The sequence below is a fragment of the Tenrec ecaudatus genome, chromosome 3 (assembly GCF_050624435.1).
Source record: "Tenrec ecaudatus isolate mTenEca1 chromosome 3, mTenEca1.hap1, whole genome shotgun sequence".
NCBI lineage: Eukaryota > Metazoa > Chordata > Mammalia > Afrosoricida > Tenrecidae > Tenrec > Tenrec ecaudatus.
The window spans coordinates 189,519,747-189,591,835 of NC_134532.1; the positions used below are offsets into that span (position 1 = coordinate 189,519,747).

At 35.8% G+C, this 72,089-nt stretch overlaps 2 pseudogenes; one reads left to right on the forward strand and one right to left on the reverse strand.

The window, feature by feature from the left end:
• The first annotated feature begins 19,471 nt into the window (after positions 1–19,471).
• On the forward strand, positions 19,472–20,143 carry LOC142442486 (protein VAC14 homolog pseudogene; annotated as a pseudogene).
• Positions 20,144–29,489: 9,346 nt separating this feature from the next.
• Positions 29,490–29,636, reverse strand: LOC142444249 (small nucleolar RNA U109; annotated as a pseudogene).
• Positions 29,637–72,089: the final 42,453 nt, after the last annotated feature.

Consider the following 72,089-nt stretch of genomic DNA (forward strand, 5'->3'; position numbering starts at 1 on the left):
TCATCATATAACTTATTAAGTGCTTCTGACATAGTTTTGAGAACTTACTATTTCAACTTGTAAAGAAGTTTGTTTCAATAGTGCAATTAATTAGTTATCTAAAAGACTGCTTGCAAGACACAGGTCAAGAAACTCAACTATCTGATGAGTTTTTATATATATTATTACATTAGATATGTATTGTGTGCTCATAATGTACCAGAAATATAATCCTAAAAAGTACCAGTCAGGAAAACCTATTTATACTTCCATATAGTATAGAAACAAAAGAAGAGATCGGATTAAAATCAGAATATGCTAGAGTAAGCATTAAAGAAATTGGGGTTAATTCTAAAAATCATTATATTTAGTAATTATCTTGATATACTCTTATTATGTTATACAGGATTTGAAAAACATCTTGAAAAACGGATATATATATGTATCTGTTCATTGTTACACTATATGGAGATTGAAATTAATATAAGTGTTATACACACATAGATACATGTAAAAGTTTTCAGCATGTTATTTATGCATGCGTGGGGGGGGGTTAGGAGCCATCGAGTGGGTTAAGATTAATATCCATCTTATTGCAGGAGTGCATTGATCTGCAAGGATTCTGTCCTGATCTAGGAGAGGACATGGAACAAGAGGATCATTGCTGATGTCAGATGGATTTTGAGTGAAAGCAGATGATATCAGAAATATATTTATGTGTGTTTTATAGACAATACCAAGCCATTCCCCTGTATGGATCTTAATAAACTAGAGGTAACCTTGAGACAAATCTTTATTGTGTTCATGTGGAACTTGTACATAGATCAAGAGGCAGTTGTACAAACAGAACAAGGGAATTCTACAGGCTTAAACCAGGAAAGGTGTGTGGCAAAGTTGTGTCCCTGCACCATATGTATAGGATTTGGATGCTGAGCAAAACAGTCAGAGAATCTAGATGACATGAAAAAGTGTGTGGCATCAGGACTGAAGGAAGACTTATTTGCAACCTGAAACGGGGGTCCCCCTTTTCTACCCCACCTTTTTCCCAACCTCTGGGTATCGCCACTCTCACCACTTGTCTGGAAGGGTTCATCTGTCCTGGATTCCCTGTGTAAGACAGTGTAAGACAGGACAAAATAATAATAATTTATAAATTATCAAGGGTTCAAGAAGGAGGGCGAGTGGGGAGGGATGGGCAAATGAGGAGCAGATACCAAGGGCTCAAGTAGAAAGCAAATATTTTGAGAATGATGATGGCAACAAATGTAAAAATGTCCTTGACACAATGGATGTATTTATGGACTAAGATAAGAGCTGTATGAGCCCCCAATACAATTATTTTTTAAAAAAAACAAAAGTAACTGTTATAGTACTATCAAAAAGATAAAAAAGAAACTGAATTCCAAACCAAAAAGCAGCTTTAAATCTGTTTCTCTTTTTCCTAATCATGGAAATTATTTCTTTGTAAAATATCTATAAACATATCATCTAATGTCAAAAGAAGTTTGAAGTTATCATGGTTATTATCCTGCTTGGATCCACAGTCAATTCTCATAGAAGCAAAAATCAAGAGATGACAAGATACATTGTCTTTGGTAAATCTGCTGCACAAGACCTTTTAAATTTTAAAAATCAAGGATGGTACTTTGAGGATTAAGATGTGCCTGACCCAAGCCGGGGTATTTTTCATTGTATCATGGACATGTGAAAGTTGGACATTGAATAAAGAAGACCAAAGAAGAATCGATATATTTGTGTTGTGGTACTGAAGAAGGATATTGAAAGTGCCATGGATTCCTAAAAGGACAATCTGATCAGGAAAAAGTACCGTCAGATTGCTCATTAGCATTAGGATGATGAGACTTAGTCTTAACTACTTTGAACTACTTGTGCAAAGAGACCAGTCCCAGCCAAAGAACACTAGGTTGGGTAGTTGATGGACAGCTAAAGAGAAGAAGTACTTCAACAAGATGGCTTGATTCAGTAGCTGTAACAATGGGCTTAAGCATAGCACCAATTATGAGGTTGGCGCAGGATTGTGCAGGGTTTTGTTCAGTTGTACAAAAAAGTTGCAGTGGGGAATAACTAATCGGTTGGCATTTAACTACAACAACAATATGGATACATATTCTTTCTGTTGTGAGAATTTTCATTTTCTTTCCATTGTGTTTCAAAATATATTGAAAGTTTGAATAATTGATTTTCATAAGCAAGGCTTTGGGTATTTCCCCCCATTATTCAAATTGCATAAATATGGTGAAAGGATGCAACCCTGGTAGATATTTTTCTGAATTTTAATCTATGCCATGTCCTCATGCTCTGCTCAGATTACAGTATTCTGGTCCATGTACAGGTTTCCCATATGCACAATGAAGTGTTTAGAATCCCCATTCTTCTCAATGCTGTGCATAGTTTGTTAAGCCTCTCAAAGTCAAATGCCATTGAACAACCAATGAAACACAAGTAAACTTCTTTCTGGCAGTCTATACTGTGAGCCAACATCCATCGGACATCAGAAATGAGATCCTCCATTCCATAGCCCCTTTTGAATCTGGCTTGAATTTCTGGCAGTTCCCTGCTCTGATTATTGTTGAATTATCATCAGCAAAAATTTACTCGCATGTGATATTAGTGACAGATAATTTACCCCTTCTGTTGTCTGCCTTTCTTTAAAATGGGTACAAATATGGGTCTCTTCCAGTGAGTTGGCCAAATGGCTGTCTTCCGCATTTCTTGTAATAGATAAATGGGTCCTTCCAGGGCTTCATGAGCTCATTGAAACATTTCAATTGATTCCCTGTCACTTCCTGCAGCCTACGACTCAAGGGCAGCTTGGACTCTTGCCTCTCTGTTGTCAGAAAACACCTAATATATAATGGGAAACAGGCTGCGTGCTGAATTGGGGGCCCGGTTAAAGGTATCCGATGTCTTCTAGGTCTCTGTAACAATCCATTACAGTTTCTCAAAACTGTAAGCTGTTTCTCAAAAGAACAGTAAATTTCTGCAGTGAACGGCGAACTGGGCTTCCAAAGCCTGAGTCTGCACTGTGGTTCACCAAAGAGTCTGTCCAAGAATCTCAATGGCGTCCATCCCTGTCACTGCCATGGGTCCATTGGATCATATGGCCCAGTGGCACATGGTTTGCCCTGCAGCCTGAACCTGTTGCAGAGCCGTCTCTTGTGTTGTAGCTTTGACAGCGCTTGATGAGTAGGCTGGGTGGTGCACCATCCTGAGGGATAAACTTTCTCTGTAATCCGAAGACTCTGACAGTCATTGTGCCTGTGTTTCACTCATGGGAGGGGCTGGAACCAATAACATCCCCTTCACTTTAGTAGGAATAGCTCAACATGTTCCCTACAATGGACCTCTAGAAATTTCACTAAGGTGGAAGGTACCAGAACTGTTGTCAGGTTAATTCCCTAATTTCTAACACACAGATGTTTTACCCATAAGTCTAGAGTTACTGATATTTCTTCCTTACCAGGTCCAATCAGCATAATGTGATCAATGAAATAAATCAGTGTGGCATTTTGTGAAAGGTTAAGATGATAAGGGCCTGTGGATTAAATTATATTATGGTGCTAACGAGTGGTTAAAAGACTGAGGGTAAAAGGTGAAATGATATTATTGTCCCTGACAGCTGACTGCAAAATTCTGGTCGTCCTGAAAAATGGAACTTGAGAAAAAGACCCTGGCTAGCTTCATAGCCTATGGAGGTACCAGGAAAACGACAGGGAAGCTGGTTGGTTGCTAATATTTACAAGAGATAAAATGGTAAAGACAGGATCAGAGCCACAATGGAAGTGCTGCATAAAGCCTGCAAGGTTTGCTGTGCCATGAGAAGAAATCATATTTTCTTGCAGTCCCCAAGCTGAGAGTACCGAACACACAACCAGTTGGAGGCTGAGCGTAGAATGTCTGCATTGGGAACTTAATAGCCAGTTTAATTGGTAGCCAGTCAGATGGCATTTATTTGGAAGCAATGGGACTCTGAAATGCAGGACAGGGACATATGATCAATGCTGAGGACGATGGTGGCTCTGGGCCCCCAAACTGCACTGATTCACATAACCAGAAGCATCACTGAGGCATGAGAGAAAGCGTGCAACGAAGAGTGATGTGGGACCAGGCCAGCAGCTTGTAAGCTTTGAGAAAAAGAGAGTGTCACAAAGAATGCCTTGAACTCCTGGTAGGGAATGATCAAGGGTAAGGTAACGTAAGAGAATGGGGAATAGATCTATGTGCCTATATTGATAGGTTTAGTATTAAGTTGGCGGAAGGACCTTGGGCCTTTACTCAAGCACTCCCTCAATGCATGAATACTTCCTTCTATTCAAGTGGCATTCTATGATGCTCACCCTCCCGACAAACCACTGAAGCCAAATCGGGTGAACAAGCAAATGTGGTGAAGAAAACCGATGGTGCCCGGCAATCAAAAGAGACAGCGTCTGGGGTCTTAAAGGCTTGAAGATAAACAAGTGGCCATGTAGCTCAGAAGCAACGAAGGCCACATGGAAGAAGCACACCAGCCTGCGTGATCACGTGGTTCCGAAGGGATCAGTTATCAGGCATAAAAAAACAAAAAAATCCTATCATTGGGTGCACACCTCCATGATACGATCGCTCAGGACAAACGGGTGCATAAGCAAAGATGGCGAAGAAAGCTATGGTGCCCGGCTATCAAAAGAGATAGTGTCTGGGGTCTTAAAGGCTTGAAGGTGAACAAGCGGCCATCTAGCTCAGAAGCAACAAAGCTCACATGGAAGAAGCACATCAGTCACTGCGATCACGAGATGTCGAAGGGATCAGGTATAAGGCATCATAAAAAAAATCTTACCATAGTGAATGAAGGGGGAAGTGCAGAGAGGAGACCCAAAGCCCATTTGTCGGCCAATGGAGATCCCCTCAAAGAGGGGTCTAGAGGAGGAGATGAGTCAGTCAGGGTGCAATGCAGCACCAATGAAAATATACAGCTTTCCTCCAGTTCTTAAATGCTTCCTCCCCCACCCCCGCCATTCCCCTTCCCCCCCACCCCCCCTTCGCGCCTACAACCATGGTCTGAATTCTACCTTGCAAGTCTGGATAGAGCAGAGGTTGTATACTGGTGCAGATAGGAGCTGGAGGCACAGGGAATCCAGGGTGGATGATACCTTCAGGACCAGGGGTTTGAGGGGTGATACTGGGAGAGTAGAGGGTGAGTGGGTTGGAAAGGGGGAACCGATTACAAGGATCTACATGTGACCTCCTCCTTGGAGAGGGGCAACAGAAAAGGGGTTGAATGGAGACACCAGATAGGGCAAGATGTGACAAAATAATAATTTATAAATTATCAAGGGCTCATGAGGGAGAGGGGAATGGGGAGGGAGGGACAAAAAAGAGGACTTGATGCAAAGGGCTTAAGTGGAGAGCAAATGCTTTGAAAATGATTAGGGCAAAGAATGTACAGATGTGCTTTATACAATTGATATATGTATATGTATGGATTGTAATAAGAGTTGTATGAGTCCATAATAAAATGTTTAAAAAAAAGAATGCCTTAAACTTTTACAAGTTAGAACAAGCATTACCTGGGGATACAAGTAGTTAACTTCGAGTCATTTTATGTTTTAGAATGTGAAACTGAAATTAAGATGTTGGCTAAAACTTGAGTCTATGATGTTTTCCCCACCATTTAATGGAAGTGTTTTAAACAAGTGTATGGCAATGTATACTTTCACCTTCTTCAAGGATAATTGGTGACTGTGAATTAATGCTATACACGAGGTAAAATTTAGACTATACTAGAATTTCCAAGTGAGTGTGAGCGAAAGTAATATTTGTGTAGTTCTTTATGAGAAATAGAGAGACGAGAGAGAGAGAGAGAGGGAGAGAGAGAGAGAGAGAGAGAGAGAGAGAGAGAGAGAGAGAGAGAGAGAGAGAGAATCTAAATGTCAGTGGTGAATAGTCAGAAAAGACACACAGAAAGCTATGGCGCTCCTTTGAGCTTTGTAAATTAAATTTAAAAATCTGGTTAAATTCCACCATACACATTTGTTTTCTACCGCAATAATTTGTATTGAATGTAAATTAGAGGACTAAACATGAAAGCAATGTTAGATCTTCAAGGACTGACTGCACATTAAATCTTCATTGTTGTTGTTTTTACACAAATCTTCATTGTTGTTGTTTTTAATATGTGGAGTAGCATCTGACTAGGGGACAGGAAAGAGGTCAGTCACTTGCCATTTTTCCAGTATTAACTCGGGGAATTTTAGCTTAAATTTTAGGTTTAATCAGCAACCTAGCTATGGAAAAAACCCTGTTGTTCCTATGGCTTCTTTGGGTCCTTTGCTCAAAGTAAAAGTATTAGATGACACGTCTCTGAGCAGGGCTTTATGGAATCTAAATCAGGAAGCCCAAGAGGGGGTGGGGGGGGTTACAGACCTGGAAGGACTTGTTAGCTGAACATCTGCCTCCAGTGAGATTTTATTTTGTTTTGTTTTACAAATAGTATAGGCCTATTTCTTTTTTTTCACATTCTATTTCCATTATGATTGCATATTCCAAACTCCTACAAGAAAAAATTTTGAAAAAAATTTTAATTGTTTCTATTTTTTAAATTACTTAAAAATTCAGAAGTAGTTTCAGTATACAGTGTATATATTTACAAAAGCGGGTGTTAGCAGGAGGGGAAGGTTATAACATTAATACAAAGAAGCTGCAATCAAATAGGTCATTTAAGTGAGAGCAACTGAGAGCACGCAGTGGTTTATGAGGCTCCCAGCTGCGGAAATCATCCCTGTATGTGGTCTGAACTTCCTTCCTTTTGAAGGTCTGACTGGACTGAGGACAGCGGCCAAATAGGACATCGGAACACTGTCAAACACAGTTTTGAAATGGATAGTCAAAGAGCATTAGGAAACACGGAACAAGAAGGTAAACTGAACTAGCCAGATTCAGATGGAAGAATCAGCCATCATTAGGGCACAAAAAGTCATATAAACAGAGCAATAAAAAGTGTCTTGGTCTAAAATTAATATGAACATGAAATTAATTATGCATAATTGTCTGGAAATGTTTATCTCATTATATTAGCACTGGAAGAAGTGGGGTCATGGGGCCAAAGGAAACATTTCCTTTTGCATTGAAGTAACTGCTAGGTGACCTACCTAATAATAATACCAATAATAATAATAATAATAATAATAATAATAATAAATTTAAACAGTGAATCATAATGTTTCATTTGAGTTGAGGTTTTGAATGGCTAAATACAAACCAACTGTGACTTTTAAATTTTCCTCACCAGATTACATTAATTCTAAACCAATTCTCTTGCTTGTTTGGAAGATTAACAGCTATTTTGAAATTACTGTCCTGGTCTATATTTTGTGAAAAGATCAAATCTGTACTTTTTGATTTAGCAAAAAAAAAATTAATATATATTTAGATGGAGTCAAGTGATAACATTTAAAACATAATTCCCAATATTAAAAATCAGGGAAGTATACACTCTTTATGCCTATTTCCCCAAGAAAATAATTCCATATAGAAGAATACATTCTTTACAATTTCGGGTGGTTCACTGGGTTACACATTGGATGCTAACCGTAAGATCAATATTTCAAAAGACCCAGCTGTTTCATGGGAGAGAGGTGGGGCTGTCTTATCCCATGGAAGTTTTGTCTTAGAAACCCACAGAGTCAGTTCTTCTCAGTCTCATAGGGTTGCTATGAGTCAGTATTGAGTCAATTGTAGTGAGATTTATTTGTAAACTGCATAGGTTTAAGTAATCTTCTTGGATCTTTTAAAAAATGAATAAACCATACTATTTTTATTTTTACAAATGTGGGTTTACAATTGTTTTAACGAAGGGCATTTTAACAGAAAAACCTTTGATGATAAAGATATTTTTGGAATTAGTAAAGAGTCAAATAATATTATGTAATAGACTCCAATAAGTGTACAAAACTCCTTTTGTTATATAAAATGTAAATTTTTCTAGATTTTAAAGGCATTTAATTAGATGATTGATTACTTTTGAAAACCAAATATATTTAAAGATTATCACAAAAGAGAGGCACAAAAATGAATGTTTAGCCATAAAATAGTTTGATAGATTTATGGAAAATACATGTATGATTGCTTAAGTAATTATATAATTTTCATTTTTAAATAAAATCTTATTTTTAAATCAATTCATCTAGAAAAGATATCTACCTGGATTCTTATTTAAGAAATAAAATTAAATAAAAGCCATAGATCTTTTTGGTAATTACATGGATTAATTTTTCAATAATTTGTTTTAATATTAGATCTAACAATTAAAAAACAAGTATTGGTTTCTGCTTTTGGTTGGGTGGGTGTTAGAGCTGGGGATATTGAAAAATACAGCAACAGAACATGACTCTTACTTAGACATTTTTCAAAAGTTACTGAGGAGGGACAAGACTGTTAGCTAAGCATTTGATTTCTAAAATATTCAGTAAGAGTTCTTTCTCTGCTTACCACAGAGGACAATTTCTATCGTTACTTTACAGTCTATGGGTTTCTAATAAAGTAGAGGCATATAACTATATTTAGCCACAGAATACATTGTTCAAGTGTGATTTATTTTTTTAGGATACATTTCTCTAATGCCCCCTACCAAAATACCACTAGCTTATATGACTCAGAGGAGCAAAAACTTTGGCAAACAGTATTGGAGGTTTGAGTCCAAAATCAAAGTATCCATTAGGACACAATCACTTTAAAGTGCCTGGTCAAATGTCCTGTCTTGTATCTCCCCAGCTTTAGTCCTGAGCTGCAGTTAGGGAGAGGTAAATGGCCTTCGAGTACACGAGACCTATTGGATCTATCATTAGGTTCATAGAAGATAAGGAAAGATGCTATGAGTCATAAAATGAGTCAATCTTTAAAAAGATGGACAACAACTTCATTTTTCTATCAGCAGGAAAATGGAGATCTGAAACTTTTAATGTCAAGACACTGATTTCTGCCCACAAAGTGAATAAACAGAAACGTGTTCTGTCACAGAGCCTCCAGAAACACCTGATAACATTAGGCTGTTGGCAATGAAGACTTTAACCAGTCTTCTTACACACAGCTGGGTAAAATAAAAATGTATTTATTGTTTTAAGTCATTAAGATTATGGTAATTTTAAATGACACAGGTAGAAACCGTTTTTCAACATTTTACCATTCTGTACATCATTGCTTCTGATAAAGAAACTTGTTTTTTTTTTTAAGTGAAATGACGGTATCATGTCCATGAGATCAATCAGTTTTAGCACGTATTTTATAAGCCAAATCTGGACTTTGATTGTGAGACTTTTTAAGAGTATGTCTAAAGGTATATTATATAATTTAAATAGGAAATGCTTACACCATTCTTACCTATATCCTGATGTGTAAATTAGGTAGATTATTTTGCTTATGTGTTTCTTATAATGTTTTGTCATCTTGCTTTAGTGGTCTTAGTTCCTAATCAGAGGGAATTTTCCTTTTAGTGATCAAAGAATGGTTCAATTAATTTTAAAATAAGACTGTGATCTGGCCATTTTGAGATCCCTTGTTATTAAATCGATGGATTAAAAATAGAATTAGCCTATTGCTTAAAGTGATTAATACTAATTCTTAAAGGAAATTGTTTCGGCGTTACAAATGAAGGCATGAAGGACATTGTCTGAATCCAGAGACTTTGAAGAACTTCTTAAGTACTTCATGGCCAAGATTTTTATTTAATTAATTAGTTAATCAATTGACTACTGAAACCAAAATTTAGAATTAGAACTACTGTAGCCCTGTGGGAATAAATGTTTGGATTAATGGAGCAGAAATTGAACTCTAACCATGTGTTTCCTGAATAAAGACCAGGGAAATATGAAATGGATAATAGAAAAAATAAGCTAGTTGATATATGTTTTAGAAATAAGATGATAAAAATTTTGCTCATTTTTTCTTTCTTATGATATCTATTTTTAAAAGAAATCATTTATTTCTCTTATTATTTTACACATAAGTTTTTGGGGTTAACTTTATAATGTTCAGTGAGACTGAAACAATATGATCCTATCAACCCTCCTAGAAAGGAAATCAATGATATCCACCATCTAATCTGGAAAAAACGTAAAAGACTCAACAAAATAGAAACAGGTAATATATTCAAAATAATTACACGGATATATACAAAATCAATCGTCAGCATTCTTCTCCACAGAAAGAACCTGAGACCTTGCAAACAGGAAGCAGAAAAGAATGTCCTTTATCATAGTTCTTATGCAACATGATACAAGATTCTATGCAGTAAGCAATAAGGTCAGAAAAGGAAAAAATAGCATGTAAATTGGCAAAGAAATAATGACAAGTGATCTCTATTGGCAGATAATATAATCTTATCCACAAGGAGGAATCTCAAAGAAAATTGCTAGAACTAATGGAAGTTTCAGCAAATTGCGAGGTTATAAATCAACATATAAAAATCAGTTGGATTATTTTACCTTAACAAAGAGAACTCTGAGAAAGAAATTTGGAAAACAATGTCATTTAAATTTGCCACCAAAGATCAAGTATTTAGGAATAAATCTAGCACAATGTACAAAATAAACCATTCAAAGAAAACCCTAAAACATTGCTACAAGAAATGTTACAAAGCACTACATAAATAGAAGAACATACCAAGATCAAAATTAGGAAGACTTAATATGGTTAAAAAGTCAATACTACCCAAAACGATCTGGTTATATAATTCAATTCTAATCCTGATTCATCTTTACTCTTTAAAGATATGGAAAAAGCAACCACTAACTTTATGAGGAAATGAAAGATTCCAAATATGGAAAGTACTAGCAAAGAAGAATAACATAGGTAGCCTCCTACTTCTTGATTTCAAACCATCAATCATCATAGCAATTTAACATTGGTACAGGAACAGTCACATTGACAAATGCAACAAAATGAAGAGCTTGGTAGAAAATCCACCCAACTACAGACAGTTAATCTTCTGATCTTTAAAAAAGGGTCAAAAGTTGTCAAATGAGGAAGGAAGATAGTCCATTAGTCTAGTGATGCTGGCAAATTGCATATTAATTAGCATAAAAGTAAAATGAGGCTTATATCTCAAAGTAGACACATAAATTAACTCAAGATTGAACAGAAACTAACAAGGCCGTTAGAGAAAAAATAGAAGCAAATGTATGCTCTCTTATAAGTGGCATAATTGGACCATATAAAATATAACTCAACATTTGCAAACAGCAGAAGACACATTATATGACTGGGGACTCCTGAGAATGAGACACAGGAATTAAAAAAAACACCAAAAGAGAACAAAGATAAGCTACAGACTGAGAAGATTTTCTTAATAATGATGTATTGTACAAGGTAATGATCTCTAAAAATGCATAAAAAACTTCAACAGCAACTCAACAAGTAAAAGAGAAGGACCCGATTTAAAAATGTGGAGAGAATATAGACATCTCACTAAAGAAAACATCAAAGTATCCAACAGATATGAAGAAATGTTGACAACTTTTAACCACTAGTGATTTTCAAGTCAAAACAGCAATAAGATATCACCGCAAAGAATTAGCAGCAAAAGTCAAACAAACAGCAAATATACACTCTCACTCTGCTGATGGTATTTTAAAATGGTACAACCATTGTGGAAAAAGTACAGAAATACCATAACAATTGGAAGTGGAAATACCCTATGGTCCAGAAACCCTGCCTCTAAGTATACTCAACCCTCAAAGGCACAGACACGAATCCGTTGCACAACGGCCTTCAAGGACAGTAGAGGTAGAAGTGCTCTGGGGTTTTGGAGATGGCAACTCCACTGGAGTCGAAAGCCTCTTCTTCGTCCCATGGAGCTTTTGGTGGCTTCCAACTCCCGACATTACTGTTGGCAGTGCTATGTGTCACTCCCTGTGCCATCAGGTGACTGTTAGCTATCTATCCTGGGGTAAGAACTGTGACATCGATGGATAGTGCACACTATTGTTTATTGCAGCACTACTAACAGAAGGAAAAATATGGAAACAACCAACATACCGCACTATAGATGATGAGTAAACAAACTATGATACATACATACAAAGGAATCCTATGTAACATTTGAGAGTCATGATGAATCTACAAAGCATCTCACACATGAAGGAGCATGGAGGATGGATGGTATGTTACATGAAATAAGTTAATCACACAAGGAAAAATATAAGAGAACACTTTTGTTAAGAAAAGTCAAGAAAGCATTTTCACACAAAAATGCTTTATTTATTGTTATCATGGATGGATTAAGAAGAAGGTAATTTATGAATCATTAACTAGAGGGAAGTCATATATGAATTGGAAAATCCACTCATTGTGATCAAGTTGATTCTGATTCATAGTGAATTTCCATAGGGTTTCTGGGTTCTGTAAACCTTTAAGGGAGGAACAACCTCATCTTTCTCCTGCAGAGAAACTGTTGGGCTTGAACCACTGCCCTAATAGTTGACAGTCTATGGCTTTCCTGATAGCACCACTTATACTTTGCATGAAGAGGAAGGCAATATACAACAGAGAAGAGGTTAGCATCAAATATTCAGAGAAGACGTTCATATGAAATGGAACAAACTTTGGAGATTAGCTAAGAGAGGGAGCATAAGGGGAGGATGATAAAGCATTGGAAAAGATTGTTGACCATTGTGAGAAACTAGTGGTCTAGTTTGTTACAAGGTGGGCTTTTAGCTGCATGGTCAACAGTTCATAAACCATCAGCTGCCCCAGGGGAGAAAGATAAGGCTTTCTATTCCTGTAAACAGTTACAACTCTGGAAACTCATAAAGGCAGTTCTACCTTGTCTGATTGTATTCCTGTGAGTGGGAATGGGCTTGATATCACTGGCTTTGATTTGGAATATTTTGGTTGTCAGGTAGGTGTTAACTTGGGTGAAATGGAAAACAATCCTCTATTAGAGGGATAAGATAATCACGAAGCTGGTGAAGGGTAAATTTGTGTGTGTGTGTGTGTGTGTATGTGTGTGTGTGATTAGTAGCTTCATTTTTTAACTAAATTGATGTTCTGGAATGTAAACCCCTAACTAATTTTCAATTAAAAACGTTATTTAAAAATGTTATTGAAAACAAGCAAACAAAAAGAGTGAACAAAGCAATAAAAGCACAAAACATGGAAGATAAACCAAACTTTTAGAAATAAAATAGGTAATATCTTACTGTATTACTATTCATTTATACTTATTTTGTTTTGTTTTGCATTGCAATGACTTTCAATAATGTCTGAATAAAACATGCATGTGCTATTTACATTGGTAATCAATACCTGCCACATCTTCAGATCAAAAGAGTTAAAAAGATAGTTGTTGAACCTCCATAGCTGGGTATAGGGTTGTACAGGCCCCACATGAAAGCTATGCTGCAGTAGTTCCTGTTAGTAATGATATTCATTAAGTTTTCAATTCCATACTTTTCTTTATGTAAGTGTGTTTGCTTGGTTGTTAGTTAATTAGGTGTTTGATTTGTATATAAGGATGACAGTTAACCCTTACTAAAAAGGAATTTATATTTTGTCTTATCATTAAATAATATGTTATATCCTCAAAACACAAAAAAGAAAGTATGAGCCAATAGTATCAGACTACCCACACCATTAAAAAATGTAATCTGAATAAAGAGAACTCATTATGGATTCAAAGGATTTTTTGGATAGTTGGGCCATCCGTTAAAACCGAGATATGGTACTTTCCCTAAAGGAGATGATGTTCTAATTAGGAATACAAGACGGCTCAGTAATCAACATAAATGTGTTCAGGTAAAAACAAGTTATGACAAGGGTTAGTTGAAGGGAACCTAGGGAGCATTCTGGCAGATTGAGAGGCAGCAAGAAATGTCAGGTGAAAGAATGAATGAATGCTGTGGAATATATTTTCATAGTTTATCAGATACTTGTGTTTGAGCCCCTTTCACAGGCAAACTTAGGAATTCTCTAAAAATCCTGGAAAAACAAATGACAGGCATGGTTCAGATCGAGATGCTGAATGTGTTTATTTAAAGCACTTCTGTTTAAGTATAATGTAATACCAATAAAGAACAAAATGGGAGCACAGTTAAGAAAGACAACAATGTTTCAGAATATAAACAATGTAAGTTTAAAATGTTAGATGTAATGGAGGTATCACTATTCTTTTAATCCAGAATACACCTTGATTTCATAGATTCACGATTTTATAGATACACATTTTCTATCTAATAATATCACATTCTTGAAGTACAACTAATATTTTTCTTTTAATAGTTGCTTCATCTTTATTTATTATACTGTGATATTTAACTTGATTAATTTAAAGACTAAATTAAACAATATCTTCTATATCTAGTGTATTTGATAGATTAGTTCTGTGGAGCATAACATCAACTATTAATTCCTAATAATACCAAACTCAGAAATATCAATTACTCAAAAATGTCTCTATAATACTACACTGATAAATAAGAATTAAGTGTTTCCTTTACCTGTGACAACTAAATACCCATTGATAATTAATTAAATAACTATTCTGTTGCAAGTTTTCTTCCTGTTCTTCTAGTTAGGCGGCATCAAGTCCATTCAGACCAACGGAATTCTTGGTGCCATCGAGTCGATTTCAACTGCTAGTGACCCCACGTACAGCTGAAAGAACAAACTGCCTGGTCTTGTGTCATCCTCAGATTGTTCTTCTGTTTGCTCCCGTCATCGTGGCGAGCTGTAAATACCTATCAATGAGGGTTTTCCTTTTATTTTTCTCAGACTCTTTCCGAGACCGGTCTGTGCTGATAACAGGTCCACATCAAGTGAGACCAAGTCCACGTCCTTTTTTCTAATAAGCACTCTTCTGAAATTTCTTCCAACAGAGATTTGTTCAGTTTGGACAGTTCATGACACATTGGATATTCTTTGATAACACCCTAATTAAAAGTATCCATCATTCTGTCTTCCCTGTGTTCAGTGTCCAACTTTCAAAGGCATATGAAGCAATTGACAATGACACAGCTCGGCGCAGGCACTCCCCAGTTCCACTTAGGCTGACATATTTCCTTTTGAACATCTGTAGGAGGACCTGTACGGCATATTTGCCCAACGTAATCGCCTGCTGATTTCTTGACTATTCCTTCTAGGTTCACACATTGTGGATCTGAGGAAAATGAAATCCTTGCCAATGTTGGTATTTTCTTCATTTACCTTTATGTTACTTGATGGTCCATTTCTGAGTTGTGTTTTTTATGTTTTCTTTATGTTGAGTTGTAATCCATACTGCAGGTTTTAATCTTCATGATTACTCTACGCCCTCTTGGTTTCAGCAAGCAAGTTGTGTCCTCTGTGTGCAGGTTTCTAATGAACCTCCCTCCAATCCTGTGGTTCCTTTCTTCTTGATATCATCCAGCTCATTGGACTGCTTGCCAGGCAAACCAAAGGACACACGTGTAGGGTAAATGGATGCCTTTGACACCACTAACGTTAAGTACTGACCCAATTCCTCTTCAGAATCTCGCTTGATTTTCTGGCAACTTCTTATTTTGATATATGATTGTTGCAACAAATTTTGAACTACTTTCCACAGAATTTTACATGTACATTATATTAGTGGTACTGTTTGACAATTTCCCCATTTTATAGGACATTTAAAAAAATAACTTGTATTTATATTTATTTAATCTGGATGATTGTCCATGAAACTCTAATCCAAATTTCTTAGCAGAGGCAAGGGAGTAATTCCAATATGGAATCTGTTTGTTGAAACCTCTAACTGATATCAATACATTTCTTAGAAAATTGTTTTTTCTTTTTTACCAAGGCACGTCCAAATCTTTCCTTTAGCGTCACTCTGTGCTCCATCAAAATGTGCACAGGTTGCATAGTGGCTCTGTGTATTCCTTCCATATCGTTTGGATGTTTTCAGCTTCAGGTTGTTTGTTGTTTGAAAAGTCATTAGGAGCTGCGATTTGAAGCTTCATCGATGTTGCAGGGATCATGAGATGTCTGTATTTTCCTGGAAGAGTGAAGGATGAGACTGTCCATTCCCACGAAGACTTACAGCTTTGGAAACCAATGGCACGTCCAAACCAATGGGGGCAATTTTCCGCTCCAGAATGAAGGGTCCCCAGGAGTCTAAATAAACTTGATGGCAGTCGAGAGGCATGTCTCTTCCTGAGTACCGACCTAGTCTGTATTTCTCAGCCGCCCGCAGTAAAAGGGGACCAAAGATCGAGCTATGGTAAATGAGACCTGATTTACAGTGTCCTCTGAAATCAATGGAATGAATTCTATAAGCTTCCCACATATGTTCCTCCATCTTTCTGGGGGGAAAAACCTTTATTTCCGTGCAGTCTGACGAATATAGTGAAAACTCCAGGGAAATCTTAGAAGTCTTGTACTGACGATCGTCAGCACAGGCTCTAGATGGCTGCGGGAGTAAAAGGTTGCTCCCCACCTCGCCGCGCAGGAATACATACGTTAGTGTCCATTTTTAACAGGAGCATGCGTCCTATCTTTATTTATCCCCAAATATATACATGCGCAAACACTCACAGGCAGCTTTTGTATATTGAAGTGACTCCCTTACATAAAATAGCCATGTGTATTCTACAGTACATGGGATTCCGTTTTATCTGAGTAGATTTTTAATTTTTTTGTACATGACTTTGAGCCCCACATTTTACTTTGAACTTGCTTAATTTCATCACATTTCTATATTTTCCCAAGTTGAAATATACTTATTTTGTTCAATAAACACAACCAAACACAAAAAGTTTGTTTACAAAAGTAAACGATATCCAGATACCCATGTAGTTTGGTGTCCAAAAATATTAAGATGTCCCTGGTGCATCGGCTTCTCTGCCTCCAGATCGTGGACTTGCTACTCCTTATGAGACCCTGTGCTCTTTCGATGATGAATAACAATAAGCCATAATTATGGGCACATGGGGGATAATCGGCAAGGGAAAATATTTAGCTAATATCATTCCAGATTATATTACTGGTTAAATACCTGACATTAAAAGAATCTGATACTATGAGGCAAACTTTATTGTATTTTAGATTTGATATTTTCAATCATGAATATTCCGTGATCACTAGCCAAGAAATACTGAGGCTTTAGGAATAACATGAATCATTCAAGCTCCTGTGTTGTTAATCATGAATTATCCCATTAAATTTATTTTCATTAAGATTCTTCTTTTATTACATTTTTATCTTAAAAACAAACAAGCAATTGGATTTATGAAAACTGTGATTTGAATAACAAATCTAAAAGAGTAGAATAAACATACCACTTAAGGATACTGAGACTGATAACAGCAAATAACAATTTAAACAGTCAGAATCTGAACACAGATCATCACACACAAAATCCAGTGCTGTGTTATAATCATGTGTTATTTCTCATTCTGCCCAAAGGATGTTCCCCATATTTTTTATTTAAGTATATCTGATCTACATAAATGTAAGTTCCGGTGGGCAATATTTCTAGGACCTGTGCCCATAATATTTCATTTGGCTTAAACTTTTAGGTTTTTAACAGCACTCTGTCTTTTTTGAGTACTAAGTTGCATTTCTAGGTCTCCCTTGCATTAATAAGGGCATATACTAAATTCTGCAGTGAGTGATTTTCTAAGACCAGATTTCAATATGACTTCCAGACATGTTGTTTGGGTCCTAAAGTTAAATATTGATAAGAATGAATCCATAAAGAATAAGAACATTCAAAATGATAGAATCCATTGTTTCTGTTTATCACAGAAAAATAAATCAATTGATAACAAATACCATCTGATTAGGATTATCACACAGTTGAGAGAGTACACATTTGGCTGTTTATGCTATTTTAAAACATTTACCATTGTCTTACCTAGAGAAAAAATAAATTAAAAAGAGTTTCTTGTTTCACTTTAATGTAGTCAGTTATTTTTAGTTAAAAAATAATCTGCCTGTTTGATACAAATTTTCCCATAGAGTTCTTTAAAGATGTGTCTCTTTCATTTCCCCCTTTTTCCTAGCTTCCAGCTTCTCCTCTCTTTCATACGACATCCCGCATTCCATCACATGCAACCTGCCGCCACCATCATGGTGCACGTTTTAAACAAGCAGAACAGCACCGGCAGAGAAAGCAGTCATGCATGAAATCATCAGCTTTACAGAAGAACAAAAGTTCTACATTTTTCGTTTGTAACCACGTGGTCAATAGCTTTGAGAATTAAAAGATAAAAGTTGTATCTTAACAATGAACTTATATACAGCATGTATCAAAGTACATATTCCATTTTCTTAAAAACACTATTATCCACAGCTTCAAAAATTTCAGCTCTAGAATACATTTTGAACTTAGCATGATGATGCCAGTGTGCTCTTAATACAGAATCTATGTGTTCACATTATTGTCCAAATGGACGAATATGAATTAGTTACATACATATTCATATCTAACACCCCAAATGAAATTTTTAGTGTAACATGTCTACATTTCTTATATGTCATATGCTATCGCACAAGACTTTTCTCCAAATGTTTTATTCCATGTTGTTGCACTTCAAATTAACAAAAAGAAAATGTTAGTAATCAATGTTTCATTCTTTTGGAATAGGGTTTGTATTATTACTCATATATGGAAGTTCATGGCAACCCAAAAGCCATAAATAATTTAAATGGCAAATTATAATAGAAAGGCAAATGACATTTTAAAACTATTTTAATTTATATGTCAGATTTCATGTAGATTTTGATTAACTTATTTTAAATTGCAATAAATTATCAGACTTGTATTTGTCAATACTTTGTAAAGAATTTATCTCACATTGGTAAATCCACATTTTTAAATGCCTTGAAAATTTCTTTCAAGTCAAAATGAACTGGGTCATTTCCAAAATTATTTTGGAAGTACTATATCAGTACAGTTAAAATAATTAGACATAGGCACATTTCTTTTCCTGTTTGCTATTTCTTCAGCGCCTTTGATTTGAAACTAAAAAGAATTAGTTCAATAGCATTATTTAGATTATGCACAATTCATAAGCTTTACATTTGTATTTATGTAAGAAACTATGAGTAAGTTTTTCTTTACATGGTATTACATGCAGAAACGGTTTTTGTAATTAGACTGTTTAGCAGTTGTTGCCTGTTCTCCTATCATTTCATGTGAGAAATCACTCCTTATTCTCTCATGTAGAGGCTCCATTTACCCTTAACCTCTTTCATTATATATCTGGGCTTTCAGTAGGCGTGTTTCTTTCAAGGAAACACTGATCCCGCCTTCATTACACATCATCCTGCTTGTTCAACCAATAGATCCCCAGGCTCATCTTTTCTCCTGTGATCATCCATGAGCACCCAGCACTGTATCACTTTCTTTTTTTTTTTTTTGAAATTTTTTTTTAACAATTTATTGGGGCTGATACAATTCTTTTCACAATTCATACATATACATACATCAATTGTATAAAGCACATCTGTACAGTCTTTGCCCTAATCATTTTTTGGCCTACTGCACCCTCCTGGCACCAAAGGCTTAGAGTGTTCCCCTTCCACCCCGCCCATGAATTCCTACTTCTATAAATTCATGATCAACCTTCTCAAGAGGTTCAGCAGTGAACAGAAGCTCCTGGAGACGAGAGGCGCCTTCATCATCAGGCAGCTGTGCCTCCTGCTGAACGCAGAGAACATCTTCCACTCGATGGCAGACATCCTGCTGCGGGAGGAGGACCTCAAGTTTGCCTCGACCATGGTCCACACCCTCAACACCATCCTGCTGACCTCCACGGAGCTCTTCCAGCTGCGCAACCAGCTCAAGGACCTGAGGACCCTGGAGAGCCAGAGCCTGTTCTGCTGCCTGTACCGCTCCTGGTGCCACAACCCAGTCACCACGGTGTCCCTCTGCTTCCTCACCCAGAACTACCGGCACGCCTATGACCTCATCCAGAAGTTTGGGGACCTGGAGGTCACTGTGGATTTCCTCACGGAGGTGGACAAGCTGGTGCAGCTGATCGAGTGTCCCATCTTTACATACTTGCGCCTGCAGCTGCTGGATGTGAAGAACCACTGTATCACTTTCATAGGCACATTGCAACCCCAGGAAGGGTCTGAAAAGTGGCTCCATCTTGTTGTTGTTGTCATTGTTGTTTTACATGTGTATGATTCCAAAGCTCCTACCACGTAAAAAAATACACATGCAACACACACATACAAACTTACAATTATATTCCACTTTCAAAATCGTGTTTTTAAAAGTCGCTATGTTCTTGACGTCTTAGAGTATATGAATCTTGCTTGCCGTACCATACAACCGAATAGCTACTCTGCAAGAATGTGGGAACACGTGATAAATCATTTAATTACATTGGTTGATCCATTGTTTAATTTATCAGTCCTTATATTTGGGCTGGTGGAATTGTGAACACACAGATGTCTCACAAATATCTGGAAAGAATGTGTTGTTAAAGTGAGTGCATAATGATGTAAGATTCCCCCTATAAGTTTTTTTGAAATAAAATACATTTCTTCTTAGCCTGCTACAAGGTTTGTATTTATCTTTAATCTTTTTTTCCAAAATAGTGTGAATAATATTAATTGTTTTTAGTCATCACATTGGTTGTAGCTATGATTAGAGAAATACATCCAGAATAATGGTAAGAAGCAAGGATAACAAGACGTCCTCTACAGTACTTTGGAGGTGTTCTCAGGAGAGGGCAGCTCCTGCAGAAGGACACCGTGATTGGTGGAGGAGAGGGGCAGTGGAGATGAAGACCTATGAGAAGATGAATGGACATAGCAACTGTAATAATGGAGCCAAACATCAGCACAACTGTAAGGATGGCGCAGGACCAGGCCATAGTTTGCTGTTTGAACATAGGCGGGGTTGCTAGGAGCTGGAACCCACTTGAAGGAACCAAACAATAACCTGGGTATTGATAACAGACATCTTTTTTCTTATTATAAACAACCAGTTACCTTGAAATATGCAATTATTTTCAACTATATATACTAGTACTCTGGTTGTAGGTTTTTCTGAACTAAAGGGGAAAAAAAGGTTAAACTGTTACTCAACACAATAATTTTTGCTTTTGGTCAATTTTGGGTTGCAATCATTTGTCTCTCCTTAAAATGTGTTCTGGTGCATAGAAGAAGGTGGAGGGAGATGCCAGACAGTGTAATATATGGCAAAATAATAATAATTTATGAATGAGGAAGGGTTCATGAGGTAGGGGGAGTGGTGTGGGAGGGGGAAAATGAGCAGCAGATATTAAGGGCTCAAGTAGAAGGTAAATGTTTTGAGAATGATGATGGCAACAAATCTACATACGTAGTTGACACAATGGATGTATGTATGGATTGTGATAAGAATTATATGAGCCCCCAATAAAATGATTTTTAAAATGTGTTCTGTTGATAATGCTTATTATAACATTTTCTATTAAATAAATCATATTGTGAAATAGTCAATACAATAAAATATGAGCTTCATGGTTTTGTAAACATGCATACATTCATTTTGCATCTACTATCCAATTATCATAAAACTCTGAAAGGCAGGTATTACTATGTGGGTTTCTATTTAAGGGAAATGAATATCCAAAAATTTAAATATATATTTCAACATGATATGAATAATAAACAGTAGACCCAGTGCTGCACTTCACAATACTCAGACTTTAAAGGTCTTTTCCCCTCTTAAGCACTTTATCTTTTATTGCAAAAGTAAGAAATAAAATATTAACAATGTATCATTTAATCATATTTAATTTTGTGCATAATTTTCCTGATAATTAAAAACTAAATAGTCTTGTTGTATTTTAACCCCACACATGAAAATATAATTGGGGCTATACATAGTGAGATTTTAATGTATACCTTTTCTCTAAATACAAGGTTATTCTGATGCTATCCATTTTTCAAGATTATAGTTTAAATGGGCAGTTTACATATTTTGAAATTTACCTTTACCAGCTCCCTACTGTTAGAAATGTAGAAAGTCTCAATTCACTGCCATTCGGTCAATTCCGACCCATTCTGATACTACAGGACAGGCTAGGACTGCCCTCTGGATTTCCAAGTCGATAGATCCCTATGAGGGAAATAAGACTCACCGTTCTCCCACAGAGAAGCTGGTGCATATGGCCTGCTCACAATACTGATCACAAACTCAACTTTTAATTCACTACACCACCAGAGTTTCATTTAGGAAGCATTTGTAACTGTTTGTAATGATGCTTTTTCATTTTTTTAGGCTTATACTTACTGGTATTTCATTTAAGGTAAATTACCTTCTCACTGAATATTTTGGGTGATAAAGTGAAGACCTGCAATATGAGGCATGCACTGATATAGCATTGGGCAAGTCAATGATGTGACTATCTAATAGAGGGGGGTATTCCTGATCCTATTCAAATTTTCCTGGTATGTTTTCTGCTATATAGTTATAATTAGCATTGTAGGTGTTAAATGTAAAATTTGTAAGTGAGAATGGTATTGGATATTTGTTCATTCAATATCTGTCTGTCTGTGTATTTAAATAACTTCTTAACTACTATTTAGTCTTGATGAAAGCCCATGGTTAAACACTCGTCTGTTAGCCAAATGGTCAGCAATTCAAATCCATTAGTTGCTCCATGGGATAAAGTATGAAAGTGTGCTTCTGTAAGGGTTACAGCTTTGCACCCCCTGGGTCCTTTCTAACCTGTCCTGGATGACTGTTGAGTTGGAATTGACTTCCTGACATTAATTTGATTTTTTTTAATCTGGCTACCTATCTATTGTTATCCTCCTCTATCTATCAATAAAGAACAGAAACCAACAATGAAGGGGAAAAAGTGAATTGTGTTAGAAAATGCTCAGGTCCTCCTTCACTACCTGGCATCTTCTATTAAATTGGGTTCAAATACAGGAGAGGTTATCCCCCTCCAAAAAAAACCGGAATATTTTCTATATATTTTACAAAACGTTGTCACCTGGAAAATACTCTCCATTACACTTAATGCATTTGTCAATCTGCATTTCCATTCTTGGGAACATTTTTCAAACGCATTTGTTTGGATGGTTGACAGCACATCCCTCGTTGTTTTTTTTCTCCACCTTTTCTAAATTGTCAAATCGCTGTACTTTTATGTCCCCATTCACCTGTAGAAATAAAAAGAAGTTTCATGCAGTGAGGAGAGGTGAGTCAGGTGTGTTGGGAAACAGAGGCATGCTTTTATGAGCCCCAAACTGGTACACTGAGATGTCTGCATGAGCAGGCGCATTATTGTGGTGGCAAAACCAGTCCTCCATCTGTCCTCCAAAGTCAGGCCTTTTTGTTGCACCCTCTTGCAGTCTTTTCAGAACCTCTAAATAGAAAGCTGGATTAAGAGTCTGACTGTGGGAATGAACTCCAAATGCAGTAGGAGTCGGCATTTTCACTTGTTCAGGAAGGTGGAGGACGTCCAGAATGAGGTTTGCCATTAATCAACATTTGACCTTTTGTGAAACGAAAAAACAAAACAAAAAAACAACACTTGTACACTTGCGTTTTTTCCCATACTGCTGTCCTTGTAAACTGTGTTCAACATCACAACAGTTTCTGCGTCGTTTTTCCCTGGCAGGAAACAAAATTTCACAGCTTCATGCTGTTCTCTTAAATTGGTCATCAAATAAATGAGGCTGGAGTAAAACTACTTTTACTAAAAATTCACTGCGACCAGAGTCTTCTGAGGTAATGCCACTGGGTGCACTCAGAACTAGTTGCTTGATGCTCCACCTAGTGGGAAAAATGTACCATGAATGCTCCCCTCTGCCCAGCGCAATTCTCTTGGGACTATTATTCAGTATCCTTTAAAAGAGCACGATAATCTACATCTGAAATCTCCATTTAAACCTGGTTGGTATAATTCATTCACTGTCACCCTGTCGATTTCCCTTCATGTAGAACTGCCCCTTCGCATGTTTGAGCTGTCTCATCTTTATCATTTGGTGGGTTCAAAGCTGACCTTGTGGTAAGCAGTCTCATGTGTTAGCCACTGTGCCAACTTCATCAGCATGATCATGGTCAAAATTCAGTGCTGTGGAGTAGATCCCAACTCGGTGATCTATGGGTCTGGGTAGAATTGCCCTTGTGAGTTTCAGAGATGAATTCTTATGAGCATAGAAAGCCTCATCTTTCTCCCTCAGGGCACTGCAAGTGCTTTTCCACTATTCACCTTGCTGTTGGCAGGACAGCTGATAACCACTGTACCACCAGGACTACTTAGCATGATAACATCACACAACTCCACTATTCAATGAATGCTTGATATGCTTGAGGTACATTAGCTAAGAATCAAATGCAAGGCTCCCTGAGTATGCTAAAGTTTTCAACACTGGACCACCAACACAGCCACTATCGCTGTAATTAAAATATGACATTCAGTTAATGTTATAGTAGATGAAATAAAAGATAGGCAATTACGTTTCTGATGAACAAACTAAAATGATATTACAATATATGGCATGTGGTTAATCGTATAAGAAAAACATATTCAGGAAAGCTGTTTGCTATTTTAATACAAATTTTTTTTGTCAAAATCCCATTCTGAATAAATAGTGCTTTTGTTTTGGTAGCCAAAACTAAAGGTGGTTAAAAATGAAAAGGGAAAAAAAAACTTTAATGACAACATTATTTCAAACTCCTCTTTGAATTTTATCATTTGAATCATTACTTGGAACTTCTATGGAGGCAGTTCTGACTCCAATTAACCTTATTGAACAGATGAGGCTTCCAAAGCTGTGCTCTCGATGTCAGCAAACAACCACAGGCCCCCCCTTGGAACAGCTGTTGCATGGGAGCTTCTGAATCTTTGACTAGCAGTCAAGTGGTTTCACCACCATGCCACCAATCTCTTTGAATCCTTCTTTGAAACTGGAGCATAAAGGAGAGCATTATCTAGCTATTTCAGAAATGCCCCTGCCATCATATACTATTTGGAATTGGTTTTAGAAGAAATAATTTCCACCAGGTTTGGTTCTTAATGGAAAGTCTCCCTGTATTCTCAAATCAGTTTGACTCTCCTGTTAGAAAGCAAAGCTTTTTAACCTTGTAGATACCATCCCCAGAGCTAAAGATCAACCATTTCCAATAAAAGAGGATTTACAGGAGTACTTCCCCATAGAGAGCCAGGCAGCTTCAAGAGTAGTACTTCAAAGAAGTAATTTACTTTTATAAACAGTATAAATAAAACAGAAATAGTAAGAAGTACAGAGACTTACAGCATTTCACTTTTTTACAGTACTCTGGATATTTTATTTTATTTTATGCAGGAGCACTGCAGTCTGTTTAGTTGCTTGTCTGTGGGAAGGCTGCCAAGCTGTCCTGCTGTAATCCGGAAAAGTCAAGTGTTATTCCCCAGTGAAGGCATTTTCAAAAGATATGGCCTCAGGGTGGCACTTGCTCTTCAATAATTAATAATTGATGGCTATTTGTGGGAAATATACTTTTAAGCATTCGATTATTAATGATTTTCAATAAAAATCATTACTTAATATTGACAAATATATTACCTCCTTTGTGTGGTTACTTACATCAGCAAATCTCAAGTGCAATTTTACAATTTACATTGAATGACTTCAGTGAGTGTGATATGCTGATGCTTATGTACATTTTAAACCTTCAAGTATTGGAATACCTGGCTGGATCTTCTAAATTCAGGGAGAAAAAAAATGGCCATTTATTTTACTTTATTTAAATGTTTATTTATGTACTTATTTGTGTAATTATTAATTTGAGTCCCTACAGCACTTATTTATATCTATGTGATATAAATGTGATATCACATATATTTATACCTAGGTGATCACATTTTTAAAAGCACTAGCCTCAAATACAATATTTGAGAATCTTAGGCAACATTATTGGTCTCAAAGATATTACCCAGGATTGAGCAAAATTGATCTACCTGCTATTTTTGAGCAGTATACAATAAAACTAAACATTTTAAAACAGTGTATGATGAATTAAGGTATTATATATTTTAATTTCAAATGAATCTAATGATTTACCTTGCACTAATAAATCTCTCTTTATGGCTACTTAATGAAGTATCCAATCAAACAAACTTTGTTTTTCCACTGTGCAATTTAATGACATATGTTTATAATGGAAATACATGCTTGTCATGTGTCATGAAGAGCAGATTGCTTGCTCCCAATAATTTAGGTTGCAGCTTGTATTAACTCATAGGATGAGCATGTCAGTCTGAATGGACGCAGACTTGGTGAACTTTTTCAAACAATAGCTCAAAGGAAATACATATGGCCCAGAAAGCAACCCTCTCTCTTTGGCATTCGTTTTCTTTCTCACTGACTTTAACAAACTTCATTAAAGACAGATTTATATTAGTTTTTGTGACCTAACATATAATTAAACTTTTTTGGTAATTTGATAAGCCTTCAATTACCTCTGAAGGGACATTAGCTGAAAATATCACCACACCTGGATAGATATTCTTTTTTCACATCAGGAAAATAGCTTATGGCATTTAAACTTTTCAGCACACAACATCAAATTCTTATTGACACACGTATAATTTTAGGATGAATCTAGATCCAGAACACAATTTCATCATGCTTAATAAATCTCTTTTTTTTGTGGTTGAAAAATGTTATGTGTATTTTACAAAGAAACTAATGCCAGGTGCTAAAACAGGTGTGATGCAGTGGTTTAAATGCAACCCAAATGATAGGGAAATATCCATTAAAAGCAAGTTGATTTTTTAAATGTTAAATTCCTTTATCTTATCTAAATATTTTAATTTTCCAGTTACAATTCTCTTAGTATATCATATATTCATAAAATAAAGTGCACTGCAAAATAATAGATGCTTTTCTTATGTCATATACTTGCTCTACTGTATATTATATTATGTCTTGAACCATAGGTGCAAGTTGTCTTTTATATGTCCATAATCTATTCTGATTATATATATATATATTTATGTATTCAAAGTTTCTGCATAAAAAAGCTCAAACTGTAAGTAGATGAGTTCATTTTAATCTGGTCAATATTAATAGCCAATGTAGTATTTATTAAAAAATATTTTCTTGAAATCTAAGAAAGAAATTTAGTTGGCTTTCTATACATTTCACAATTTAAAATAGTGAATATGTTGTTTTATAAAAGATTTACTTTTAAGTCATGTTTAAAATGAATCTTCATTGAAAAATATTATATTTTACATATATATGATTAACATTTACTATGTTAAGATAAGATTCACTGTAAATAGATCTTGAAAACTGTATATACTATGAACACAATGAGAGTATATCTCCAGTCAGGAAAGCAATGACAGAGTTAATGTTTTACTTTAAATTTACTAAAAATATCATTTATTCCATCTTGAAATTCAATATGGTGAAATGAATTAATTTGTAGAAAAAAAGACCCATAAAGTTGTCTTTCTTAGTTCTTTATATTCATGACAGCACGTATTCTCTCCTGAATATATTTGATTTGAAACAATTTCATTTTTTTAAATTACAATATGTATTTAACCTTTTTCTACAGTATGTCACATATAATAGTTGCCCTGGATAAACCTAAGAGCCTTCTTAACAATATTGTATAATGAGATTGATCTCAGTTGCCCTGAAGCCAACATCTCTGGTTTCTTTATTCATTAACATCTATTCAGGCTAGCCAAGAGAACACTACACAGCGAACTGCAAAAGAAACCTCTTGTAAATAAGAATGACATATACAACTCACATTTATGAAATGGAGGCTTAACTATAAAACGCTTTCTGATTTTGAAGATAAAGCTTTAATATATAAGGAAAAGAATTGTTTTCCCTAAGATATATAGAGAGGCAAATATTTAGGCTTATATTTAGAGATTCTTGTGCAGATAAATCTTGAGATTTTGCGGTTGTTTATGGGATGATTTGCATGTGGAAGCATAAACCATAGGCCTGTTCAAACATTTGAATAGCTGGTTGATAAGAAATACGCCCTACAATTAAACTCTGGGCCACCATTGGAAGCACCTTTTTCACTGTTTGTAAAGCCACGTGACTGCGTCAGGTTTATGTGGCATGGAGTGACTTTATAAGTAAGCTAGCATTCCTGAGAATTATTTTTTATGTTGATACTTTCCAATGTGTGAAGCTATAAAATGGGATTTTTTACATACAAGTATAACCTTAGATTGATAGTGCCTATATACTAAAATGTTTTACAAGCCTGTGACCTTAACCAAACTCAATTTTTATTGGACATTTACTGCTTAAGAAAATAAAATCCACATACGTAATTAAATCTTTGGTGAAAGATGAGTCCTTTAACACTTGGACTGCCCAAAATTTCTTAAATTCTGTGGATTATTTAATGAGCAACAATTATGTAAAAATTCCCCAACCAACTCACCATCATCGAATTGATTCTGGCTCTTAAAGACCATCTGCATGGTTTCTTAGACTTTAAGTCTTTGAGAAACAGGAAAACTCACCTTCCTACCCAAGAGTAGCTGATGGATTGAAACAATTACATTGCTTAAGGACTACATCCTCACTAGGATGCACTGCCATCAAGTCGATTCTGACTAGTAATGATAGGGTACAACTGTCCCTGTGGATTTCTAAGACAGTTGACTCTAAGAGCAGAAAGCCTCATCTTTCTCCTGAGAGGTGGCTGGTGGTGTTTCAAACTGCTGACCTTGGAGTTAACAGCCCAATGCATGACCACTACACAATCAGGGCTCCTGATACACTGTATACATGGAACTAGAATTTGAGGAAAATGAGTGAATTTCTAATGTGTTAAAATGCCCTGAATCTATCTAACATATGCCTGAAATCACTATTCTTCCACAGTATGTTTCCTCGTGTCCCTTACTTTCGTTGATTTGAGTCTGAAGCAAAGTTAATTTTCATCAGTATTGAAAAACTCAACAGCTTCTATTAATATTTTGCTTAGCATTTGGTAAAGTTCTTTCCTATACCTTGGAGAAGAGAAAAATATGTTACTGCAAAATTTAATATTATTGATAAATAGGAATAAGATAAAGTATGTTTACATTATATGTTATATATTACTTATAACACCTTTACTATCTATAAATTATGTCACTATATTTATGTATATGTGTATATGCACAGTTGTCCAAGAATGAGACTGGAATTGCAATTGTACTTGCACTAATATGAATATAAACTTTTAAAAACATTTTCATTTTTAGAGAATAATATAGAATTATATGTAAGAAAAATGCTCCCTTAACTGGAATTTTCTCCACCCATCTGTTTATTTGATTTTTGAAGCACAGACCTAGGATGTTGTGTGTAATTAATTCTAGTCACCAGCCATAACTTAAAATAGTTGAGAGTTCCATAGCTAAGATTTCAGGAGGATCATATAAATGTTATATGTAATATAATTTTACATATGTAGTGAGTAAATTTCAATGTGACTAACACAAAGTATTATTTACCCATGATATAAAATTGATATACTTAAATGTGTGTAAAAGATTGTTCTATTTTTAATTAATCAAGTAGTTAACTTATATAGGAGAAATATACTGCTACTCATGGTAGGTAGCCTTGAGAACTGTTAGGTAGGTAGTCCTGAGAATGCCTTTTTTAATGTAGCATATTGTGGATGTATTACTGTTCCTACAGGAATTAGGAACAGATATTTCCATATGCAAAACAATTTTTTTAGTTAGTCAAAATTCCTCCACAGTGGCAAAAGCAAAATTTTGGCATAACCATTATTATTACTTCTTATGAGTTTTGTTCCCAAGTTAGTGCTTATGCTAATATTCTGCTATTGAGTGTACATGAAAAGAATTTAGCCAGAGATAGAAACTACTTTGGTGATTTTACACAGTGGCTTCAAATTTGCATATTTGGGCCCTGTCCAAGCAAAGTGAAAGAAATCACTGAGTGATTGTCTGATAAGTTCATTCATTCAAAACCAAGGTAAACCTACCTAATTCTCATGAAATATGTTTGGTAGATTGCGTTAAAGAGTAGGTTTGTTTCAATACTTCAGTGAAATTTATGATCTTATCTATTAGTTGCAGCACATGACTCAAATTTCTTCTTTCATATTTTACATTAGCAGACACTTTTTTGCTTTTAAGCAATTTTGTATTTTTATTTCTACTCACTTCTCATGTAACAAAACTTATTTTGTATCACCTAAACACTATTTTCTGGTAAATGTCTTTTGTGAAACCAAATGAAAATATTTTTCTTGAAACAATGAAATTATTGGAAACATTTGTATGCATGTTTTGGTCTACATATACATGCATGTCCATATATGTAACTTTTAAGATGTACAAATAGTTCTCATTACTTTTTCATGTACAAAAATATTAAATTCATAGATTATGATAATTTCATGCTTATTTGATTGCAAGCTTTACAATTATTTTCTGCTTTCTGTACCTTCAGAGCTATAGTTTATCATTTGATACTAGTCTACCATGCAATTCCATAATATTCTTTTGCTTACCTTGTCTGTGAATGCTGCAGAAGCAGCTGCTAACACGTGAAGTGCATGCAGGGCAAGTTCCCGTGCCAGACCACCTGTGCAGAAGCTAGATCACTCTACTTTCTTGGAGTCTCTTCCTCAGTGTCTTGGTATTGCATAGCTTTAAGATAAACCTATCCATATCTTTCAAATAAAATGGTTTAAATTTTTCCTTTCATTATTCTGGTAGTATTTCATCTTCTTTTCAACATGCCATTCCAGCTTTGTGTTCGTGACTTGCATTTAGTAATTTGAACTTGTCCTTAGTTCACAACAAACATCTTCATAATAACCAAAATAGAAAGAAAGAAATTTATATTGTTTACAATGAAAACAATATTATGGAGAAAAGTTAAATGAATGAAAAAATTTGCATGGAGAAGCTAGTTTGAATTGAGAATGAATCAGCGAAAAAAATGAGCTACAGTGTCTAATGTGGTTTCAAAGTCACTCTGCATTTTCAATAGTGTAGTTCAAAATATTTATTGTTCTTTATAACATATCACTTTATAAAATGTACAATTATGAACTATGTCAGACTAGTAATGTCCTCAAGGTAATAAAGGGACTGGCAGTCTAACTTACTTTGTTCTATGATGTTGAGCCCTGATTGCATGACATTTGGTAGTCAGGGATGATGAGCAACAGCATTAGCCATAGATCCTTACTTCACATCTGAGAACCCATCTGCTAATACCTTTCTCTCTTACCCTCTTCTCTAGTCAACTCACACATTGAATTGATGAAGGCCTCTGTAACAAATTAATTTGTTAAATTATATCCAAGTATTCTCTTCTTTCCTGAAATCATATAATTTCTTAAATGACATGAAACTTGCTGGGCATGAGCTGAGGGCGTGACTGTAAACGAAATGTAGCTAGGAAGACAGTCTCATTGCAATTGATAGCTGGTAATTGACCATCTAAAACAATGCAAAGAAGACACTGATCGATTATTTGAGTTCATTAAAAAGACAAATGCCCCAAATTTCTATTTTAATTTCATAGATTGCCCCACACTTGCTTTACACAGTAGATCACCTTACCAGTGCACAAACTAACATATCTCTTTATAAAAGTATAACTAAAACAAAATTAATTTATGAAGGCCAGCATAAAGGATCTAGTTATCAATTAATATGTAAAATATTTGCAATACTCTATTTGGGTGTGCTATAAATATTTCATTTGAAAAACATGGGAATAGCTCCGTTTTGGACCAACATTTATTCTGTCTTCTCAGAAACTACATTTGAATGCCTGATATAACTTTTATTAGTCTCAAATCTGTCCCCTGTCCAAGGGTGAAAGGTTATTTCCTTGCCGTTGTCTTTACTTATAAACCAGTGGAAGAAGAGCTAGCATGATATGGGTGCAATCGCTATTAGCCCAATTATTAATAATCTAGCTCAACCTATATTTGAAAAAGAAAAAAATTCTCAAAAAGATAAAACACATGCATGTTAGATATTTTTAAGTTACACAATATTAGTATGTAGTACGCAATGCTACTTATGGTAATCAAAGCTATCTGTCAAGGGAGCAGAGTGAGAATAGAATCCAGCTGTTGGGTCTTATTTTCCTAATATTTTGTAGATAAAGCAAATAATGTAAATTATAAGGATTTGGTGTCAGAAGAAATAATTTGATATTCTTGTCTCTGGATCTTCATGCTTGATTTAAATACCTTTATCTCAAAACACTTCTTTCAAAGGTTGGCTTAGAATACCCATTCAAGTGGTCCAGTTAAGAACAATACACGATGCTCAGTCATTCTAGTGGATTTGTTTCCAGTGGCACTAATGAGGTCATGTCTGTTTCAGGGCTTTGGGGCTCATTACATAGGTTAAGCTTGTCTTTGTGGCTGCTTGTGTGCTTTTTCATTAAATATTGATAGAATTCATCTGTTGACACCAAGTTTCCTGTTGCACTCTTGGATGTTAATATTTGTTGCTTTCAAATAATAAAAATAACAATGTAAATATTTTCATATGTAGAAAAATAGTAATTATGATATAAAAGTTGCCCAATTACTAGTTCTTGGCTTTTAGAAGGATATGCATATATAAGCTGATTCATATTAAAAGTTAGGAGACTGAATGTTGAATTGTTTTATAAAATATGTTTTTCATTATTTTAAGTCAAATGGAATAGTTTTATAAGAGTTTAGAAATATTTTATCATTCTTGATTTTAAGGTTGTTCATTTTAAAACAATCAGATGATACTTGGATGCTTGTTTTCGGTCAATGGTATACTCATAGTTTCATTTGCTTCTGAGAACCCAATGCATTAATAAATATTTTCAACTTGAATTATTATGCTAGCATTAAAATAAGGAAATAAATATTTTACTAAAATGTAGCAAATTGCAAACTAACTTTATTCTCATAATAAATACAGATTTTGATTTTTTATAACTAAGGAGTCCTTTATTAAGACATAATTTTATAAACACACATATATCTTACAATATATTACTCCTACAAAAATAGCTAGCAACTCAAATATTTAACTTTTAATAAATAGAAGACAATTATCTGAAGACCATGTGTGAAGTTAGCTTTCACATTGGATAGAATGTTTTCACTCTGGTAGACTTTGACACTTGCCTGGTTGCTGTGGACATAACGGTTCCACCATGGACTGATGGCCATAGGGTCAGCAGTTTCAAACCACAAGTCACTCCCACAAAGGGGTAAGTCTAGTAAACTCACAGGGCCAGTGCTGCCCACTGCGTTTCAGGGCCACTATGCGTCTGCATGGACTTGGTAACAGTGCGTTTGTTACACTTGTCTTAGCTATCATTTCCTGGACTCTAATCATCTATAGAAAAAAAAAGGGGCACATGGAATCTCATTGGCGTTCAGAAGGAGATAACCAATGCAGGTGTACAAGGGTACCAGAAACGGTTACTTCAGAGTCAAACAAAATCCTCTTTCTACTTTGAAAATTAATTTAATCTAAGGTTTAATTTCAAAATATAGCATGAAATAAGCACAAGTATTGAAACAAAGAATTTATGTGGATTAAATCATATTGAAATAATGCCTTGATATCACCCTGGAATATATCACTTAAATGTAGTCAATATTAATAGTGTTAATATAAAGATTTTAAAATTTAAACTTAAAATACAGGATATTTTTGTTTTTATTTTTTGACATTATGTGTCTGGGGGTGGTTCAGAACAGCAGAGGTTCTTAGTAGAGGTGAAGCAGTAATCAAGAATGGCCTGGTATTTGAACCTTAACTCCAAAGCCACTTCTTTGTAAGCACTTGTTAAATATGCTTAGTCTTATGCCTTTTTTCCCTGAACAAAATTATTGTGTTTGATTAGAAGATCACTAAAAAATTTGGCCTCTAAAACACCGTACGAGGCTAAAATAATCACGTATCTAGTTCAGCTAAATATTATAAACTCAAAGCAAAAATGGCAAGAGAAACCCAATGCATTCGCATTGATTTGATGGAGTCAAAGTGAAATTATAGGACATAGGATTGCCCACAGGCTGAAACCTTTATGGAAGCTGATTTCCACAGCTTTATCATGTGGAGTAACCGATGTGCTGAAAGCCAACACTCGTTTGATAAGCATCTAGCTGAGCACTTAGTCACAGCCACCACCAAGCATGTTACTTCTGTGTAAACCAAACAAACAAAATCACTGCCATCGAGTTAATTATGATTCCTATTCTCCCTAAAGGACAGAAAACTGTCGTCCAGCTTTTCTTTTTTCCTTACCCTCTACACCCCTGGGAATCCTTTCTTATTATAAGAGTACTAGAAGACACACTGAAAGCTTACTGCTGACTCTCTGGTCAGGTGGTTTTCTATGAATTACAAAGCTGGCATTCCAAACCCCCTGCCACTCTGAGGGAGAGAGATGACCCGTGAGCTCCAAAAAGGACAGACACAACTGGAAGCCTGTATAGGCTTGCTATGCATCTGAGTTAACTCAGTGAGAGTGGATTGAAGGTACACAAAAGTGTGTGACAAATCAAAAAAGGTTCAACACTTTCTAAACATCCCTTTTTAAGTGTAGTGTGACGAATCTAAGGAGATTGCCCCAATGGAAACGTTGGGGTCATTATTTCCCATATCAGGATAATTCAAGACATCCTAAAGTTATTTGCATCGTCATTTTGAACATTCGATTTTGCACTACTGATTCAGGACATACTTTAAGAATCCATTAATTTGTTCCATCACACAGTTTTTCACATATGCTACACTTTATTCCACAGCATTTTGAATTGTATAGTTAGTCCACATTATAGTGTTTTGTGTATAGATGTATAATTTTTCAATATCCATAAAGATCTAGCTTCACAATATATTCAGGCACCTGATATAAATAAATATTTAAGCAATTAATTATAGACAAAAGTCACATTAGATTCCCTTTGTGCTAATATTATTATTTTTCACTTACCACAACAGGAAAGCCAATTTCACAGTTTCAGGTTGCAGGTTTTAAGCATAAGTACATATCAATTATTTTTAATAGCATTTATATTCCTTGAATATAAATGGCATGTCTTTTTATTGCAGAACATTAGAAAATATGTTAATGATGCTTTCAGAGGCTGTCCAATGAAATTATTAGCAAAGAGGGACTAAGTCGCTTTACATATTTAAATATATGTATTATCATCATACTTGAATAATTGGTTTTACCTAAGAGATGCACTCTACAGAATATTATTTTATATAATCTGTCCACCAATTGGAACTAGAGACATCCTGGTAGCAGTATTAGAAAAAATAGCAGGGTTTCTAGAGCACACATTGTACATGCCAATCCATTCTACATATGTATTCCCAGATTTTTACATAAAATCATCAATTACATTTTACTCACTCATATTTCTCAGCATCTGCTTCTTTTCCAGCATCTAAGTATCAGCAATAAAGAACAGGAGTTATGATACTCTTTCTTTGATCATTCACTCATCATCCTTTAAAGTTTTTATGATACTTGCCCATTACCATTTCAGGTTTGCTTGAATAGACATTGCGGTCCTCCTTACAGTCTACTCCTTCTCAGCCATGATTCTTAAACCTGGGCTTTGTAGAAGCTCAATGAATGCGGCATTTTTAAGGCTTTGAATAGTGACTCTCTAAGTCTCTAAAGAAAAGAATGAGGTCATGAAACAAAGAGGATCAACAAAGATCTTTTTATTCCCTAGGACAAGATTTAATTTCACCAGAAATTTTGAGTTCAAGGTTCTTTAGACAATTGGGTGAAGTGGAAAATACCAGATCTACTGTCATATCTTCTAAATCAAAGTTTGGAGATGATGATGAATAAAAAATACTATCACCCATTAATTTAAATGTAAATGAGAGAAACTGGAAATAGTGAGAAGAGTAACAATATTCTAGTTTGTCAATATATTCAAATACAATTTTGTAAAGATGGAACCTGGAAATTTGAATCTTTGGTTTGAAATTTACAAAAATATGAATGCCCCAAAAGCACTGGGACAAAGTAAGGCCACTCTGAAAAATAAAGAACATTGCTCAAATTTATATTTTCACTTAAAATAAGTAGTTTCCAGTTATGAAAATGAGAATATCCGTAACTACTAACTTTTAATTTATTATATTCATTTTTCATTGAAAGAAGACTTAATCATTTTACTTTTTAAATTGATGCATATATTGTATTCTAATATTTCTCACCTTGCATGACAACTATTTTAGTAGGGTTGACACTTGGTTGTAAACTCAAAATTCTGACTGACTATCTATTGCCCATTATTACAAAGTGAGGTCATATTTTATCTCCATTGAGGCCACAAAAGTGACTGGATTGATTCCTTGAATTTCAGTGGAATTAAAAGTCAAGGTTGTATTTTGATAATGTGTTCTGGTATTTATTGTTCTTATCTGAGGAACATCAATTATATTATATAACACCTGTACCACAGTATTATAAAATAAAATGCCATATTTAAAACATATGTAAATTTCCTGATGCATAATATTTTAATATATTCTCGGTGTTGTGTTGTCAAAGATATTTTTCTATATTATAAATGTTCTAAGAGCATCCTTTTTCCCTTTAGAAACTGTCACAGCCCTTGTAAGGATGTAAAACATATACAGAAAAAGTTTCTCTTTGGAAATTGAGACGGCAGAAAACATTTGGCAGAGCACAATAAACAAGCTAAAAACCTCGCTAGTTCAGTAAAATTAAAAGACAGATAATTAGAGAAACTGAAACATTTTATGAAGATTCTCTGTTTAAATTCATATTCTTAGGATATTTTGCTCTAGCCCAGGAAAATCCGTGTCTGTTATTGATGTTTAAATCCCAGCTGAAAGACACATTGCTTCTAAAGGGAGATTTTGTGAGTCATGAAGAGCATTGGGTATCAAGGAAATACATTTTGGGGCTGCTGGATGCTCTCAAGTTGGTTCTAACTCATAAGACCTTGGATACAACAGAAGGAAGCACTGCTTGGTCCTGCGATGTCCTCCCCTTCATCCTAATGTTTTAGACTATGTTTCAACCATCCTGCCAATCCATCCCCTTGAGGGCATCCTCTATGTCAAAGACCTACATTACCGAGCACAATGAAGGGAATGTTGATTCTGTTTTGAGAAGGCAACATTTTGAGTCTGTGAATGAAAAGATGACACTAAACACGGGGGACAAAGAAAAACAAATCAAATAGGATGAAGCAGATATTTCTGATTAAGCATACCACTATCCTCTTATAGATCTATCCTCTGTTGAAAAAGGAATGCCTTTTAATTATTGCATATACATTTATATATGAAGGCAATTTCAAAAATCTGTGGATACATTGGAGTAGTAAGAAAAAGTGTATGTAGTATTGAAGTTTGTAATTTTACAACGAATTATCAATTTTAATAATCCTTAATTATTTTGCTTTCTAAAAGAAATCTCATTCTTTCTTTTTAATTTTTAATCATCCAAATCTATTGGATATTTTTTATTTAAATCTATTAATGAAAACTGGAGCTGCTCAGCCCAACTTGAACTCATTAGCATGTAATTTTTTTTACTTTACTGTTTGCTAATCAATTTTATTTCTTTTTATTTTCATGTTCCCAAGTAAAATTGATGCTTCCTTCTTTTGAAAACGATTATTTTTATGTAATTTGGACTCAAAATACTCAGTAAGAGTTTTAGCAAATTTAGATTTATACACTGAACATTTACTCATTTAATATAATACATGTTGTTAAAATAATTTTATATTTGTTTTCACTTATTTTAGGTTTTCTTTAAATTAACTATATTGTTATTTATCAGAATTCAAAATAGTACAGCATTTTTACTTATTTGTAAACTGCAGTGGAATGAAATTACTTTTTAAAGTTTTAAACAGTTTTATTGACATAATTCACATATCATACAATTAAACAGTTCAACCTATTAAAACAAGTTTTGCACTCATCACCACAATACATTTTAAAACATTTTCCTTTTTTGTGCTGATTATGTACTACCAGTTTGCTGCTGTCATAACCCCAAGAAACTCCTAATCCAGTTAACGTCTCTATAGATATACCTATCCTAAATATCAAATGAATAAAATAATAAAAACAACAAAAGCGAAGTAAAACAGAAATACCTCAATCAAAAGAAAGCTAAAAACTATACAAATTAAATATGCTCAAAATGGGACAAAAGGATAACAAATTATAAATTATTATATTTTAACCAAACTAAATCTTCATTAGTTCACTTCCAATGAACCCTGCCTTCTAGCACAGCTGTTCATATCCTGGGTCAAAGGCCAGACGGGTCCTGCAGAGGTCCAGTCTTTGTGGAGACCCTGCAAATGGAGTAGGAGCGTTCACTGTTATCCATAGCTTTCTGCAAATGGTTGCTCTATGGCTAGTCCCTCCCCTGCTATTGATTTCATTACTTACAATCCTTTGATCACACAGGCTGGTGTGCTTGTGTCCTGTGACCTTAGCTGACTCCTCACTTAGAGGGCAGGTTGTTCAAACACAAACCTCTAAGACCGAAAACACAATTCTACTATTCTTTCTGATAGCTGGATATTATCTAATTTCTTTACCACATTTTGCTACAACATTCATGTCTTCAGTGTTCTCTTCATGGGGGCAAGTATTGAGTAAATCCAAATGATAAGAACAAAACGCATTTCTCTTAAATTAGGGCTATAATTGTGAGCTCAATATATGGATGTGTGTATATGCATATATGTCTGATCGTGTAGTTCTTATTCTTTGTCTTGTTTATATCATGCATTACACTGAGTATTTTATGATGGTGAACAATCCATACACTCCTTGGTAATCTTGAATTTTTGTCTCCATATACTGTTGGATTCAATTGGTCAGAATCTTATTGAGCGTTTGTGACTCTTGTTCCCTACTTTGTCTGATACTCTCCTGTTGGAGCAAAGTTGTTTGTTCCTTAGGCAAACAGGCCAGGACCACCCCCACCCCATGGTTCAAGGCCCTTGGAATCACTGATGGCTCAACCACAGAAGCTGATGAAGCAGCAGCCAGCCTGTCTCTCCACCTGAGATAAAACACTTTGCTTTGTGTTTCCTGACAAGCCTTCAAAAACAGCTGTCTGAAAATGTCTCAGCCTTGCCCTCTTCTCTCTTTGAACAGCTTGGCTGAAGTTTCAAGGATTTTTTGTATGCCCTCAAATAATTTTTAACTGTCCTTTTGTGTAAACCTGTCATGTGTTGCAGGCCATTTTAAAGAAGGCTCTGGAGTGTCTATGCTTCAAGGGCCCCCACATCTCAAGTTTGGCTATCCCTTTGTATCTCTTATCTATAGAGGGTTTTATTGGTTCTAGATTGTGCCCTCTCAAATCCATGCATACAGTGAAGTAAGAACTGAACTCAATATTACCTCACACTGTCTCTCTCTTCATTGAGGCCTTTAATCATTTCCATTATTGAAAGAGTGATTTGTTGTCATCAGCAAAGTAAACAGTTTGCTTTCTTTTTTCTCTCTTTTGGTGATTTTATGGTTTCTTTGTTCCTCCTCTAATTTCGGTGTGTGTAGTGGCAGGGTCACTGCATTGGTCTCTGGGTGGGGTTGCCTTATGCTATCAGGTTTGCCAGTTGTTTTTGTTGTTGACCATAATGATCCCTCTTTTTTTTTTAAACTACAGGGCTTGTTTTTAATAATTTCTTTAGTTTTCCTTGTCAGGAAATACTTTTATTTCTTCTTATTATTTGAGGTATAATTTTGTTGGATATAGGTTCTTGGTTGGCAGCTTTGTTTTTTTATTTTTAGCTTGAATTTATAAACGTCCCTGTGTTGTATTCTAACCTGCATGGTTTATCATTATTTATTTTCCTTTGTAGGTGACAATTTTGTTTCCTCACCCTCCCACCTCCACCCCCACCCCAGATGCTCTCTTGATTTTCTCTTCTTACTTGAAATTGAATATGTTGATTGCGATAAACTCTAATATTTTTGTTTTCAATCTATATTTTTGTGAATCTACTTTGTATTGATTTTGGTCTACATCTTCTAGTTTTTCAATCCCTTGCATTGTTCTTATGAGTATGTCCCTCGTCTCTTGAAGGAACCTAAATACCTTTCTTATGCATTTAATTTCTCATAATTCCAGGACCTGTTTGACAGAGTACACCTTAGGTTTTGGTAAGTGTCCTGAGTTTATATTTTTTTTATTCATGTCACGATGAACTGTGGTTGACTGCTCTTTCTGTGGCATTGTGGGGCCACTGTGAGGGGTGTTGTGTGGCTGACTTGTGTAGCAGTAGTTGTATCTGTTTAATGATGCATGAGAGGTCTAATTGGATCAAGAAAGGAAAAAAAAGAAGAGGGAGGCATAGGAGACGCCAGAAGGAATCAGATAATAAAATAAAATTCATAGTGGTTATAGTAAGATGCCATATGAACATACAAAAGACTTGTATAAAATGCAGTGTAAATATACTTTAAAAGGTTTAATAAGAGTTAGTAGGGAGAGATGACACGTATTTCACTAATACAAGCACAAAAGGCAGATATGGATACTGCATTGTGTAGGAGAAAAATGTAAGTAAATAATCAAATCAGAAGAGGATTGTGTGTGTGTGTGTGTGTGTGTGTGTGTGTTTAGAAAAGGAAGGCTAAATAAAGAAGAAAAAAACAGAGAAGATAGGATACAGTGAAAAGGGTTAGAAGATAATCGTGCAAGAAAAAGATAAGAGGAAAGTACATGAGATAAAGAAAGCATCCGTGTATAGAAAAGAGAAGGGAAAATTCAGGGCTGGGATGTGGCTTGGTGAGGATGCTGGGCTTCTGTTGCTTTGACAGTGCGAACACAGGCAAGTGTTTGCCCTGAGGGAAGGGGGAATCTGGTTTAAATACCCTGGTTTGGGTAGCTTTGCTGAATCCTAAGGCTGCTCTGTTTCCTGCAAAACATGTTTCTGCAGGGAGGCAACGTCACCCAGGATGAGGTAATAGGAGATAATAAAAAAGAGGATAAAAATAATGAAATAGATTAAAAATTGTTTAATTAAATAAAGTAAAAATTAAAACCAGATTAGGTGAGGATTCCTAATCCTTGGACAGTGTTGTTCACACTATGTTACCCAAGTGCGGGATAGTCAGGGGAGAATGACATGTGGGAGGAAGGGTACTGGGGAAGTAAGAAAGAAAGAAGTGGGGGAGATGACATAATCATTGCTTGGGTTGTGAGCATGTTTATAAGCTGCCCATACAATCTGCTAGCCATGCAGGGACCTCCCGAGGCCAGAGTGGCTGGGTGGTTTGGTAGGGAATGGTCAGCTTGGGCAGGAGTGTGGGCTTGGGCTACCTGTCATCGATGCAGGGAAATCACCAACAGCCAGAAAATGGTGCTGATCTCTGACTTGAAGACATGTCGGTCCACTTAGTATTCATTCTGCTTTTCTGGCTTCCAGGAACTGCAGAGCTTCCCTCCTGGGGGGATCCCTCATTATTTGTTATGAAGAGTTTCCTGTGCCTGTTACCTGATGGCCATATTTCCCTGTGTTTCAGAAGTTTCCCGTCTTTTCACTTTTCAAATAAATTTATTGAAATTAGTTTCTTGGTTTAAAGTAGAAACCGGGGGGAAAAGTGATATCAATGTTTTTACCACCTATTTCCACCAGTAAAAGATGGACTCTTCCAGAGCAGTAGAAGAGGCAGTAAGGGGCTGGATATACAAAAGAAGAACTGCTAGACAATAATGATTATAGAATTCGTACTGAAAACTTCTTCAGCATACAATCCAAGAAGCAACTACATATTAGTCGGTCTGGCTGAATTTAAGATGACACTGGCTAATTCAATCAGCTCCCTCCCATGCTTCCCACTTACTCTCTTTACCCTCCTACCTTCTGGCACACACCAGAAGCCATGCCACTCCTGCTGCATTCAAACTTGCCAATCAGGAGGCACCACAGTGCTCTCCCACCGCTAGCCACCAGTCTTCATCCTCAGAGTATATGTGTCCCTGCCTCCTTTGTATCAGTGCTACTCGCCATGTTGGAATTGTGCCCCAGCATCCTTCACTGCCCAAGATAGCCTGTTACTTGATACCCATGTTTCAGCCCATTTTTCTATCACATCTCTTCTGCATCAGGCAGTCCTACCTCATCAGGACTTTGGGGGAAATTGTTAGTCATTCTAATTATTGTCATTTAAATGTAGGAGCTCTATCAGTACTGTGGGTTAAGCATTGGCCTGCCAACTAAACTACCTAAAGCGTGACTCCAGGAGAAATGTTCTACAAGAGAAAGATCAGGGAGTCTTTTGTTTATTTATAGCCTCTGAAGCCCCATAGAGCAATTTTACTCCATTCTACAGGCTCACGATGAGTTAGAACCAAATGAACAGTAGTGGCTTCGGGTTTGTTCCATTGAAACAAGAAAGCAAAGTATGTCCCCCTAATCAATCACAAATATTTCCCCCTAATCAATCACAGATATTTCCCCCTAATCAATCACAAATGTAACTTGGTGGTACAGTGATAAGTACTTGACTTCTACAAACCTCAGAAATTAAGCTCAGTGGATTAAGCATTCTAGCAAAGACCTGCCATTCTGAAAATACAAAAATTAGAGTTTAGAAAGGCTTTTGATAGTGTCATGAAAGAAAACTGATTGCCAGAAAAATAAACAAATCAATCATGGAGGAATTAAAGCCAGAATACTCATTTGTCATAGTAGCTTTCTCAAGTACTCAGGCTATGCGTTCACGATAGACCAGTCTTTCATCACAGTTAGTAAAATGTCAGAGAAAAAGAAGAAAACATGTAAGGATATATATTAAGACAGTGTCTGCAACAGCCAAGCAATTTGGGTTGCTACTCAATTTGATATAAACCTACCTTCAGTTTTTCATTTTTTTCCAAAACAAAATTTCACTACTCTCTATATCTTTTGATTCTCTTTATAATTCAAGTTATGATGAATAATGTTTCTTGCTCAAACAAGTGCTGAGTAAACACCCTTTGTTTGTTCTCATTGCCTGGTTTCATTTATCTGCACATCAGAAAACATGAAAACCAGAAAATCAGCTCCTAGGTCTGTAGGTGGTTAATAATATCAATCAGGCCAATTAAATAGGGTTAGTTTGGGTAATACCATGATTTACTAGAGAAAGAACAGACAAAATCCATGGAGTAACTAGTTCTCTCTGTGAACTGACGATAGGCAACTTAACATTTTGGACTTGTATTCCATCTTCCATATTTGGAGAAACAATTTAGAATATGACCTATTTAATCATTAACTTCTATAATGTCTACATACATTATTTTTCCTGAAGTCAAATACTCAGTATTTTGAGCTTAAGACCAAAAAAGAGGAAAATTTAACTTAAAATGCTATTAAAAATGAGAATTCTTTCTCTTAGTGACTGTGCAAGAAGTTAAAATTCATGTACAGTAGTTGAGGAAAGCCTGGAGGGAAAATGGTCAATAAAGAAGCAAAACCAAAAATTCCCCAAGGCCATTACTCTTATACAACTGAACCTGCAAAGGTGTAAAATAATAGTCCAGGAATTAAAAATAACATACATCCTTCGACTCAGATATATGTGTTTTAGCTTGTTCATTTATTTTTCAAATTGTTTTAGGTAAGTAAAGCATAACTATGTATGATGAGGCTTCAAGAAGTGTTTGTTAAAAACGATGTTGAAAGATGTTTGTCATAAAATTCCCTCATATTAAAAAAATGAGTACAATCGAATAGCTAAAGACAATGGAAGACATGATGAAGTCAAGGAGCTGAAGAGAAGATTTCAAAGGGCAGCTCAGGAAGAGAAAGACAAACATAACAAAATTTTCAAGGACACAGAATTAGAAAAATAAAAGGGAAGGACATGCTCACTATATGTGAAACTGAAAGAACTCAAGAAAAAATCCAAGCCTTGAATTGCAATTCTAAAAATTTCTTTAGGCAAAATATTGAATGATACAGGAAACAGCCAGAGAAGGTGGAAAGAATAAACAGTCATTGTAGCAAATGAACTAGTTGACAGTCCACCATTGCAGGAAGTAGCATATAAATAAGAATCAAGGATATTGTAGGAAGAAGTTCAAACTGCACTGCATTAGCCAAAAGTTCGGCTACAGGAGTTGATGGAGTACCCATCCAGAAAACTGAAGAGGCACTGAGAGCACTCACTCTTCCATTCCTGGAAACTTGGAAGCCAGCTATCTGGCCAACCGACTGGAAGAGATCCATATTTTGCCCATTCCAATGAAAAGGACATAGAATGCTGAAACTATAAAAGGATGTCATTGATATAACACACAAGCAAAATTTTGTTTAAGATCGTCCAAAATCTGTTGTAGCCATACATTGAAAGGAAACCACCAGTAAATCAGGCCAGATTCAGAAGTTATGGCACAAGGGATATGATTGCTGATGCAAGATGGATCTTGGCTCAAAACAGAGACTACCAGAAAGATATTTACTTTTGTTTCATTGATTATGCGAAGGCATTTGACTCTGTGGACCGAAACAAACTGTGAATATTCTTGAGAAGAGTGGGGATTCTGGAGCACTTCATTGTGCTCATTTGGAACTTGCACATGGATCAAAGGCTGGTTTGAGATCAGAACAAGGGAATGCTGCAAGGTTTACTATCAGCAAGGATGTGCACAAGGATTGTATCCTCTTACAATCCTTGTTTAATCTCGATGGAAAGCAAATCATCAGAGAAGCTGAATTGTGTGAAGAAGAGTGCGGCATCAGGATTAGAGGAAGGCTGATTAACGACCTGTGGTGTGTACATGACACAACTTTGCTCGTTGAAAACCATGAGGAATTGAAGAACTTGCTGATAAAAATCAATGGTTATTGCCTCCAGTGTGGATTACAAGTCAATGTAAATAAGTTCAAGATCGTCACAACTCGATTGATAGGTAACATCGTGATCAAAGGAGAAAAGTTTGAAGTTGTCAAGGACTTTTCTTACTTGGATCCACAATCAATGCTTTTGGAAGCAGCAGTTAAGAGATCAAAGATGTATTGCATTGGCAAATTTGTTGAATAAAACCTCTTCAGAAAACTGAAGAGCAAGGATGTTACTTTGAGGACTTCGTGGAAGCTAGCCATTGCAGCTGGAGAAGAACAGTGAAATTAATATGGACTGCCAAAAGGACAAAATTGTCTGTATTGGAATATAAGTAAGGCTAGAGAGCTCCTTCGAGGCAAGGATGGCATGACTTTGTCTCATACTTTGGGCATATAGTCAGGAGAGACCAATTCTTGGAGAAGGACATGTTTGGTAAAGCGCAGGATTGGCAATAAAGTGAAGGTCCTAGTTGAGACGGATTGGCACAGTGGCTGCATCAGTGGGTTCAGGAATTGGAACAATGGTGAGGATGGAGCAGGACTGTGCCTTGTTGCATCCTGTTGTCCAGAGGATCACTGTGAGATGGAGCCAACTGGATGGCACCAAACAACACACAAATGTGAATAATATGCCACAAGGTTAGATAAGAAAAACCACACATGATTACCAGTGTAGTGAGCAGCTCAGTGTACAGAGAGAAAGGTTTAGTGACTTTTCCCTACAACTGTTCTCAGTATCCCTATATGCTCATGTCTACAGGTCTTATGTTATTAATATTATATTCAATGAATCAAACCTATTCTTGAGATTGTCTCAGAATTACGGTGAGGATAATCATATTTTTGCAGTCATGAAATAGTTTCAATTTTCTTCAACTTCCACTTGAAATTACAGCTGAGCAATTGACGATATATCCTATAGCAGATATTGAGCTTCTGCATCATCTAGTCCCACAGATGCAGTCAGTTTGATTTCAGTGTATTTCATCAGGAGAAATCCATATGGATAGTTCCCATACATGTTGTTGATGAAAGGTATTTACAACGAATAAGTCATTGGTCTTGCGCAATTCTGTCATGTGATCTTCAAATCCATTTTTATTGCTAAGACCATATTTTCCAACTACTGTTCCTTCCTTTTTGTTTCCATCATTTGCATTCCCATTGGCAATAATTTGTGATCAATTTCTGACTGATATTTTTGATGTAATTCAATTTCTTTGTCATTAACTCTATCTAAGTAGTGTGTAAACTTGAATGATAGCTTTATTGAATGGGTTTCTTTGTGTGAATATGTATACTATCCTATCTCAGATAACACTGTACTTCAAGATAGATGTTAAAATGTTTTTTCATCATGAATTGCAACAACCTTATTCTTGAATTTGTCTTTATCGGTTTAGTGAACCACATGTTTGCTCTATTAAAAATAGTCAATACAAGGCTATTTCCACACACTCATGCCTAGGATATCAATCTCTGTGCATTGCATTCTATTTTTGATGACCTCTAATTTTTCTCAATTCATATTTCATACATTCCAATTCTGATTTAATGGTAGATACTTATAGCTCTTTTTTTCTCATTTAGAGTCTCGCCCCGTAAACAAATTAAGTTACTGAAAGCTTTATGGCGTTGTCATATTCATGGTCAACTCTACTTTGAGAAAATAACTATGCCTCACTCATACTTTGAGTGTCTTCCAACCTTAGGAATTCATCCTCTAGCACTATGTGTGAAAATATTTTCCTGTTATTTGTAAGGTTAGCAAAAACTAATTCCTCAGAATTGGACAGCCTAGTCGTAGGATTTAGGAGAAGACAGTCTTTCTTACTTTTCCCTCCTGCCTTCTGATAGCTATTGGAAATTTCGGGCATTCACTTTTATTAATATTCTTTTTTGTTGTTGTTCCCAAATATCCAGATTTCCTCTGCCTAGGTGTCTCTTCGCTTGTAGGACAACACTCATATTAGATTTAGATCCTTAGACAACTCCCTGTTTACAGTTTGAGTCTTGTTTTGAAATAGGGAAAAACAATCAGATAAATTTAAATCATTCACACTTGAATAGAGTGGGCACAGATTTTATCTTAAGAGAATCCTATAGAAATAAAAGATTTATAGGAACAAAGGATAGATTGCTGTTTGAAGATTATCTACATGCCAAAAAATGTCTGAGGCTAAAAGAAAGCCAAAAGCTTTAGCAAAGGATATAGTAGGAAACTGTCTAAAACTTGAATCTGGAATGTTGAACTCCACTTTTGACAGTAAATGTATATCTTTATTAGAAACCCAATTTGTGATATCTTGTTATAGCAGCCCTGGGAAACTAACACATACAACCACGCTCACTCTATTGTACATTATGGTACCATGATTGCATAATTTAAGAGTTGAATACAGATTTTATCCCATGCAAATCATAAAATATTTAATTCCTAAAAGTTAAGAGAAATTTTTATCATCCCCTGCTTTGAAAATTCTATGAATGTGAGATGTTGCCAAGATCTAACAGACTCCAAACTAAGCTCTTATTCACTTTGGACTAAATTCCATTTTTAAAGGTACAATTCTTGCCTCGAAGTACATACATGTTCAATCAGCTCACACAAGATCCACATCCAAATAAAGGCTACAGTGAATACACATTCTTCAAGCAGGAACAGACATGATGACAATAAAATTGGATTGGTTTAAAATATTTTTAAAAACATTAAAATGATTTAAAACACTGTTCTGTTATACTTAACATGCTCCTGTTAGATGTCACACAGTGGACTCCCACTGACAGCCTTGTGAGTAACAGTGTAACCCATTCATCTATTTGGCATCAATTACCTTAATAGTTGATATGCGAGTGGCAACTACTTTTGAGCAAGAGTGCGTTTCTGGGATGATTTCAAAGACCTATTTGATATTTGGATCTCATAAAAAATGAGTCAGCTTTGACTCAATGGCAATGCTTTGACTTGTGCGTATAGTAATGTCCATAGGGGCTGAACAGTCATGGATGTTCACGTGTCTCCATTCCTCTCCAGAATGAATTATTTTCTGTTTGCTTTTTTAAATTCTGCTAAGAGTGCCCGTGTGAGATAGTATCTCATTATGGTTTTAACCTCTATTTTTCTTATGGTTAATGAATGTAAACATTTCTTCATATGATTGTAGGCCACCAGATGTCAACTTTAGCGCTTAATTTATTCATGTCTGCTGCCTATATTTTATTAAGTTTATTTGTATTTTTCTTATTACAGTGTTATAGTTTTCTACAGATTTTAAAAATTAGACCTTTACATGGTATAGTGTTGTTAAATATTTTTACCAATCAGTAAATATTTTTCTTACAAGAAAAACTGATAGGATCAGAGATCTTAACTTCATGTTGTAGTATATAGTGAAATTCTTCCTTAATTTGAAATAAAAATTTAAATACATATCCTTATTTCAGCAAATTTGCACTTCAGAAAGAAAAATAATCCTTTCAAAATGTCTATTAGAACACAATACCAGTAATATCCCATTAAAACTTGGATCAAATTATATTTAAACAAGAATTAAGAATTTTCAAGCCTAAAAAGTATAATAAAGCATTCAAGAAGGAAGAGACATTTAAATTCCAAATGAAATAAGTTACATTCTTGAAATACAATATTCCAATTTATGTTCTGCCTCATTGCAAGCAGTCATGTGGTTTGAGTGAATCTTTATATCTTCATGAAAAATCTTTTTAAAAATGTATTCTTATAAATGCAGCAATAAACATTAAGGCAAGTAGTTCTGTAAGGTTAATGAATAGAATGTAGTTATATATTCTTCACTTAGTAAAAATAAATAAGCTGTGTTATATACCTGCCTTAAGTCACGATAAAGTTCCAGGAGTCTATTGTTGAAAATAACAAATCTAAAATATATTCAACATAATCTGATTGTATTAAAAGAAAACCCAAGCCCCCCCAAACCATACAGAAATAACAGAAGTACAATTTGACAACATAGAAACTTCCTCTTGCATGAAATACTAGGGTATTCTTTGCCTAAATAATCATACATAGAAAATTTAAATTTCTGAACATCCCTAATAATATATTTATACATATTAAGGCACAATGGCTTTACAAATTTTTTTGAATAAGACTCAATTGCATCTAACAATAACATATTTCTATAAACTGCAGGTGTAATATATGTAAGGCGATACCCCCTCCCAAATGAATTTTTTTCCCAAAACAATGTATTTAATTTTTTTTACAAAAAACCTTATCACCTTTAACGTATTCTCCGTTACACTCAATATATTTGTGAAGTCTGTGATTCTATTCTTGGAAACATATTTCAAACTCATCTGGTTGGATGGCTAGCCAGCACCTCCTAGTTTTTTTCTTCACCTCTTCAACTTCATAAAATTGCTGTCCTTTCATGTCCCTCTTCATTCGAAGAAGCAAAAAGAAATCACAAGGAGTGAGGTTAGGTGAGTGAGGTGTGTGCGGCAAGAGAGCCATGCTATTTTTTGCAAAAAGACTGGTACACTGAGATGGTTGTATGAGTAGGTGTATTGTCGTGGAAACAAAACCAGTACTTTGCACAAATCAGAGCTTTTTTGTCACACACTGTTACAAAATCTTTTCAGAATCTTTATACAGGAAACGCTGATTGACAGTCTGAACTGGTGGAAGGAACTCCAAATGCACTGAGTCAACATTTTAATCCTTTCAGAAAGTTGACACACATCCAGAGTAAGGTTTGCAATCAATCGACATTTCACCTTTTTTGTAATGTGAAAACTACTCGTACACATGAATTTTTCCCATAGCGCGTTCCTTGTAAGTTGTGTTCCACATCACAATCATTTCTGCGTCATTTTTCCCCTGAAGGAAACAAAATTTCACAACCGCATGCTATTCTCTTAAATTGGCCAACACAAAAAAACGGTGGTTCAAGTGAAACTGCTTTTACAAAAAAATTCACTGTGACCAGGGAGAGCTTTCCCAGGTGACACCACTGGGTGCACTAACTCAGACGAAATTAGTCGGTGCTCACCTAATGGGAAAAATGCATACTAAGAAAGCTCTGTCCTGCCAAGCAATTCTGGGTTATTGGGGGGTTATCCCCTCCTATGTTATAGCTTTAAAATGCCTCTGTACTGGGTCACCACTTACGTTAAAACAATTTCATTGTGATAGTTTTGCAGGTATCCTTTTATAAACCCATGGTGAAGTAAAATTACTTTGTATGGCCCTTCTACCCATAGTCTTTTAAAATCCCACCAAATCACAGAGTTGGAACATGCAAATAAGGTGTAAGACTCTACCAAGATTATTGGTCAGTTTTACTGTTCTGTTATAATTAAGAGTAAGCTGCTTTAGAAGCAAGTAGAAGAAATCCCATGACCAACTAGAATAAATGTGGAGTGTATGTGAAATACCTTCCTAAAGCAGAGGTGGCATCACAGACACCAAGGTTCACAGTACAAAGATCATGACATAGAGTAGTTAGTTTCTAGGGCCACAAAATAATGTAGATGCTCAGAGGTCATTTGGCTAAAAGGCTGAAGGTCACAAAGTGATGAGGCTGCTCGTTTGGTAGATAAACAGCACTAGTGTGGACAAAAAACTTGATCATTAATGTTTTCAGTTAACGGTTTCTGATAACCTCTTACCTTCTCTAATAAAACTCCACAATTATGAGAATTGGCTGTGAGTTCCATGTGACAATTTCAGTAATTTATCAAGCCAACAAAGAAGTGTAGTGAAATGAGTGGGGCAGTTGTTATCAGAACTCCTCAGTGCAACTTGTAGAAACCAGAAATAGTAGGGTTTCCTTCACTACCATTGTCTTTGGGGATATGTTATTTCTTAATATAGTAGAACATAACCAATTGTTTTGGGTGCAGTCATTTGATGCAGTCTTACCTTCTTCTTTGATGTCTCCTACATCATTTAACATTTTGCTCATAGGATCCTTCTGTAACTAGAGGTGTGAATTTTTTGCCAGTATTCGTTTTAGCTTGAGAAATACGATGCATACTATTTTTTGTGGCCTTGATTTTCATATTTTTGCATGTTATATTATATATTTTTGTCTTCTTGAATTACCCTTTAAAATCTTGTGTCAAAATTATTTAATATATCTCCCCCATTTATTTCAGCTCCTCTTCCTTTAAGCCCTAAAAAAATAATACAAAACTTTAGAACTTAAGAATACTTATAAACAAGGCACTAAAATGTCGTTTTAATTAAATTTGATTGATTGTCATTTCAAAAAAAGACCTAATGCAAAGTCAAATAGACAAAAATGATGAAGTGAAAACTGAACAAAAAGAACAAAGGGCAGATATTATAACGAAATATGAAAAGAACACGAGTTAGAAAACAAAAAGTAGTAACACATTGTGTGTATCTTAAAAATAACTGCTACAACTGTCATTTGATGATCTTCAGAAAAGTTTTACTGGCATGTGATATCAGTAGTGTTGTTCTGTATTTTGAACATGCTGTTGGGTTACCTTTTTGTGGGGTGGGCAAATATACATCTTTTCCAATCAGTAGGCAAAATATTTCTTGGCCTAAAAAATAAGTAGTTCTAGTGCTTCTAGCCTTTTGAAACACTTCAAATTTATATGCCATCAATTTCTGGAAGCTTGATTTGGCTAATGCTATTAATGCTGCTTAAACTTCTCACAGCAAAATTAGTTATTCATCATATCCTACTTCTTGCAATGGTCGAATATCAACTATTTCATGTACACTTTTGTGTATACTTTCCATCTTCTTTTGAGGCTTTGTACATCATTCAACATTTTGCCCATGGCATCTTTAAATATTATAACTTGAGGCTTCATTTTTTGTGGTGTAGGTTGGCATTTAAGTCTGTGAGAAGATAACTCTCTACTGTTTTGGCTTCTAACTCTAGATCTTTGCATATTTCATTATAATATTTTATCTTGTTTTCTTTTTTCAAAAAATAATTTTATTGGGGGCGCCTACAACTCATCACATACCCCACATACATCGATTGTGTCAAGCACATTTGTACATTTGTTGCCTTCATCATTCCCCAAACATTTGCTTTCTACTTGAGCCCTTGGTATTAGCTTCTCATTTTTGCCCTCCCTCTCTGCTCCCCCAACCCTAATGAACCCTTGATAATTTATAAATTATTATTATTTTATCATATCCTACACTGCCAAAAGTCTCCCTTCACCAGCTTTTCTATTGTCCATGTCCCAAGTAGGAGGTTATATGTAGAGCCTTATAACCGGTTCCCCTTTTCTACCCCACCTTCCCTCCACCCGCCTGGTATCGCCACTCTCACCACTGATCCTGAGGGGTTCATCTGTCCTGGATTCCCTGTGTTTTCAGTTGCTATCTGTACCAGTGTACATCCTCCAGTCCAGCCGGATTTGTAAGGTAGAATTGGGATCACGATAGACGTGGGGGGAAAGAAGGGAGCATTTAAGAACTAGAGGAAAGTTGTATGTTTCATCTTTGCTACACGGCACCCCGACTGGCTCATATCCTCCTTGCGACCCTTCTGTAAGGGGATGTCCAGTTGCCTACAGATGGACTTTGGGACCCCAATCTGCACTCCCCCTCTTTCACAATAATAAATTTTTTTTGTTCTTGGATGTCTGATAACTGATACCTTTGACATCTCATGGTCACACAGGTTGGTGTGCTTCTTCCTTGGTGGCTTCGTTGCTTCAGAGCTAGACAGCTGCTTGTTTACCTTCCAGCCTTTAAGACACCAGACGCTATCTTCTTGAGTTGTCCTTTAAATGTTTGTTTTTGGCTCTTTGACTTCATCATTTCTTCAATTTGCCTTAGCTACTTTATGATTAGGAATGTGTTTTCAGTCTTTTCTGAGATATATCCATTCTATATTTCTTGTCTTTTTTTTAATCATTGTATTGGGGCTCATCAAACTCTTATCACAATCCATACATACATCATTGTGTAAAGCACATTTGTACATTCATTGCCCTCATCACACTCAAAACATTTGCTATCCACCCAAGCCCCTGTCATCAGGTCCTGATGTTCCCCCTCCCTTCCCACTCACTCATCCCTCATGAACTCTTGATGATTTATAAATTATTATTTTGTCATACCTTACACGGTCTGACATCTCTCTTCACCCACTTTTGTGTTGTCCATCCCCCAGGTAGGAGGTTATATGTAGATCCCTGTAATTGGTTCCCCCTTTTCACCTCACCTACCTTCACCCTCCTGGTATGGTTATTCTCACCACTGGTCCTGAAGAGTTCATCTGTCCTGGATTCCCTGAGTTTCCAGTTCTTCTATGTACCAGTGTACATCCTCTAGTATAGCTGGATTTGTAAGGTAGAATTAGGATAATGATAGTGGGGGGAGGAAGCATTTAGGAACCAGAAGAAAGTTGTATGTTTCAGCATTGCTACACTGCACCCTGACTGGATTGTCTCCTCCCATGACCCTTTCCTGTCTTTTAATTAACTTTTCCTTGAATGATGTTTAATTAACTTTTCTTGAATGATGCTCTTGATGTCCTCACACAACTCATCAGATCTTCTTTCACATTGTGTTCAGTGCTTCAAATCCGTTCTTGATATGTTCTCAAAATTCATTTAGGGTAGACTCAAGGTTGTAGTTTGGTTCTCATGGACTTACTTTAATTTTCTTCAGCTACAATCTGAACTTAAATATGATAAACTGATGGTGTGATCCTCAGTCAATCCTGACTTGGTTTTATCTGTTGATAACAATCTTCTCCATTAATCTTCCCAAGGATGTAGTCAACTGATTTCTGAGTTCTCCATCTAAAGAAGTTCTTATGTGTGGTTGCTGTGCTAGTTACATAATCTGGTGTCACTTTGGGATTTGAGAGGATTAAGAAAGAAGGGTGGTGTCTAGTCTGTCAATCCAATCATAGTCAGGGAGGCCTCTTTGTGGGTATGGTCTTCTCCTGAGGATTCTTGGAACTCCTGTGTTTCCTCCCTGGAAGTGAAGACCCACTGTCTGTCTGCTCACTCCCTTGAAGACTCTACTGACAAGGCTCACTCCCTGAGAGACATTTCTAGGAGGAGAAGCCACATGAAGCTACCCTGAGGCAGTCAGAGTTTCAGAGCTGAAAGAACCATGTGGAGACCCCTACCAGTGCTGAGCTACTTCCACTACCACTGGAGTCAGAGACTTTCCAAGAAATGGCCTGTGATCTTTCTGCATTCAGTATCATTACATGTGTTTCCTGAGTCTGAAGATGATTTTATAGATTGGTATCGGACAAATGGGCTAATATTTGACTTACGGAACTGATCTGGTCAGGGCTGGGACATTTTCTTAAAGTGCAATTGCTCTTATATGTAAATCTCTTTCCTATACACATATGAGTTTCCCTGGATTTTTTTCCCTCGAGTCTACTAAGACTAATACAATTGATATGTGTTGATGAAAAATGATCTTTACTATCAACAATTCTTTGATTTTGCAAAATCCTCTCTTGTGATCTTCCAGCTTCATTTTTATCACCTTGGACTATATTTTCTGACTACCGTTCCTATCTGTTTGTTTCCAACTCTTGAATTCAAATATCCAATAATTATCAATGCATCTTGATTGCATGTTTGAACAATTTCCACATTGGCAGAATATTCAATTTCTTAATCACTAGCTCTTTTGGTTAATGCATACATTTTAATCATAGTTGTATTGATTGGATTTATTTGAAGATGAATAGACAAAATCTTATCACAAAGAGCTTTGCCCTCTATGATCAATCCTGAAATGTCCTTTCTGACAGTGAATGCAATGCCTTTTCTCTTGATGATGCAATTCATAGTAAGCCATATGATTTCCTGGCTCAAAATGTGCAAAACCAGTCCATTTCAGTCCACCATGCATAGAATATTGATCTTTATGCTTTTCTTTTAATTCTTAACAATTTCAAATTATCCTAGATTCTTACTTTATATATTCCAAGTTCTGATTATTACCGTGTTTCCACAAAAGTAAGACATCCCCCGAAAATAAGACCTACTGACAGTTTTGCCTCTCACTGAAATGTAAGGCATCCCCCAAAATAAGACCTCCCAAACATAAGGCCTCCACGATAATAAGCCCCCCCACCCCAGCTACCGTAACTCTGGACTCTGGACCGTAGTGTCAGGTGCTACTGCTCAGCTCACTGTTGGCCACAGCACAGCCGGAACAGACAGGAAGTGCAAGTACATGTACCATAGAGTATGGTCCATGAAAATAATGGTAGTAACAGGAAATTCTTGAAATTGCGGGATTCACAGTTTGTCTGGTTATGCTGGTTTGTGATGACTGCTAGTATACCGTATACAGGTAATAAATTTCCTTTATTATTGCTCAACAATAAATGTGTGCCATATTCTTCTTCATGGAAAAATAAGATAGCCCCTGAAAATAAGCCCTAGCATATCGTTGGGAGCAAAAATTAATATAAGACACTGTCTTATTTTCAGGGAAACAGGGTAGTAGTTTTGCAGCTGCTTCTTCTTTTCAAGAGTTGTGCCCCATCAGCAAACGAGGATCCCCAAAGCTCCACTTTCATAGGCATTTGAGTCACCATTGCCAACAACTGTTCTGCGAGAAAGCATGCCTTCATTGCTCATATCTACAATGCCCTCACGACCAAGGCGTCCATTCTCAGACAAGGATTTTCAACAATGCTCTGCTTCCATCCATTAAGCCTTCAGTGTCTGACATTGTTCAAAGCTATGCATATGTTTTCCAGCAGCTACTTCTCTGACGTGGGTATCTGGTTCCTTCATTGTAGTCTGTTCTTCATCTGGAAGCTTTCTGGGAAAGCTCCAGAATGTAGGCCTTTGCACTTGAGCCAAAGGCCTTCAACATTGTCTGCTTTTCCTGGGACTCATCAGCAGCCTGTCTTCTGACCTTCAGAAATTGGATTTATTTGCCATTGCATGCACCAGCCTATGGTTTTCCCCCATTTCCTGTTGTTTTCCTTCAGATGTGGGGTTTTGCAACCCTTGTAGTTAAATGTGTCGGGAAGCTTACAGACTGTCCTATGACCCATAAAAATTGGCACTCACTTTGGCTTGGTCTTTCCCACTTCTACAACTGTGTAAAACATATTTTTAATGTAAATTTATCCTATACATACACATGGAAGCATGACAGGTTTGGGTTCTATAAAGAAGCTCACATAAGAGAATTCATGACAGTTCTGGAACCTGTCTATAGTGTCCTAGAAACTTAGGTCATGGGCTGATACAGCATATAATTATCAACGCAAGCATAGGGATAGTGGTGAGAATGGATTTTACATATAGTTGCAATGAATCTGAATCGACTTGATGATACCTAACAACATAAGCAAGGGGGGAGGAGAGAATTCATCAACTTGGAAATGTAGCTCAATCAGAAGGTAATCTATACCTCTATAGATTTAAGTCATAGAGTATATTTTTCTTCTGTAATAGAAAAGAACACAAGATTCTTAAAACAAAGAATGAACTTGTATTCAATGATATTTTCTATTTTAATTATGTTACTTTGAAGTCTAAGGTGTACCTGACACAAGCCATGGTGCTGTCAATTGACACATTTGCATGTGACAGTTTCACATTGAATAAGGAAGATCAAAAAAGAATCCATGCATTTGACTTCTGGTGCTGGAGAAGAATAAAGAAGGCATCATTGACTGGTAGAAAGACAACCTGTTCTACCTTGGAAGAAGTATGGCCAGAGCGTTCCTTAGAGGTATAGATAGCAAAGTTTTGTCTTACTCATTCTTGACATATCAGAAGAGACCCATCCCTGGAGAAGGACTTCATGCTTGGCAAAGTTGAGGGGCAATGAAAAAGAGTAAGATCCTCTCTGAGATGGACTTACACATTGGCTGCAACCATGGGCTCAACCAGGAATCATTGTGAGGATGGCACAGGACCACACAGTATTTAGTATTATTGTGCTAGGATTTATTGGGTCTCTATGGGTAATAATCTACTAAATGGTTCCTAGCAACAACAAACCTTATATCAGACATCCTCATTTTCCTGTTGGTTTATATCTGACCTTTCACTTAGCATCCCAATACATAATTTAGAACACCCCAAGAGTAGCAGTTACTATCAGGGTACAGTAGACCTCTTATCCCATTGTCTTCGGAGGGAAAGACTAGGGTGAAGATATTGAGGAGCAATGTGTAGCTCACTACATCACCAGAGCTCCTTTTAGGGGTATCATTTGTTCAATTATGCAGTGAATAAACAGTACAATGAATTGCACTTCAGATTCTTTCTCAATTCCATAGTTTTGAAGTTCTTAAAACATCTATTCATTCATTGGAAAAACATAAGAGAACCCTTTTGTCAGGGCTCAATGGAAGAATTTGATTAATGGAGAAAAAAGATTAGCACCAGAGATATAAAGGATTAAATAACAAGATAAGAGAGAAACAGAAAGGTAAGCTAGAAATTAGGTTAACACGTTGTTCAAATAGACCCACTGTTAGTGTTCAACTGCCCAGTTAAAACAAATACCCCGCTCCAAAAAAATCACATGTATTCCATAGTATCAAAGATTTTAAATGTTAAAATCATGATAGAAAGTTTTACCTGCTTCAGGAAATGATGTCAGTGTGATTTATTCAAAAGAAACAAGTGGTATTTTCTCGCTCCCCAACTAATCTTATGGTTAATAAGCATGCCAAGAACTGTTCTTTGATATCCCTATTGAAAACAATTAATGGGAAAAGAAAGGAAAAGAAAAGGCTGGTTGTTTTCTTTTTGACTTAGTAGATCCACAGAAAGATAATTATTTGTGTTTAATTTTCCTGAGTTGGAAATGAATTTTATCTCCTTGTTATTTGAACTCTTCTATTGAAACTCTGCTACCGTTGTCCAGTTGCCATTCTCCTATGCTGGTGAATAAGTGAATCCCCAAAGAATGTTTAGAAATATGAGAATATCCATATTTCTATATAAATTGAAGCCTTTATTTTCCTTTAATTTACCACTATGTTTTTAAGCAAGAAAAATAAGTGGTATTTCCTGCAAGTTAAGATTGGAGTATTTTTATCAGATTTACTTAAATGCAACTTAAAAGGGGGATCATGCTAATATTTGTAGATCAAAATATTGTAAATGAGAATATACTGATGAATATAATATTTTCCAGAAGAGAATTAGCTTATTTTGTTTACCTAGCAGCAAGACACTAAATTAATTGTTTTTTATAAGGGCTGTTAATCATTATGGTGACAATTCCACACAATGAACTCACTAGTAATTAAATATTGCCATAAGATTTAAGTGTAATTTAAATCACCCAGCATATTTAAATACTGCAGATGGAAGAGTCTAAGAAGCTGGAGATGATCCATAAGCTAATTGCTAAGCAGTGGTGGCATTTTCATTTATTATAGGCCATTCAACCATTAATTGCGTATGGTGATACAGTTCACTGGAGTTTCTCATTGAACAAGTTGCAAAGGTTAACTGGATCCAAGTTGAAAAGAAGTCTAATATATAAAGGCAACATGAATCTTATCTCTTACCACGCATATAAATAATGAGTTTTTTAAATTATAGATGCTAAGCAATAATTTTATAATAAGTATAAAATAGCACATTTTTGTGAAGGGTACAATAAACACACCTTCTTTACAATTGAAATTCATAATGCTAGTTGTTATTCTTTTTTTCTTTTCTTTTTAGCTGTTGTTCTTAAACATCCTTGTAAGCGGAAGGGATAAAATATTATTAAATAACAACTCTTTTGAAGAAAAATGTAGCTCAGCATTCTAGAATAAGATATTTTACATTACGAGTTTGTCAGTGGGAGCAGGACATTCTTCTCAGTGATTTCTGAAATCCTTTTGTGTGCTTTTGGTTGTAATCAGGATTGGAGGAAGGCTTGTTAACAACCTGTGATATGCAGAGGACACAACCTTGCTTGCTGAAAGTCAGAGGGACTTGCAGTACTTGCTGCTGAAGGTCAAGGATTCCAGCCTTCAGTAGGGATTACAACTCATGTAAATAAGATGAAACTCCTCCCAAATGGACCAGCAGGCAATATCATGGCAAACAGTGAAAAGATTAAAATTGTAAGCTAATTCATGTTTGTATCCACAAATCAATACTAATGGAAACAGAAGTCAAGATACAAAAGGGCACATTGAATTGTGCAAATCTGCTTCACAAGACCCCTTTAAAGTGTTGTAATGCAAAATGACAAAACAGTTGAGAACTAAGTTGTGTCTGAGTCAAGTCATGGTATTTTTAACTGCCTTATATCCAGGTGAACGTTGGACATTAACCTGGGAAGATTGATTAATAATTGGGACATTTGAGTTGTGCTGGCAAATTTTTATTTTCACTTTTACATGCATTTACTATGTTGTGATGTTTGTTTACTGTTAGTTGAAGACATTTAATTGATTTGATTTAACTTTAGCATGTAAATATTGTTTCATTCAAAGACTCTCAAATGTTTCTTATGATTTTTTATTCCACATATATTAAGTAGTACATATTTTGTTTACTTACTAACATGTGTCGTAGTCTGATTAGACTAGAGAAACAAATCCACAGAAACTCATATGTGTATGAGATAGTTTTATATAAAGGGTAATTTTACATTAAGCCTTCAAACTCAGTCCAGTCCAACCCCATAAATCCAACATTAACCCATAGGTCCGATATTGAGCTACAAAGTCCTCCTCAAACTCACAAAACACACACAGTGATGCCAAATGAAGAAAGAAAGCTGGATCAATGAGCATGTAAGCATCTCAATGCTGGCAGGGGTCTCCACATGGCTGCTCCAGCATCCAGGGCTGCATCAGGTCCATGTGCCTTCTCCTCTAGGATGTCTCACAGGAAGTGAGCATTGCAAGCTAAGGCAGAGAACTAGCTAAGGTAGCCACAACTGGTCCAACCATCAGAGAGCAAGAGACCCAAGAACCACGTAGGTGAGGCTCACCAAGCCATTTATCTCTCCACCCTTCAATTAATCACACATATGTTTCTCAGCCAGGATGGCACAATAAACCTTACTTATCTCAGCTTGTATGTAACATTTTAAACCACATTAAATTTGTTAAGGATACATTAAAACCAGAGAAAGCATTGAATATAAAATGTATGAAGCATCTTTTATTTTTTATATATAGTTGTTTTTCCTCATTGGAAAAGACTGTACACAGAAATATACAATAGATATACATAAACACTTTGATGTTATTACTCCTACAATTGAAATATTCATCACTACTTATTTTAATTCGTTTATTTTTATCTATTATTTTCTCGGAGCCTTATGTCAAAATATGCAAAAGCAACTGTTGTACTGTCTACTTCTCATTTAAATTCGTTATCATTGAATCAGATCCCACATGTAGGACTATATGTGGAGCAGAACAAAACATTACCAGGTCTTAGGCATTCATACATATTTTTCACATAGCTTATTTTTTCATAGTAAAAATTAATAACATAATGTCACTTTTGTAGTGTAAATTTAACAAAAAATATAATTATTCTGATTTTAAAATTCTACCAAACCCATCTTTTAAATCATAAATGCCTGAAACATCTCTATACAATATGAAAAGACATTGCTCAAATATGAGAAATTGAAAATTAAAAAATTCTGACTTAGGCCAAGCAATGAATCTGTGTCTATTTACACTGAGTTTCAAATATCTGCACTGATCAGATTTCAGAATTTTAGTCAAGCACTTCAGCCAGGTGATTTTGTATATCATTATGATATTTTTTATAATTATGAAGGAACCTCAATAGATCCATGGAAAACTTTCTTATATTTAATTAAAATTTTTAAGCCATTGATATTATTGAAATAGAATTTATAATAGTTATTATTATTTTTCTTTCTGATTTTTGAACTGTGTGTCCCAAATGACAAGCAATAGCTGAAAACATCCATCAATAATGGGAATATGAATCTAAAAATTTGTAATTCATCAATAATTAAATCAAACTCATAAAGATCAATATACTAGATATTAGTCAGTTGAAATGGACTGATTTGGGCCTCTCCTGGGAATGTTACATTCAAAAGAAATGGTATCACATTCATCTTCAAACTTGACATTTTAAAGTCTGTTTTGTAGTACAAAGCATATCAGCCTGTGTGACCATGAGTTTTCAAAGGGATCAGGTATCAGGCATAAAATAACAAAAAATGAGGGTCAATTTGGATTCGAGACCCAAAGCCCATTTGTAGGCAACTGGACACCCCTTAAATAAGAGTCTTGGGGAGGAGATGAGCAAGTCAGGGTGCAGGGTATCAATGATGAAACATACAACTTTACTCTAGTTCTTAAATGTTTCCTCCCCCTACTATCATGATTCTAATTCTACTTTAAAAATCTGGCTACACCAGAAGATGTACAGTGGTACAGATAGGAATGGGAAACACAGGGAATCCAGGACAGATAATCCCTTCAGGACCAGTGGTAAGAGTGGCCATACCTGGAGGGTGGATGGAAATTTGGGTAGAAAGGGGGAACCGATCACAAGGATCTACATATAATCTCCTGCCTGGGGTGTGGACAATAGAAGAGTGGGTGAAGGGAGATGTTGGACAGTGTAAGATATAACAAAATAATAATTTATAAATGATAAGATTTCATGAGGGAGGGGGAAATGAGGAACTGATACCAAGGGCTCAAGTAGAACGCAAATGTTTTGAGAATGATGATGGCGACAAATGTGCTTGATGCTATGTACGTATGGACTGTGATAAGAGTTGTGTGAGCTCCCAATAAAATGATTGGGGAAAAAAAGCTTTGCCTTGTGTTCTTTGGGCATGTTGTCAGGAGCTCTCGCTGTTTGGAAAATGCGTCCTGCTTAGTAAAGTTAAAGGACCCTGAAAAAGAGGAACAACTTCAAAGAGAAAGTTTGACACGTTGGTTGCAACCATGGGCTCTGCCACAAGTAGAATTATGAGCATGGTGCAATATTGAGTTTTTTTTAGCTCTGTTCTACCCAGGTTTGCTATGATTTGGAACTGACTTGATGGCATGTTACAATGACCTGAGGAGTGGGTGTATATTATTTGAACCAAAGAAATTGTTGTTAAGCAGAAATATGGGCTTGGTGATTGGCAAAAAATTCACCAGTTTGATGAATTAATAAAGAGTAATAGGAACAAAATAAATGTGGTAACATAGTTTAGACATATTGAATAGTTAATATATGCATCTACATTACAATAATCAAAACGTGTTTGACAAAAACTGAAGAGTACATACACAAATAAGCTACAGAATGATTGATTCTATTTTATATATTTGGGTAAAATAACGGAAGGAGGGTTCATTCAGGAAGCCAGAAGGCTTTCACACCAGAGATGGGCGATTGTTGGTAATGACACAAATAATAACTGGTGTAGCTTGTAAATACTTGAAAGTTGCATCGTTATATTTACTTCATGGCTTGATTCAGTGAGTTTAGTTTCCTGTGTTCATGTCATGCCTATCATGAAGAAATATGTATAAAAAATGAAAAATTCTCATTTTATGACAACGTCATCAAAGAGTAGATCTGATTAAATCAGCAAAAGGAAGAAAAACAATAGTTATCACCATTAATTCTTACAATACCTTTCTATAAATATTGTGATATGTAAATATTACTGAATCATCTATTTGTTCTATCATTGAAATATTTTAATAGCTATCCCCCAAGTAACAAAAGATCAACACAATGCAAATAAGACTGTATAAAAATCCTCTATCTATGATGTGAGTTCTTTCTTGTTTTGAACCAGAGTGGACTCTGTGGAAATGAGAGAAATTAGCAAATTTAACCAGAATACTACAATGTTTAGTTTTCAATCAATAGTACAAAGCTTTAGTATTTCCAAATGGTTATCATTGAAATCACAGGAAATAAGATTTATTTGAGTAAGGTCATAAATTTCATTCCTTAACAATAAGACCATTGCCAGTCACCCTCAAAAATGACAAATAAACTGTGCTACTGAAATAAACTGTATTTATTTCCTTAGGTTGTAAATAAATATTGGACTGTATTATGCATTTGACAGTTTTATGGATTTATTTTTGGTTTCTCAAATATTACATGTGTGATTTATATTCCAGGTCATCTCTCCCCTGTGTAAATGCATTGTGTGTGTGTTTGCATGCGTATATGATTCTCTGTATGCATATTTGTATTGTTAAACCATGGCCTATCCTAAGATATTGTCCCCTTGGGTTATCTGGGAAAAGATGATATCAAATAGCAGTGAACTACTGATAAAAGCTGCTTGAATTAATTGCTTTCCTAATGTTGTCCCTCATCAACTAAACTCTCATCCTCAAACAATTTTGTAAATTCCTTCATCAAATCCAGAGTAACTCGCTTCTGGAAATTAGAAATCTTTCATTTATCCTTTGAAATGAATGCTCTTTCATTAGCAAAATTCCTTATTTGCACTAATCCTTCATCATCCTGTTAAAAACAAAATCCTTGTTCTGTCTGAGATTTTGCTTTCCCTGCAGACCTCTAAAATTTAGTTTTTCCTTTAAAACATATTATTCCACAGGGAGGTAAGACATTCGTCTTTTCCATCCATTGTCAATTCCAGGCTACCCTACCTAGTCTAGAAAACACCTTGATCTTCTTAAATGCCCTCTCGTCAAATTTTGACTGAGAGAGTAGCGCCGCTTCAGTGTTTTCTGGAGTGTGATGCTGTGGATTCACACCAGCAGTTTTTTCTCACCCGGATTCCCTAGATAGATTCAAAGCGCAGACTTTTCAGTTAGCTGCCCAGCACTTACTAGGTGTCACGAGCTTTCTTTATGAAACATTTTAACCTCTTTGGAAAATGTTATGGCTCTATGGAGTCTCCCGGCCACTTCCATCTGTAGCTTGAAAATTGGTGTGTCAATTCTATTTTTCCTGTAATCACATTTTCAATATTTATGTAGCGTATAATTCCAGTACTTTCATCGCCAATGAATTCCTTGACTCAATCTCTCACGCTTGGACTCAGTTGTAAAGTCCTCACAGTTTAAGAATCTGTACACGATTTGTTTGATTTCACCATCTGGACCCTGGTCAATAATTTTTATATATTCTCTTAAGACGATCAATATTTGGACCTGCCAATGTTCTAGCCTCAGTAATAGAGTTTTCATCCTCACTCTATTCTCTACTGATCTTGAATTCCGTGATCCAGTTAATAATCACTCCTTTGTTCCTTCTTTTGCCTCCCCCACTCAAACCTTCCTTGTAAGACTCCAATATAATTAAACGCAACTATCCCTGGACAGTTACATAAATACCCTGCCTATTCCCACATTTAAAAAGGGCCACAGATTTAAGAACTAATATAAAACTTAAATTAAAAATTAAAAATTAAATACACTTGCTTTAAAACTATAGACCTCAAGGGAGACTTTAGTGCTGCCCAGAAAGTTTCCTTTATCTAGTCATGTTTATTTCCCTAAGCGTTTGAAAGAATATGATCTCTCTCTCTCTTCTCAAGCCATCAGCCTTCCGATAGCTTCTGTGAATTACATACAAAAGGCAGTTCTTTCTCTACAAACACCGCGAAAAATCACATTCTTCATGGTTGACTTTGCTGAATTTATTGGATGAGAAGTGACTCCTTATTCACAATGGAATATGACCATAGATCATGAGTCATTTGATGTAGACGTTGAGTCAAAGCAATTAAAACACATATTCATCACAGATTTCCTATTGTAGGAAGACATATTTTGAAATCTATGGAACTACAAACTTGACAGAGGCTTGGTTCAAGAAGAAGAAGAAGAAGAGTCATCTTTTACATTTGTATACTTTGTGAGTGAAAAATTCACCTTTATTATAGAAGTCTTCTGAGATTTGAGGGTATTTTTTATTTAAATTAGTTGTCTTGACTAACTTAATAACCTCGATATCAAAAACAAAACAAAACAAAAAACCCCTCAATATCTTCCCTAATGTTCTCAATTGATAGTTTTTTTTAATTTACTTATAAAAAAATGAAGCAATCAAGAGGAAATGTCTACATGATCCTAAAGCTATTATCTACTAATATCAACAGAAGTGGATCCATGAATACAAGCTTCTGTGCTGTTAAAATATTAATATATTCTACTTTTGCACTTTATACATCTGATCAAAACCCAAAATTTCAACCTAATATTGTATTATTTATAATTAATATTTTATGCAACATGATATATTCTTGATTTAAATTTGCATGTATATAATGTAATCTTTTTTCTTCATTTGCCTTCAATGTAACTACTGGGTTACCGCAATGCTTATTGGTCATTCTCTTTTGTGAAGCTTCATTATTTTCCTGATTCCTAAACCCTTGAGGCTCAAGTAAGCAATATTTTGGTATTTTATGTTCTATTTTCACCTAAGCGAACTCAATTTCATGGCTTTCTATAGTGACACTCAAATAAATATCTGATTTCCATAAGTCCTCTCCTGATTCCATTTATCTAGCTTCAAGTATTCAAGAAAAGCCCAATGATAGAAATCACAAATACTTGAATTTGAAGTTGTGTGTGTGTGTTCATAGGACTTGAATACTATTCATTTTAAATTTGATAGTTGTACATGGTTATTTAATGAGTGCTGGTGATACTATCAAGTAAGAAATGAATTGTTAACTGTAAGGTTTGAAGATCTGTAGCTTAAAACCAACAGCAATTCCTTGGAGGAAGATGATGCTATAACTCTTGTAAAAACTTACAAAGGTCTTGGAATTCCCATATAAGTTTGCTATGAGTCAGAATTGATTCAAAGGCTGTGGGCTTTTATGAGGTTAATTAGAACATTAATATTTGGTGAAATACATGGAAGAAGCACACCAGCCTACCCCAACATGCTCACTGAAGACAAAGCGAGTGCGTAAGCAAATGCAGTGAAGAAAGCTGATGGTGCCTGGCTGTCAAAATATATAGAATCTGGGGTCCTATAGGATGGAAGATAAACAAGGGGCCATCTAACTGAGAAACAACAAAGCCCAGATGGAAGAAGCACACCAGCCTTTGAGATCACAAGGCATCGAAGGGATCAGCTAACAGGCATCAAAGACAATAAAAACAAAAAATATCATAGCATTGTGAATGCGGCGTGGGGGACTCAGGGCCCATCTGTGGGAAATTGGACATCCCCTTGTAGAAGGGCTATGGGGAGGAGATAAGCAAGTCAGAGTGCAGTGTAGCAACAAGGAAACATACACTTTTCCTCTAGTTCTTTAATGCTTCCTCTCCCCCTCCCCCACTATCATGATCCCAATTCTACCTTACAATACCAGCTGGACTGGAGGATGTACACTGTACAGATAGGAACTGGAAACACAGGGAATCCAGGACAGATGAACACCTCAGGACCAGTGGTAAGAGTGGCGGTTCCTGGAGGGTGGAGGGAAGGTAAGGGAGAAAGGGGAACTGATTACAAGGATCTACATATAACCTCCACCCTTGGGGATGGACAGTGGAGAAGTGGGTGAAGGGAGATGTCAGATTGTGTAAGATGTGATGAAATAATAATAATTTATAAAGTATCAAGGGTTCATGGGGGAGGTGGGAGAGGGGAGGGAGGGGAAAAATGAGGAGCTGATACCAAGGGCTTAAGTAGAAAGTAAATGTTTTGAGAATGATGATGACAACATATGTACAAATCTGCTTGACCCAATGAATTGATGTATGAATTGTGATAAGACTTTTACAAGCCCCCAATAAAATGATTTAAAATAAATAAAATGATTTAAATATATATATATTTGGTGGAATAGATATAATGATCCTAAAGGGAATTTCTTTATTTTAAAAATATACTGAAAGTAGACATTTCATTCAAAATGAACTATTAAAATCAAAAGAAAACATTTTAATAGAAGTAGAAAAGAAGAGATAGATATTAGAAAATAATCTATGGAACTAATGACCTCTGTAATGATGAAGAAAAAAGTAGAGGAAATATGGGAACTATCTGGAGAACACGTCCACTATGAGAAAACCTACAGGAAGGTACCTTCAAAAGCCAGATTTGGCTCTGCTGCAGAAAAACCATCCCCTCTGCTCATCTCCCTCCATATTTGTAGAGCTCAGATTACCCATGAGTCATGTTTGCAATATAGAGAGTGTGTTTGCAAAATATAGAGTGTGTTGGAATGAGATCTTATTAGAATGAAATGGTGAAGGCAGGAAGCCTTGTTTATCAAACGACTTAATACTAGAAAATATTAAGAACCATTCAGGGTTGCAGATCTAAACAAACCTAAACTAAATGTGAGATGAACTGATGGCCTTCATAAGTCTTTTATGTTCCCATGATATGTCACTCAATGTATTTAACCTGTGCTTTGTCTGCTGTACACAGAACATCATGATATGAGTAAAATTACTTCTTGTCACTATAATTTTTGAATTTCATATCCATTTGCAGTACATGCTCCATCACAAAGAAAAAAATGTGATACCTATTATGATACTTCTAAGGTTAATTGACAGTTTCTTCTGCTTGTGTGTTTGTGGCTCTATGTTTGATTAGTTTCTAAGCCATTGTGCTTTGACCTTTATATCATCTTTGATCATGGTATTTTGTGCAATGTAAACATGAATTAGCAATGGCAACTCAACAATAAATGCTAGAAAACAGCACTAGATCTAACTGTGAAACAGAAAAGATAAATTATGTGAGGGAAGAGTGTGAACATGTTAGGGAAATTCCTAATGTCCAATCACCAGATGGCATTGTTTCTGGGATGCTTCAAGTCTAAGTGAATGTCAAAAGTTGCTTTGACATTTTTAGCAGCCAATATATAGTGTGCGAGTTTCCTAGAAGTCAAGTGCTTCTAAGAAAATATTATTTGTGGTTATGTCTTATGAAGGGTAGTGATATATTCAGTTAACTTGGATTTGAACATTATTTAAGGTGCAGAGTTTTCATTCTTAACCAACTAAAAGATATCATTAATTTCATATAAATATTTTAAAGAGTTGGATTAAATCTAAATAGAGCAGAACCTCATTTAATAGAACTTTTGTGAGGTGAAAGACTGAACATAAAAATTAATAGGTGCATACTAATATGCTTATTCACCCAAAACAGGAGATAGAAAAAAATGTTTCTTTTTTTTTAATAAATCATTTTATTAGGGCTCATACAAGTCTTATCACAATCCATACATACATCAATTGAGTAAAGCCCCCTTATACATTCGTTGTCCTCATCATTCTCAAAATACGCCTTCCACTTGGGTTCCTAGAATCAGTTAATTTTCCTTTTTTCCTCTCCTTGCCTCCCCACTCCTCCCTCCCTCATGAACCCTTAATAATTTATAAATTAGTTTATCTTATCTTACACTGCCCTGCGTCTCCTTTCACCCACTTTCCTGTTGCCCATCCCCCAGAGAGGAGGTTATATGTAGATCCCTGAGATTGGTTCCCCCTTTCTACACCCCCTTCTCTCCCAGTATCGCCACTCTCACCGTTGGTCCTGAGGGGTTAATCTGTCCTAGATTACCTGTGTTTCCAGATCCCAACAGTACCACTGTGCATCCTCTGGTCTAACCAGGTTTGCAAGGTGGAATTGGAATCATGATAATTGGTGGGGGCAGGAAGCGTTTAAGAACTAGAGGAAGGTTTTGAGTTTCATTGTTGCTACACTGAACCCTGGATGACTCATCTCCTCCTCACTACCCCTCTGCAAGGATGTCCAGTTGTCAACAGATAGGCAATAGACCTATGTGCACATATTTATAGGTTCACTAATAGGGTAGCAGGTGGACATTGGGCCTCCTCGCACACACTCTCTCAATACAATAGCAGCTTGCTCAGCTAAACGGTCACTCCATGATACCCACCTTCCCGACATGATCACTGAAGACAGACGTGTGCATAAGCAAAATGGTGAAGAAAGCTGATGGTGCCCGGCTATCAAAAAGATATAGTGTCTGGGGTCTTAAAGGCTTAAAGGCAAACAAGTGGCCATCTAGCTTGGAAGTAACAAAGCCCACATAGAATAAACACACAAGCCTAAGTGAACATGAGGTGTTGAAGGGATCAGGTTTCAGACACCAAAGAACAAAATCAATCATTGTGTGATCACCTTACCCACATAAATGCTGAAGATTAAAGTGTGCATAAGTAAGTGTGGTGAAGAAGGCTGATGGTGTCTGGCTATTGAGAAATAAAGCGTCTGGGGACTTAAAGGCTTGAAAGTGAACAAGTGGCCATCTAGCCCAGAAGCAACAAAGCCCACATGGAAGCAGCACACTAACATGTTTGTTCATGAAGGGCTGAGGGGACCAGGTTTCAAGCAACAAAGATGGGGGAAAAATCATATCATCTTGAATGAAAAACATGTTTCTTAAGAGGAAAATTTAAAATTATCATAATCTTCAATGGTAAAAAGCAGCTCACAAAATATGAATTGTATTTAATGAATTGCAAAAATATTAATAATTAAAGCAAAGTGATAGATATTAAATTTAATTTAAATTAAATTATTTTATACCATTATGTGACATGACATAACAGGTAGTTCTGCACCTAAGACTCATTCCTTACTCCATGGTAAATGGCTTGATTTACAAAACAGGTTACACACACCATCATATGTACACCATCGATCAAGTTATTTTTGTGCTCCTTTACCTCTCAAAAATTAGTAATGTCTAGTTATTGAGGAATCCTGGTGGCATAGTGGAGAAAGATGAGGCTTGCTACTCCCTTAACGAGTTACCATCTTGAAAACCTCTGGGGGTTGTGTATTCTGTCTATTTGCTGTAACCTGGTATTCACTCGATGGCAGTGTGTTTGATAGTTTTGGTGGGTGGTGTAGTGGTTGTGCACGAACCTGTGATCTGTGAAATCAAACAGTCCAAACCACCAGCAGCTCTGTGGTAGAAAGACTGAGCTGTCTACTCTTGTAAATGGTACAGTATTGGAAACTCACTGGGACAGTTCTACCCTATCTTGTAGGTCACTGTGAGTCAGGATTAACTTGGTGGCAGTGAGTTGCTTGTTTTTAGCAAAAATTGTAGGTTTGTAAGACTACCAGAAAGTATTTGGTTTAGAGGATGGAACATACATTAAAAATGTGGACTGTGTTCCATTAATCAAATGAAACTAAATTGGACACTCATTTCAGAGTCTTGCAGAGTTCCTCTTTCCCAACAGCAGGTTAATGTTTTGTGAATTTGTCAGGTGTTCTTGGATGACTTTTGACTAGACTGTTTTTTCCCCCCCTGAATCTTTGTTTCGGTTTGTGTATATGGATTTAATGGTGAGCAGCAATAATTCATCTTTATTTCATAGTGAGTAGAAAAAGCATTGGGATGAGAAAAAATGGTCAAATTCACACTGATAAATCTATTTGAGATTGTGGCAGTCTTTAGCCAAACAGAGAGTAAAAATCACCTAAGAATTTCATGGGACGAGTCTGCCAAATAGACCAGGTGAATGCCCAGAATCCCAGCTGGAATGAAAACAGAACACTAACTCCCTAGTCAAGGAGTCTGTGAGGCGTAGCCTTGGTTACACATCGGTGTGCTAAACTCAAAACCAGAAGTTAGAAACTATCAGTCGTTCTGTGGGAGGAAGACAGAACTTCCTACCCCTTTAAAAAGTTACAGTCTTGGAAACCTGTAGGGTCAGTTCTATTCTGTCCTATAGGAATCGACAGGATACCAGTGAGTTAAGAGAGAGAATAATTTTATAATTTTGATTGTAAACATGGAAGCATTTCATTCTACAATATTGTCTAATTTCATATGATGTCTTCAATTTGCTGCCCCCCCAGATTTCCTTCAGTACATTTACCATGCGATTACTTCACCTTGATTCATAGCAATAAATCAAGAAAGTTCATATGGTGACCTTGACATTTTAATTAACCTCCTCCTAAAATATCTAAAACAATTGGCTACAATTTGAAATATATCTCCTAAAATATTATCTGGTGAAAAAGTCAGATATTTTCAGATGAAATCTCAAAGGCTTTGATAGCTTTTGTGTCAACTTGGCTTCTCAGTCATGTAGCTGTAAGGCCTTCCCCCATAAGGTTCGGGTCACAAACTGATGCCATTTCCTTAGTGGTTACTCTATTTCATTTTTATAAAGAGACTGTGGAGGAGAAGCAGTTCTGTTTCTCTTCTCCTTCCTGTTGATCTGCATCTACAACTGGGCTGTGAGGGTATGTTCTGGTTGCCTAAAATAAAGTTTGCCAATCCTAGGAGCTCTCTGTGGTGTGTGATCACCAATGACCTACAGATCTGTCTCTGCCTCTATTGGCCTTGGCTATCTCAGTTCCCAGCTTATGCGCCCTAAGCAGCCTTGTGAGTCAGGAAAAGTCTCCATCATAAAATCTGATAAATTGGATTTAACCACTTCCATAATTGTGTGAGCCCTTATTCTTAATATAAAATTCACTCTTAATATAAAATTCACAGCCTTACAGAAAGGGAGATTTGCATCAAGAAATCAACTTGTTTTTCTATAGCCATGATTTCAGCTGGGTCTTAAACCTGGGCTAAGCACTATGCAGTTTCAAAAGAAGTATTTTACTAAACTCAAAAGGAAGCAGGAACGAGAAAGAACTACATAGAAAGCAAAACAAAAAGCTATCATTTGAAAATTATGCCAATCAATATTTCAACTAAATTAATTGCAATAAGTAAACAAAAGTAGAATATTACTGTAAATTTGTATCCACAGATGGTACCTGTTGCACATTTGGAAACTCTGTTGATTATTTTATACCTCCAAAATGCCAGTGCCTGATTGGAGACCTTTCAAGGTACCTTTGGGTAGTGTGGCCCATGCAAAAGCAGAAGTCACTTCAAAGAACACAAAATAATGAAGGCTGTGCGGATTCCCTAGAATAAAATATCAAGAACATGATAACCTTAAACAAAAATAGCTATACAAAACAACTTAAAATAACATGAGATAAATTTGACAAAAGTTAAAATTGAAAAAAGAAACATAAACACATCGTACTATCATATGTTTTAGCTTGGAGAATAAAATAAAAAACTATTGTATGTTTAAACCACCACTCATGTATCCGTTCTCATGCTTTGATATCTTACATGTGACTGTGACTCTGGGAGTTCACCTCCTTCAGATCCTTCAGGGTCACTCATGGTGCCAGGCTGTGGCAGAGCTCCCAGGCTGAGCTCCCAGGCTGAGCTCCCAGGCTGAGCTCCCAGGCTGAGCTCCCAGGCTGAGCTCCCAGGCTGAGAAAGATTAGAAAGAAGGTCCAAGTTACCTTATTCTATTTGTCCCTGTTAAAAGTTTATGGGGAAATGATGGAAGGATATTACCTGATATCATAC